This window comes from Gouania willdenowi, chromosome 18 (assembly GCF_900634775.1).
Source record: "Gouania willdenowi chromosome 18, fGouWil2.1, whole genome shotgun sequence".
In the NCBI taxonomy this organism is placed as follows: Eukaryota; Metazoa; Chordata; class Actinopteri; order Blenniiformes; family Gobiesocidae; genus Gouania; species Gouania willdenowi.
The window spans coordinates 16,990,666-17,060,853 of NC_041061.1; the positions used below are offsets into that span (position 1 = coordinate 16,990,666).

At 39.2% G+C, this 70,188-nt stretch overlaps 1 protein-coding gene across 1 annotated transcript; it reads left to right on the forward strand.

Annotated features, from left to right (window-relative positions):
* The first annotated feature begins 274 nt into the window (after window positions 1–274).
* On the forward strand, window positions 275–58,869 carry sema4f (sema domain, immunoglobulin domain (Ig), transmembrane domain (TM) and short cytoplasmic domain, (semaphorin) 4F). Its single transcript, XM_028475295.1, has 16 exons — window positions 275–551; window positions 817–975; window positions 46,504–46,646; window positions 46,937–46,996; window positions 50,612–50,710; window positions 50,825–50,936; window positions 51,231–51,350; window positions 51,445–51,599; window positions 53,197–53,378; window positions 54,358–54,499; window positions 54,598–54,811; window positions 55,026–55,135; window positions 55,222–55,373; window positions 55,964–56,019; window positions 56,096–56,286; window positions 57,381–58,869. The coding sequence occupies exons 2-16, from the start codon at window positions 891–893 to the stop codon at window positions 58,095–58,097; spliced, it is 2,538 nt and encodes an 845-aa protein (XP_028331096.1). The 5' UTR covers window positions 275–551; window positions 817–890; the 3' UTR covers window positions 58,098–58,869.
* Window positions 58,870–70,188: the final 11,319 nt, after the last annotated feature.

A 70,188-nucleotide genomic window follows, 5' to 3' on the forward strand; every position in this document is an offset into this window, starting at 1 on the left:
TATCTATCTATCTATCTATCTATCTCATTTAAAGTATTATAAAAGCTTGTAGCTATATATTTAGGTTGATAAAGTCACTCTGTTTCCTTTCATTTAATCCACAAACTCCGTCAAAGGACAGACAGTAAAATACGTGACCTCTGCCAGTCAACACTTCTGAGCGTGTTCTAATAAACATCCGGTATGACCGGAAGTGACACGCTCCAGCTAATCCACCTGCTCGAAGTGACGTCACTCTTACCTGTCAGTGCTGCCTTTTTCCGGAGGGCGGGGCGCGAGTCGGGCGGTCTTTCAGCGCTCGCGTTGATCAGAGCAGCGGAGGCTCGCGCGGGTCATAGACGCTACTACACTATCCCCGTCAGTTTGGATGATTCGAGCGTCATTTTTATCCTAACATTCACTCACTTTTCACAGTTTTCTTTCACCAGTCCGTTGAACGTGAACTACAGAAGCGGGACCGGAGTCAGCAGCAGCAGCAGCAGCAGGGCACGGAGCACTGACCGGAGCTGGGACCCAGGAGTCGTTGGACGGGGTCTCCGCACCGGAGGACGGTACTTTTGAACCACTTTGACACGGACTCTGTCCCGGGAGGACAGTGTTTATATTTAAAAACAACGGCTCATCCGCTGTTCTTTATTGGATAAACGCGCTCACATTTCTGAGCGTTTCTGTGCGCTTTGTGCACAAAATCAGCCACCAGACAAAAAAGAAAGAAAGAAAGAAACTGCAGCGGAATAAGGCTTTTTGTTACCATTATTGAGAAATAAGCGAGGGCTGTTCACTTTGTTTTTTTTTTGTTTTTTTTTCCCGAAGAAGAAAATAAACAGGTGAAAAAAATTAAAATCAACATCAGGATGCGTCGCAGCTGAAATCCCTGGACTGGATGCAGGATGGCTGTCCACGGTGTGATGATGATGATGCTGGTCCTTCTGCTTTCTAGTGGCTCCTGGGCTGCGACCCTCAGCGGGCTGGGAGGTGAGTTCAGACGGCAGGTGGAGGATAATTCACAGCCTCTCCATCACTGATAGTGCTGACACATACTCTTTATATATATATATATATATACATACTGGGTGATGATAACTCATCAGAGAAATTGAACTTTTCCTGAAGTTCATATGTCTCTTCAAGACAGTTATCCTCCAAACCATTCAGGATGCAAGCTTTGCTGGTTCAAATTCACAAATCAGCTCAAATTGTCTACAATAAGATTACAGATATTAGAATTAGAGCTGGGCGAGACGGTCCAAACCTCTTATCTCGATATTTATTCTCAAAATGTTGATATACGATATAAAATCTTGATCATTTTAACTGAATAAAGTCTGACCAGGAAGACAATTCAGGGTTAAATGTGCTGATACAAAATGCCCTGCAGGCACATTTATTAACAAACAGTTGCACGATTTGTGCCACGTTAGTCTTTTTTTCCTCTAAGGGACAGCACGTGTGAGTGAGTTCTGTCGTGTGGATGTTTAGGGGAAGTTCTGGGTAGGGATGCACTTGGTGATCATCTGACTGAGCTTTAAATGCTCCCAAAACAAAATAAGATATATATATATATATATAGCAATTTTTTATATTGTCAAAATAGAAATCTCGACATATCGCCCAGCCCTAGTTATTGGTAGGCTTGACTTTAGTCAAATGCCTACAATAGGCACTAATAGGTGAACAGTAATCTGGATTTATTATAACTGGTGTTAGTATTCCATTATATTAATGGTTGTAATAATCCAAGTTTCGTAAGTCATGCACCTGCAAGGTCCAGATGGTCTTGGTGAAATTATGTTTTGATTAGTTATTTTACCTAGGTTTTATTTGTTTTGTCATGTAACTCCCAAATGTCACAACGGGGCTCAACAGAATAGAAATGGATGATGGATTTCTGTTAAATCCAGACTAATAGTTAAGCTTTTCAATATGACATAAATCCATTCCCTCTTTCATCACTATCATTTCTGTGTGGTGCATACAAGGCTGACAAGACAGTGAGATAAGGAGTGAAAAGAAGCAGGCTGCTTTTTTGGATGGTTTGTAAGTCAGAAAAAATGGGTCCAGTTCTCTAACAAGCTGCTTCTTTGTGAGGGGGACAGTCGGTCAGGGTCAGCGGCGCAGATTTTGCAGCCTTCCTGTTTTCTGAGAAGCGATGGACAGCTGGAATGGAAAATAGAAAATGAGGGGACACATCCATCTCGACAAAATATGGCATGCAGAGCTGCTTTTTTGGCAGACTCTCTCTTTGTCCCTGTTGAATGTTTTCTTTCTTGCCCGCTGACAGTAACTCAATATCTGCTCCCTTTCACCTTGTGACCCCGCTGGATGTTTTTCTCCTTTTCTCTTTTCAATATTTGATGCCTGATTGCTCTCTCTTGGTGCTTTTTTTTTTAAGTCGCCACCATGTGATGGTGTTTGCACTCAGATGTAGCCAGGAGGAAGAGATGGCTTGCTTGTGTCACTGCCTCCATTGACTATTAGCTTCTACTGTGGTCACCTGACTGATTTAAAGAGATTTGGCCTTGGACAGCTTCTGCAGCAGGGCTTATTGTATTTTAAACCTATTGTCTTTTCCATCTGAGGTCAACCTCCTTTTACATTCCTCCTCTAGCAAACTGATTGGCCATGGACATTTAGACAGAAGTTGCTGCACATGATGAAGCCCTAAGTTGCAGATAAAGAAATACATCTGGATTTTGTTTGTCATCACTGACTAATTTACAAACCGAGTCCAGCAGCTTTTTGGTGTGTGTGTTTCTGCGTACAGTACCTACATCAGTAGCTGGGTTTCCATTACCTTTGGAAATGCTTATAATCTAAAACGCGCAATAAAAACTGGAAATGGCAACACCTGAATTTTGAAAGAACACTCAAATATTGCTAAAAAGATTTTACGCTTTTATGAGGAGGTTTTTCAGACATTTACATATTGAAATCTATCGCAGAAGTGCAATGCAAACACTGTTTCAGCAATTACAAGTCACGTAACGTGACGTACCTGGTCACATGACCACTTCTCTCTGTGAAAACATGGTGCGGTACGTGTAGACAAAAGAGGAGACTGAAGCATTTCTTAGCTTAGTTTTTACTGCCACATTAGACAGCAAACAACAAGAGTGTTATAAGGATGTTTTGAGCGTCCATCTTTTGGCAGCGAAGTCCCGTGGATGAGATTTCACAGGAGTTATGAGGCTCCTGCTCAAAACAACAAACAAAGCAATTATACTTTGTCGACATTCAGATATCACTTTTATTTTGCGAAAAGCTGTAATGGACACACATTTACAGATGATTATGATTGAACAGATCCTCTCATGTAAGACAACTTGTTTAGTTTACATACAGTGGTATTAGCCATGGTGCTGTCTTAAAATTAGCTCCAAGCTGTCCTTTGTCTATACTGCACACATCAAGACAACTCCAGTGACTTTTGCGCTATACTACGAAAGTGGATTTCTTTGTTCTTGTGCTAACGTCTGGTATTAAGCCTGTTTTTTGTGCTGTACTGCGACGCTGGTTAACGTCAGGGTAAATCACCATGGTAACTAATACTGAATGGCTAACTTGTCCCGGACGATTACAATAACAATTTTGGTTGCAGGGAGGTTGAGTTCTGACTGAGTGACCAATGAATACAAAAGCACCAAACCAGATCTCTTGGAAAATAACTTTCCCCATTGAAAGATCCTGGTTGGCCTTGATCATGAGGATTGTGCTAGCTTACCGGTGAGCACAGACCTATAAATTAATTCATAGGTAGTTATCTGACGCTGCGAACCTCAGCAAGAACACATGCTGCGCTGTTATACTGTATGTGGCAAGGGCTCTGATTGAGCTAATTAACGTATTTGTGGTTTTTCCCCGGCCACCTGCCCATACTGTACATTCAATCGAAGAGGGGTTTGATGCGATAGCAGGTAAGATAATATAGGCTATGTAAAATACAAATAATATACATACATGTACATAATTAACAATAGATGAATTCCTTGAAAATACTTCTAACGCACAACTACTCCTCGAATTATCTGTGCCATAATAAAGTAAAGCTGATTATGTCCATTTGTTGTACGATTAATTATTATTGTAAAATTTCACAAATCTATGCATTATCAGAGTCCTCAATTGTTTTGCCAGCATTTCTTCCTTCCTGTTGATTTCTGCAGCAAGATTGTTGCTTTAGGCCTAGATCAAAGATTTAAAATCTCCATATTTTTTTAAGAATAATTGTCTGTTCCTCCATGGAAACTCTGTGTTTGTGATTGGTCAAATGCTTTAAACTCCACCCCTTTTAATGTGAGTGTCACACTGATCCAGATTGAAAAACCCTGGGTTAAGTAAACGTGTTGATAATCAACTTTGTAGTACAGTTGTTCTGGGATTGCAAATGTTTGGTTAGGTCAAGCCAGCAAACAGAGACATATCTTGGATATAACAATTGTTTACATGGATAGTATACTTGGATATTGTCCATTTCTCATGCACCAGAGACATTTGTTGGGTTGTGCATATGTCATTGCAGAAATTATCCATCTGTTTTTTATGCTTAAAAGATGTGTTCTTATTTTGCTAATTGGATTTATGTGGCACTCTACCCACTCTGGTTAAAGTGTCTAGGGCAAAGCCATAAAACTGCTGTGGTGAAATGACACGCCGCTTAATAAAGTAACCTCAAACGACTTGGGTTTTAAAATCTTAAGAAAGTCACAAACAACATGGTGTAATAAGTTTATTTTCTAAAAAGTTTCCAGTAGATAAATGTGTGAAATAAAGCTATATAAACACTGTTCTTGGTGTGACGGGAGGGGAGCAGGTTCACTGCTTGTCCACAGTCAGTTTTATAGGTTCAGCAGTAGCAGCAACGACTTTAATGCCCCTCACATGAAAGTCATTAGGGTGTCGACATACATGGGAGAGTCTGTCTGCCAGCGGTGCAGCCACACAGTGGATCAGGCGAGGCAGGGAGGACAGGTCTGTGCTCAGAGTTGACGGTGTGGTTGGTTGGAAACATGTCACACACCGTCTGCCTGCTTTCCTCAACCCAAACTCTTATTTCTCTGTTTACAGTCAACAGAAGATTAGGACAGTCTCTCCTCAAACACTTTTCACTTGAGTGGCTTTAGTGATGTGAGATTTGTTGCTGTGTTTTTGTTTTCAGTATTGTGTCAACATTGTCATCACTTGTTTAGAAATGGCCTGTGAGAGTGTGTGTGTTTGTTTATGTGCTTTTTCCCGTTATGTGTCGGATGTTGTTGCTGTCGGAAAAGGAAGAGGTTACATTGACTCAAAGCGTTTAGATGAGGTGAGAGGCTAGTTTTTTAAGAAGTGTTCATTCTTTGCATTGCAAGGTGTGAGTGACTGATTTGTGTCTTGTTTGGCTGGATGATCAAGCCTTCAGCTTGCTTTGTTTTCCAGTTTGTTTTTTGAGAAATGCTTGGGAATTAGGCTGCTTTTCAGACTGCTGCAAGCACTAAACTGTCTGAACCAGTCCTTGCCTGTGAGAATACATGTGGATTATTGTAGATTATGTGTTTGGGTGGAGGCCACAATGTTGTCTCCCTTGGGGGACATAAATCAGTTATGCAAGGACAAGAAATCTTCCTTCTCAGCCCTGCATCCCATTGTTTTGTTTTTTGCCATTCTTGTGCACACTCTCATCCTTCTTCATCTTCCTCTGAGAGAATAGCTGATAGGTCCTGGTGGAGTGAAGTGGTGCCATCGCAGTAGAGAATGCTTTTAGCACTTCTTTAAGTATGGCCCAATAAGGTGAGACTCTGGCCCATAGCTTGAGTGCATTTTCTATTCACGTCTCAGAAACATTTCAAGTGGTTTTCCAACTCGAAACCTGCAACGCCTGCAGTGAAGAAAAAGAGGATGTGAGGCGTGAATTCTCCTCTGTCATCAACCACCTACAGAAAGCATTCCCTCTCTCTATGCTGCGTTCGTCAGCAAAGTTCACAAGTTTCTCAGATGCGAGGACTCATAATGCTTCTTCTATCAAGCCCGGTCGTGGTCTTCAATTGGGAGCATCACATTAGCCGCACACACGCACATGGTTTCTCTTGCACACCCTCATGTTGTTTGTCAATGGTCAGCCCACACAGGGACCTCTGTGACTGGGGTCTGTCAGAGTGAAGGGCGGACAGAGCCTGAAGTCAAAGGTCACACACACTGAATGGTGAACGCATCAATTAAGTTTCAATAGCTCATCATTACTAGATGGGTAACTGTCTTTCTCTATCTTTATTCTTTATAAGATTCTCGAATCTTGACTTTCAATGTGACTCTTTTCACCTGATTTGGCCACAGGCAAGGAAATATATAGAGGTCAAAATCTTTATGATTATTATGGAATTCTCCCTCATCTGTCATTCATTCATTCCTCCTCCCTCCCTTCCTTCCTTCCACATTCCCACCTTCTACATTCCCATTCCTAAAAGAACCCTGTGAAATGTGCTTTGTCATAACGTGATACTTTTAAGGGACGCTTGGTATTCTGGAGGTGAAGTCTTTGAAGGGTTTAGCAAAAAATAAGCATTAGCGTGGGTTCTTAGAAGAAGTGATAGCAGTGTACTGCTCGAGCATGCATCATCCACTCATTGGGATTCACTCTTGCTTACCCTCTTCATCTCCTGCCTCTCCGGGCCTCTGTTGCATGAAAATCCCATCTGATGGAAGCAAGTGGAAACCAATTACAATTCGTAGTAAAACGATATTTTCACATTTAGTCAAAGTATGTTGAAGCTGTTGATTAGTTTTTAAAAGCAAATTGGGCTTTTTTAATATTGTCTCAAATAGAGCCTTTTCCATTATGGCATGCATTTATTTACTATGTACTATGTACACCCATGGTGTTTTATATATTTCTGGAGAGTCCCTGAGGGGTTAAGCTGCTCTCTTATTGAGCACCTTGATTCATGAACACTGCTGACTCTTGTCTATGACCACCACCAGGCTAATAAATTAGTATTGATTTTATTGATCGACAACAATGGGTGAATTCAATAGAAAATAGACAAAAGTAGAGTCGATAGTTCCTCAACAGAGCAAAACAACTGTGTACCAATGTAATATTAAAATACATGTCATTAAGGACACGCTCAACTCATGTTAAATGTTGCGCAAGATTTGTCCTAGTTAGCTATACTTGCTACACATCAGACCACCTGTTTTTCGATAAAAAATATTGTAGAAATTTGTGATATCAACCTATAACATCTCTGTTAGGGTTTTGTCAGTGTTCGCCAGTGTCACTATGTGAACGCCGTCATATCGCATCACATTACGTCACATTTTTATGTCGGATCTTTTTGCCTACTGGTTTAATAGTGTGTACAGTACATGCAAAAGATTGTCCCAAAAGTTGCATTCGAAGGTATATTTTTGTCTTATTGCAATTTCCACTTTGTTTTCTGCAATCTCGGAAAACCTGTGGGTTATCTTTATGTGTGAAGTCTGAAAGTAACTTACTTGAAGGCAAAATCATTTCTTAATATTTCTCATTTACTCATTATCCCCTTAAACTCTTGCACAGAAATCAAAGAGGGAATCACGAAAACAAGACAAAAGCTAAATAGGTATAAATTATAACTGTTGGATAAAAGGTTAAAGAAAGCCGTTCAACACCTACAAGGGATGAAAGTTCTTGTTAGCTAACTAATAAAATGCAGGTGTGATATGTTTGTAAAATAGACAGACGAACTAATAGATATTGACGAGGTTACTCGTTGGGGACAAAACTGTCCAGACGACCAGTACGTGACCTGGGTCACAGCTTTAAGACTTGAGCAGAGGTCATACAGGGTCTGTCTGCTCGTGCTCAGAGTCTGCATCTGCTTGACCTGCTAGCACCTTAGCGATAGCACACAAACGCACGGTCCTCGGTGATCTCCATGAGGAGATCCTCTGAGAGCTTGTATCTGTTTACTCAGACAGATTGGATGTCTGGAATCCTCCAATGTTATCAGTCAATCGACCTGTGTGTTGAGTTTTGTGTGTGAGGTGTGAGTTTTTGGTTTCACTAATGAACAATAGGGAATACAAAGGTGCGTGTTATCTATTCACCTCTATATGTGTCTACGCAATGTTGGGTTTCTCCTCTCCTCTAGTCAAAGGTTCTACCTCTCTCTGCCTGGATTGTCTGCAGTGATCTTGTTTTTAATGGGTAATTGATTTGTAATTAAGCGAGTTGAGATGCTAATGTGGTTTGTTTACACTGAAATGCTGAATGTGTTTGCGGCTCTGTGTGCAAGGCCTGTGTCAGCATTACTGCAAAGGGAGGAGTGTAGGAGGGGGAGGAAGGACACACACACACACACACACACACACACACACACACACACACACACACACACACACACACAACACACACTGCTCTCTCTCTCTTGAGCAGAATAATACACTTCCTTGAGCTCTATCCCGTTCACACTCGCGCACGCGCACCATCTCACCCACATTTAATGCGCAGCTGCTGTTCTGCCTGAAAAGGGCAAAATTGAACTGGAACCAAACTCACTGCTGTCTGTGTCCATGTCATAAATCAATTTAAAGGTGGATATCACTCACATTGACACTGCCGTAACAAGTCTGCTTTCTTAAGGTTGCATTGACTGAGCTCCCAAACAGTTTTAAACTGGAGAGATCTGCAGGGTGCAGGCTGGAAAGTTTAAAGAGATATGCAATCAAAATAGTTAACTCATTATACGATATGAAATACAGTATAGGGGTTACGATAAAGAACACACACAATATGATATAAAAAAAAAAAAGGAAAAACATTTCCAAGAAAAAAATGTGTAACAAGTTTTTGTCAATGAAAAACGATTTGACAATTTGAGTAGTTTGGCACAACACCGCGGCGCTCAACAGACATGTTGTTTGTAGAGCGCTGACCGAGCTCGTTTGCTGTTCCAGCCGGGTTATTTTATGAGCCCACGGAGCATCCACTTTGTCCGCCATCTTGTAAATATTGCAGCCTCTGAGCTGCTACGGGAAGCAAGAGGGTCAAATGTCATGGTGCTGCTGCGCTCCTTTAAAACTTTTTTACTTTATCATGAACCCTTGAATTTCATATTGTGGTTTTTTAATTTCGCGAAATTATGTGCCATGAAATTTTATTACATTCCTAGTAACCTTTACTTTTAGGAATGAGAGGCGATTTAGGAGCTTCATGCAAAAAAAAGCACTTTTAATGTATCCGAGTGGAGGTTGACATGACTCAAGTGCTTCATTCATGTAACTCCAATTGGTTATATGAGATTAAAGGCATCTGATGGTTTCTGTGGTAGCGTAGACTTATCCGTTTTTAAGTGTATTCCTTGTTACACTGGAAGGCACCGTATAATTCCTTGTTTTCTTAGAAACAATGTCTAAGGAACTGGATAAAGCTTTATAATTTAGCTTTGGATCAGTCACCTGAAGTGCATTCATGAAATGGATTGTGCATCACTTAGGTGTAAGTTAAGATTTTTTAGTTAAAGCAGTTTATCGGTCATGTGACGCTGGCAACATCCTGTAGAGTGTTTTTACCAAAACAGTCACAGATCTGTGATGCCAGTGAGAATTGGAGGCAGTGATCAGTGGAGGCTGCTTGTGTGGGCTTCTTTGAACACTATCAGAAGTTGTTGCCAGTGTACACAACATAAAATAAATGAAGAAAAAGCTTGGTAATCCTTAGCTTTGCCATCTCAGACATACACAAAGACAGTGAGTGTGTGACATTAGTCCCAGAAGAATATGCTATTCACGTTGTTGTTGTGCTTTTCTCCACATTTTCTTTAATATTGTTGATTTATTACTACAGACAACACCAGGATGTGTGTCTTCTCTTTCATGTTGTTCCACAACTCGGGTGTCAAACTCATTTTAGTTCAGGGGACAAATACAAAGTAGTTTGATCTTAAATGGGCCGCAGATTTTATGGCGGAAAAATTAGCAATTTTAACATTAAAGGTTGGGTAGGTAATTTCCTCCAGATACACTTTTTAAGTTTTTGGTTGAAATTGTCTTAATGTTCTGACATTAAGATCTTGTGTGCTCTGAAAAAGGACATCTGTAGCAGCTGTAAACCTGTAAAAACTTAGACTAATGAAAAAAGACTTTTTTATTAACCAATCACATCTCCCTGCTGGTTTTTTGTGCCCTAGCCCACAGCGCATCACCGGTAAGAGTTAAAAGGTTTTTAGTTTTTAGTCACATTTTTTAACATATATAATGATAAAGTCTAGTGTTTACTTACCACTGAATGAAGCATGAGACCACAAAGTTTCTACACAATACAAGAGATGAGCTGAGGTCCGCTTTTGGAGCACTGTGCATGTGAGTGAGGGGCGTGGCTTTAGAAGGAGCACAGAGGGGAGGGGCGGGTAAAAGCGGCGCACTCCTATTACCCCATACGTGGCACAGGGGGCGCCATTTTTCAAAAGATTACTCCTCCGTTAGTTCTCGTTAGATCTGAATTTGACATGGATGTCAAGAGCCTCTTGGAGACCTTTTTTTATTCGGTGTAACCAAGTCATTTGACTGAATTCTCAGGAACGTGGGACTTTATTCAGCGTGGAGACGTTTTGTGGGCCTGACCGTAGTTAATCCGAACTTATTTAATTTGTGGAAATTATGTGATATAATTTGAGGAAAATGAAGTTGTTTGAACAATGTGAAATTTAAAATGACTACAGTCATGTGAAAAAAGCATGGGAAAATTGCAATTCTCCAAATATTGTGGAGTTTAATTGAATTTGTCTATTTAGATATCTGAGCTGATTTATTTAGAACTCAATTGTTTCGTAATTTGGACAATAATTAGTGCTTTTTCTGTCTTTTTAACTTTCTCCTGTGGGCAGAATTTGATGGTCTAAAGGGCCGGATTTGGCCCCTGGGCCTTGAGTTTGACATGTGTGCTACCCAAACTTTTAAAGGTTTTTCGGATCAAATTGGTGCTAGGTTTTTGTGCTTTTGTTTAGTTGCATTCATACCACTACAACAAAAAAAGCATGTTAATAACAAATTTAATTCTGCTTTCAAAAGCATTTAAACCAGATGAGTAGGTAGGTTTTAGGTTCCTGAATGTCTAACAACCATAATCTTGATTGAAAAGTTCACAGCAGTGGGTGTGGTTTTGCTGCTATGTCACACAAGCAAAGAAGAGTTTAACAGCAGGCAATTGTCCCATATCATCTTCCTGTGAGACATAGTTAAAAGAAAGGTTTGTGCAACGTGCTCTAAAGCCCATAATATAAGAACACTGGAGGGGAGGTTTGAAAGACGGTAATTGCAAACTAAACCTGAGTAAAAAGATTGAAAGTGGGTGTAATTCTTTAAACTCCTGAAGAACTGGCCCAACGAGTTCTAAACATGACACTCGCTTTGGCCAAACCGGTTTCCAGGGAAAACATACGCTCACCACTGGCTATTCTAATTTCAAAGAGGTGTGAGGTTACACGTGGACGTGCAAGACTATTTTGAATGAGTTACCTTTCAGGCAACGTTCAAGCTAACATACATGCTTATAAAGTCAACATGCACACTCATGTTGTGTGCAAGGAGCTGCAGTTACAAATCTTGAGTCAAACTTTAACATTGATAAGGGGTGTGTGTGGGTATGAATAAAGATCTGTTTCCTGTCTTTGTGCAGTGATTGGTGCCCCGTTGGCAGCTCAGTAAATCAAAGCACCTCTCGGCACTCCCTCTCTCGCTTACTTCCATTCGCTGTGTTTGTGTGTTTTTTTTCTTTTTTGGCAGTCTTGGCTGGCTCACAACCATGAGGCCTATTTTCTCTTTTTTGATTCACACACACACACACACACACACACACACACACACACACACACACACACACACACACACACACACACACACACACACACACACACACACACACGCTCACACAAAGACAGCCTGACAGTGAGGGCTATCCTGCTGTGCCCACTTTGTGTTTAATGATTGACGGCGTCTTCCGCTGCAGATTTTTTATTTTATGTCTCAAGTGTGTGTTAGTGTACATCTGCGTGTGTAAAGGTTTGGTTGTGATGTTGATTTCCAGCTCCTTTTTGTGATTTTTATCATTTCAAGAGCCCATCCTTTTTTTCACATATTGATCTTCAGTGCGTGTGTGAGTAATGCAGTGTAACATAAGGAGCCTTGATGGCATTGAAGCAGGCAAAGACGAACACAAAGAACAACTGTCAGCACAGTCACTCACACATGCATGTTGATCCTCATTGTTTTGCACCATAATAAGCATTAAGTTTTTCAAACAGCCACATTAGCTAGTAGATAGGGAAGTGTATGAGTTCACTTGTGTGTGTGTGTTTGTACACACTGCTCATTAAACCTCCAGTCACCACAGTCTCCTCCTTTCCTAACCTCATACCACCCATCGCTCTCCCACTCCTCTTCTCTTTATTGTGGTTTCTTTTTTAATTGAAGTCTGAGAGTGTGAGTACAGGGGATGAGGGGAGGGATCAGAAAGTAAACAGGAGGAGAATGAATGTTTATGATGAACCAATGTGATTTACCAAGAACACCAAGAAGATCCTTGCATTTTTCTTATGGAGGTTGATCCTCCTGTCCAAACAGTTCATTGCAAATGGACTACGAGTAGCTATCATTATGCAAGAGTTTGGACATTGATCTTTATACTGAATTTTACTTGAAATAGATTTTTTGTTGAAAAAGTAATATATTAAGTAATCTTTATTTATAGAGCGCTTTTCACAGGTAGAAACAAAAGACAAGAACGGGAGAACTGTGGGTCGCCAAGGGTATTAGAGGTGCCCCATTTTTAGATGAAAAATAACAAAATGAGAGGTGAGGGGAAAAACAGATTATGAACTGAATTCCCTCAAGGAGAACAATATAGTATAGCACAGAACAGGTGTTCTCAACCTTGAGGTCAAGACCCCATTTGGGGTCGCGAAACACTGGGCGGTGGTAGCCAGCATGCCTTTAAGAAACAAATATTTTTTAAAGAAGCCCATTTTTGCTTATTTTTTATCCCTTTTCTGCAACTACCCAAAACTTGCATTATTTTAACCTATTTTCATCACTTTTGCTTGCCATATTTTTGCTCCTTTTTATGCATTTTTGCTACATTACTCTTATTTCTGCCACTTCTCCATCAAATTTCAATGCCCTTTCTACACATTTTTTCTCTTTCAAGACATTTTCAGCACTTTTAAACCCTTTCACCACTTTTTGCACTTAATGTTGCAAATGTTCACCTATTGTCATGCCCATTATTTGCCAGTTAAAACCAAGTGTTTCTATTTTTACAATACATTATTCCCCCCCCCCATTTTTTCTACCACTTTCAAGCCAATATTGACACTTAAAATCCTTTTTACCCATTTCACCACGTTGTATACTATTTTTGGTGACTTTTATTCCATTTTATTTCAGATTAAAACAAGGATTTACATCTTTAGGATCACTATATATATACAAATAATAATAAACTTCCTGGATAACAGTGGATATTATTCAGATAAATAAATAAATGTGGTTATCACAGATTCATAGAACAATGGACCATCATTTTACTGACTTTATGGATGTACCCGAAAAATCCCTCCCCTTTATTCCCCCTTATAGATGACCCTGTCTCCACATGACTGTTCTTCAGTGTTCATGTCTGTGTTCAACCACCTTCAAGTACAGTGGGGGGTCCCCGGTTTCTGGCACCTTCATTTTGGGGGACGTTGGCTGAAAAGTTTAGGAACCATTGGATTGGAATACAGTTGTTCAAGATTGTGTGTGTGGTGTTTTAATTTGAAAAAGAATAATATTTAAACACATTAAAAATATACTTTTAATCAATATTTTTTCATTGTTATGAATTACTAGACATTTCAGGTGACCCCACATGGTTGAAAAACTCTGGTTTAACCTGTGTTAAATGATCCAGTACCGTAGTAGCCATCCCATCTCTCCTGCATCTGCCTTGGACACACGCTCACACACTTTGTTGAAAGCACGCTTTGCTGTAAGGAGACATTATTGCTGAGCCACATTATCATAATTGAGGTGTCTGCTCTGCCTGTTTTGTATTTTGTGTGTGTGTGTGTGTGTGCGCGCGTGTCCAGGGGGAATTGAGAAAGAGAGGCAGAGGGTCTTTAGTGCCAGACAGAGACCGCACTTCCATCTACTAGTTTAACATTACAATAAAAGACGGCCCTCTCTAAAACACAATGTGTGTGGAGGATCACTTAGGCGAGAAAAGCCTCCTAAAAGCATTATCAGTGATCTAAAAAGCATGTGGACATTTCAAAGCACTACATGGGTGAAACACACAATGACTGGGTTGCTGTGTTGTCTATAAAAGAGATCTCTGATCAAAGCCCACACCCTCATCACTCAAAATCTAAGAAAAGACGACAAAGAAAACAGACAAAAGGTCAGCGCAACGTGAGTCAGCCACATTAGAATATTCCATGCCACTTGTTAAGATTAATATTCAGAAGTTTCTAATGACGTCATGAAGGATGTTGCTCTCTGATGGCTTCTGAGCAGCCTCCATCTTGGGCAATCTCATTAACTTAAGTGCTTTTGTGCAGCAGCCCCCTGTCTGCGTGGAGCAGGAAGGAGATCTGAGCAGTTCAGATTAGATTAATATCATTGCTGCCTCATGTGTACAAAGGTGGGGAGACGTGTACACATCTACAAAGGGACATTTAAACAGTACAATACAATTTATCTGGAAGAAACAAACAGATGGAATTTTCTAATGAGATTCATACTGGGCTTGTTATTGTTTAAAGCCTGGCTTTTGCACTAATGGGGAATAGAATAAATGGTGTCCTTATGTCATTACATTGACATTAGTAGGTCTTATCCTACCATAACATATGGCTTTGTCAAGCTGTGTGTGTATGTGTTTGTGCTTAAGGAGAAATTTAAGCTTGAACTCTGATGTGAAGTACTTAACTGATTAATTGTATGTGTGCATGTGTCCACAGTGCTTATTGTGGTTGCTACTGAAACGGTGCATTGTTTGTTTATGGCAATAATTTGTGTGTGTGTACTGTATAAAACTTTGTGTTGACAGCGTTGACTACATGTTGGTCCGTGTTTAGGTTGGGAAGTTGATACTAAGCACTAAGCAACTGCTGAAATCTTTTAAATATGAGAAGACTATTTGAGCTGGTTTGCCTTCAGGTTTCCTTTGTGTTGAATGAATGATTAACAGTATTAACGGCTTACTGGAAGGAAGTGATTGCTACCTTACCTGTGTACAAAGTCCTGCCGGCACCAGACGATAAACCGCACTGTGCATTGCTGTCTGAGTACAGGACTTTAAAGCTCCAAAACATCCTATTAGTTCTCACCATCTCAGACGTCACTTTTCAACCATTGGGAAAGGATTTGGGAATGTAAAGACTTGTGTGGGAATGTCATATAGGCAACAAAGATTTGGGCAATGGGTAAACATGTATTGTTTATCTGCTCGCTCTGCATATTTTTGCTTATATTTATAGCTAATAGTTAAATAAGTGTTTCTCTGACTTTTTGATGCCTCACTTGGAACCTATAGTAGTTGCGTTTATAATAGGAAAGGCTTCATGGAAAATGGAAGGAAGAAACAGAATTTACGTTCTGAAGCTGAAAAAGCAATCTTTCTCTTTCTTTATTTAAAATGGAGCCCCAACATCACACGGTAATGCCTCACATGCATATTATGAACAATGTCACGCATTTACATGCTTTTTTTCACCAGAAAGTGAATGATTAAATGTCTGAAATGTGGTAAATGGCCCAATATGTCCATTTCTGCTCATAATACCGTTAATAATCTCTTGCTACGTGTAACAGGTCTTCTAGTTATTGTATTATCCTGTGATTAAAAATCAGTTGCAGAACGTTAAGTGTGTTTTTAATGTGTTGTGATAAGCAAGTGGTCCAGATTATTATGACTTAATTCAAACCTAAAAAAAAAAGCACTGGCTCCAAGACAGGTTTAGCTGTTGGGGTATTAACTGAACTGGTGATGAGTTTACCTAGTGACACATCACAGCACAAACATCTACAATGGCACAGCTGTGTGGGGTTTTGTGTAAAACATGAGGGTGATTTGTTGGTTAGCGGTAATTAAAGGTTACACAAATAATGTTTTGGGACCATATAACACACATTTTCATGGTCATTTTCACGGTAAACGGGTGGCCAAGGGTCTAGCAGTGTGGCTAACTGCGCTCTTGCGATGTAATCTTGGTTGATTTTAGCGTAGCTTTCCCGATTTAGTAAATTATCTGAAGCATGTCAAATTTATAATGGTAGTAGACTCTATTAACCCTATTTAGCATATTTGGTATGATTTTTGGGATGTTTATTAGCCAATAAAGTCATCTAAATAGGGAAAGATGATGCAATGGAAACCAAACTGAAAAGTGTAACTTGATGCGGACGTGATGCATAAACGTGTATACAAGGAAATGAAAAATCGGAGGCCCAACTGGATGCCTTTTTAAAAAGATGACCAAAAAAAAAAAAAAAAACATTTTCAGTCACATGTTTACACAGCTCACACTGGAGTTCTGTGCCGTGACAGTGAAAACAGTTTGCTGAGTGAGTGAATAACCTTTGTCATGCTCAGTATACAGTAATTGGTGTGTGTGACTTAGTAAGCCTGACTTGTTTGCATTAATATGTGCAGGGTTGCGTGTCAACATTACTGTATGTCAAACAGAAGTGCTCCCAGAGATGTAGGAAAAAACAAGTGAGCTATTTCAGATTTTCGAAACCTCAGAAAAAGGCTGTAGAATTCACGATTTGTTTTCATCCCACAAGGTCTTATGGTTGAAAAGTCAGTTTTTAATCATAGGATTAAATGTATCAATCACTTTAAATCCACTATTTTTTCAAGGCTAACAAATGCCTAAATTAGCTTTTGATTCCTGTCTGACTAAAGGAAAACATAGATAACTCATTAAACCACAGAAGTAATCCATTCTACATCCTCAGACAATTAATCATGTGACACATCTGAGAGAGTCTGGCAGCAAGGTTAACCACAAGACATGTGCCAGCCAAAAAACTGAAACCTACAGAAAGCGCCACCGTCGCAGGTTTCAACTGGAAGCATTAGCGACTGCAACATTGGTTGAGTTGATTATTCACTTGGCTGTTATTGTAGAAATTCACATGAGATGAGCAAAGTGGAACAGGGAAGTGGGCGTTAGTGTGCATGTGTGCCCTCACAAGAGCCATACAGTGAACATTTACATGCTGGATGAAGTGCGTAAGAGGACCCTAATAATAGAATCATTAGGAAATGCATTAGTATGAGACATCAGGCTGATTGCACCACTGAATATGATTATTATGACTCTCTGTTCCTGTGATTACTTTGTGTCTAAGTGTAAAGTTGTTTACTGGTCAATGACCCAGTCCAACCATTGTAAAGCACTCAGTCAACTAATGGAGGCCTCAATACTATAGCAACCCCATGATAAGGATGCCAAACCTGCACTGAACTGTGTGAATTATATGTAAGTAGCTATCTTGCATGTAAACAAATGCTTTATTCATTGTAACCCAAATGAATGCATGTGTGCTTGATACAATTAAATTATTGTAACTGTTGGTGCAGGGCTGTTTGTGGTGGCTATTTGTAGATAAATCTGCTGGTTACGGTTTAGCAAAAGGTTTTCGTATGTACAAAACTATTCTTGTTAGGTCAAACACACATGCACACACACACACACACACACACACACACACACACACACACACACACACACACGCACTTGTCTGTGTTTGCCAAGAATGAGCTAAGGGTCATTAATCTTGCTTTGGTTAGAGCCAGTGCACTCTAGTCAACCTCACACACATGCTGAATATCCAAGTATGTGTGCACACTTGCATATAAACAGAGTCTAGAGTATTTTTCTAAAGGGATGGGCTCCTCCCTCTAGGTGTGCGCTTATGCACAGGTGCAACCACGTGTGTCCACGTGCTGTATTGTTCAGCAAATGCAACAAAGGACATCGCTCATTCCTTCAAAACACCATGTGCTGATGTTGTTTTTGGCCAAATGCAACAGTTTGTTTATGTTCATGCTTGTGTGTCTAGTGTGTGTGTTATGTAAAATGAGTTTCAAGGAAATGCACAAAAATTAGCAGCCAATTGTTCCAATATAGTCCATCTGCAGACCAATGCATATTAGACAGGTGAAACTATAAAGTTCAGGGATTTTTTTGATGTATTTGCCATCTGTATACACACTTTTATTCCACTTTCAGCAAACTAATACAATTAAGTATTCAGATTTAAGGCAGTGCAATTGCCATGTTCTTGTATTGATAGTTACCATTAGCTGGGTTTCCATTACCCTTGGAAATGCGCAAAAAAACGGTAATGGAAACCCCTGAACATCGCTAACATTTTTTACGCTTTCATGAGGAGGAATTTCAGACGTTTTGAAATTGAAACGTACCGCAAAAGCGCAATGGAAACACTTTTTTTGCAATTACATGAAATACCTGGTCACATGACCACTTCTCTCCAGGAAAACATGGCTCGATACGTGTAGACAGAAGAGGAGACTAAGACATTTCTTAGCATTATAGTTAAAAATGATTACTGCCACATTACACAGCAAACAATAAAGGAATTCAGAGTTTTATCAGGTTTGAAGTATCACTTTTAATTAGCAGAAAACTGCAATGGAAATACAGCTATTGTTTCAGAAGTATCACAAAAGCATTTTTTTGTTTGAGAAATTGACCATCCGGCAGTTTGAGCATCTAAAACGCAGACGAACATGCAGGGGATTAAAGGACAAACAGCGTAAGAGAGATTTTCCAATTTATTTAACAACTTTATAGATTTAGGAAAACCAATCAGTGGCTTGAATGTTTGTTGGGAAACAAAATGGGTGAGAACTGAAATTGAGCTGTGGGTGGCAGCTGGTAAGAATGGTTGAATGGAGACAGGATAGTCCCCTATCATCCTCTCCTCCTGCACTGTGTGACCAACTCCATGTCCTCCTTTGGGCTTAATCAGACAGGCAGTTGGTCTAACCCAATCTAGGGGGGAAAATAATCATCAGCGGACATTAATGTGTGTGACAGGGGGCTTATTAGAGTAGAGCGGACACCCCTGCTGGCCAACTGCAGTGGATGGAGCTGCCTTGACAGAGGAGGTGGCTGAGGGGAAAGTCACTTTGATTGGGTTGGGGAGAAAGACTGTGTTTCCCAGAGAAAAGAAAATGAAAAGCTGCCTTTGTTTAGAAGGTCAACATCAGTTCTGTGAACAGTCTAGCATCTACATTTCAATCCCTGCGTGAGAATAAACAGTGCTTATGTTTCATACCCTTGTGTGCTCCTGTGTTGTGTGTTTTTCCTCCGAACCTTGACGCATCGTTTCCCTCACACACAAGCCACTGATGTCTCGTTACATAATGACGCAGCAACTCTCCAGAGTTTTTGTAGCAGCACACTGTCTCCTCAGGCACTGGGAGGATGTAATGAGACTGTTCCTTTCAATACTTTATAACCTCCCCACTTCTCTTGCCTCTTTTTCTGCTGCCCCGCTGCGGTTAGAGTGACTTTCTTTCACTCCTCTTGGAGTTACGGGCTGTAATTTTGCCACAGACAGCAGTTGAAAGGAGAGTTTATCACTTGTTCTGTGAAGCTGCACAGTGCCTCGTCATGCCGCTTTGTGCAGACAGTCAAAACATGGACGAGGACTTCTGAGGATTTGTACCTTTCAGGTTTAATAGAAATCTGGTGGGGTCATGCTTGAATGGTGTGAGTAACATTTACTGAGGGAGTGAATGAAGTTTCAGTATGGGAACAAGATGAACACGTCCTTCTCTTTTGATCTGTGCGTACTTTAATGTTTCATATTTTGTTAGCATTGTCCCTGCTCTAGGTTTCTAGGTTTCTCCTCTTTGACCAGTCGGTTACCATTTGACACAAATTTCACAGTTATTTCACGTGTCACAGTTTTTCCTCCGTGTAGTACCTTTTGCATAAAATAAACTTACCTGTGTTTAAAGAGATTGACATCCCTGTATTTGCACATGAACACAGAGAGGCACCTTTGGTGTACTTCTGATATGATAGCAATATATTATATATTGTTGTTGTTGTGACCATCACCAGCCATATCACAGTGCTTCCATATGAGATTTTAGATGCAGGGCGATATAATACAATTTTTTATGATTGGATTTGACCAATATTCAATATTAGAGTGGACTCCAAAAGATGGCTTAAGATCTCATTTTTAACCTTACACACAGCTTCAGATTGCAGGAGGAAAAATAGAACAGTGACTGTCTATGAACATTATTAAACCAATTAAAAAGCATTATCACATTTATGATTTTTTCTTCTTCGTGTAATAAAATCTTTTTTAACGTTATGCTGTTAATTGCAAAACCAGCCCTGAAAAATGTCATCTAATAAAAACTAGATGATAGTATTTTGTGGTAAAATGAAGCTTAAATGTCTGACTTGGTGTGTGGGTGGAGCTTTTCAGGTTGGCTCTCATGAATGAAAAGCTCTAGTAGTCCTATAGCAGAAAACGTACGAGTAACTGAGCTGTGAAGAGGAAACTCATACAGGATGTTGCCACAGCTCCATCCCAGGAAACGTCTGAGCCTTATTTAACTACCATACCTCTATACCTTTTACACTCCAACAGTGCCACTAACAATAGACTGTGTACTTCTGCTGCTATGCTGCTTCTTTGCTTATCAAGTTCCTTGTTTCTTGGCATTGTGACAAGCTGGCAGGTTGATGGATGACCCTTCAAGCTGACATAATTTCACCCTTTCACAACACACACATACATGAACGAGTACAGCTTCAGAGAAGGTGCCTTTGTGTGATTGGCATGTGAGAGTGAGGGGGTGGATTATACCTGGGGATCTGGGTTGTCTAGCTTCAGGCAAAGTGTACAGCAGCCTATTTTCGTATACTTATTTTTGTCGTCACCATAGTGCTTTGCAACGAGCTTTATTGAAAAAAGTGTTTATTAGATAGTATTGTATTGCTGATTTTTTGTTTTTTTTTTGTTTTGTTTTGATATCTGCCATTTTTCCTGGAACCATTCTTTCACTCATGAGTAGAAGCTGAAAGCTGCGCGATATATCGAGATTCATTATACAGTATATTGAGTTTTCTATTTTGGGGGAATAAAAAATTACAATATCGATATATGTACAGTATATTTTTATAATATATTTTGTTTTTAAATACTTGTTTTAGGAGTCGCTGCTTTCACTACTTCTCAGAACAGCATGAAAAGCACAGTTTGATGGATTTCTGAGTGCGTTCTAACCCAGACTTTCCCCTAAACCAGCCTCACTATAGAACTCATTCACACGTGCTGTCCCTTAGAAGAGAAAAAGACTGAAGTGGCACATATTGTGCAGCTGTATTTCTGGTCAGACTTCATTTGAAATATAATTCTCAAGATTTATATGAAATATTGTTATTTTGAGAAAAAAAAAAAACATTATGAGTTTTGGTCCATATCACCCAGCCTTAATGTCTACTTCGTGTTAGTCTGTGTGCATTAGCTCAGTCGTCATTGATGGAATGTATTTATATTTGGCACATATTGGTTTAAAAAAGAGTTAATGCCATTTAGTTGGTCAAAGGTTTCAGGTCAAGTCCACATACTGAATTTTAAACTGTATATGTAAATGTTTACTGCGTACTGCTGTGTGAAGTTGAGTATATGTTTGATCTGGTCCCTGGTTGTCATGTACCGCATGTTAAACACTATACTTACCAATATATTTTCTATATCTACATTTTGTTTTATTGAAGATATTTTGGCCCAATAAAGATAAACTGGATACTTAATTATTTAAATGACTAAAAGAATAACCTCGTGAATGCTTCATTGGGAATCTGCCTCATGGTGCCATTGACTGCTTCTCTCATAATAACCATCAGAGTGTCGTATCGAAAGCATGCGAGACAAATGCACACATTTACATACACAGTTTGCATAATCTACTACACGGGCTTTTCCTGAGCCATCCAAAACATTGCGTCTCCATTGTATTGGGGATGGTTTCAGGAAGGAAAGCCCCGCCTCACTGCTTCCCCCTTCCCCTCCCCCGTTGCTCTGAGCGACGACGACGTCACCGGGGACCCTGGTGCTGCAGGGCATCGTGGGAAATGACCTTTAGACCTCAGCTCATGAGGATGCACGCAAGCGCTCACACATTAACATTGTTTTTGTGTTTATATATGCTGGACTGTGGCTCGAGAGAGGCCAAAATGAAGAGATTTATGAAATCGGGTTAGAAGGCTGAACTCATGGGAGTCTCATCTCCAGTCTCAGTAATATTCTATCCGTGTCAGCAATTTGTCACAGTGTGTGCGAGCTGCAGGGGGGTGAAGGGATAAATAAATAAATGGATTCTATCCTGTTGACAAGATTAATGACTAGACATACTGCTTTGTAGCATATCCTCTTCGGGTGTTGCGCGTTGCTGCTGATACTGACGATAGGCTGCACAGGAATGTGCCGTAATCAATCATAAAATGTAAAAAGAAAAATTCTATCTGATTTTTTTTTTTTTTTTTTTTGGAAGAGGCCTCTCATTAATTATTTTTGAGGATGAGGTGCCTAAATGAAAAGAATCTGGATTGTAGAAAGAAATAGAATTTGACAAAATTTCTAGCTTAGAACCCTGTATTTGGTTCCATGTCTTGGCATTTTATTTGGGTCCAAATGTTATGCAAACGAATAAATGATTAGAGGTTGCACAAGACGCTTGAAAATTGCTCCATACTATAACATAGTAAGCCAAATTAAAAAAGCATATTGGATAATTTGTGGTTTTGTTCTGCGAAAACAAACTTGAAACTTGCATTTCAATTTTTACTTAGAAGGTCCAGTAACCACTGTGGCTTTCCCTTCATAATCTGCTTGAATGGAATCTCTGAACCTTCCTTTTTGATAATGTATGTATGTATAATGTATGTGGAATATGTCGATTTCCAGGAAACTTTGAGCAGCGGGTACAACCTCGAAAACATCTGCTTTATCAAATTTCTTCCTAAATCATCTTCTGGATGCCAAAACCAAATGTAGGGTTCTTTTCAAGGCTATCTGAAAGTTTTTTTCCCATGCTTTAACGGACCACCGTAGTGCACAGCTATCAAGCTATGCTAACAAGTCGTATAAGGACCTCTCCTCTTGTCTGTATGCATGCAGGAGAGAAACGCAAAGTCCTGACAAACACCGATTGACTGCTCATTGTTTGGTGGCTTTTTTTTTTTTTTTACTTCACAAAATGGTGCATATTTACATAAGTTTGGTTGACCCAAATAGAAAGATAACAAATTAGAATCTGATTTTTTGTGTTTGTCTCTCGTGTTTTAAGAATGAAATACAGCTGCTACCCCGATCACTTTTCACCTCCGCCAAGCGCAGAGCGGAAGGTTATGCTTTACCCTGCGTTTGTCTCTGTCTGTCTGTTTGTTTGTTAGCAAGATAACTTGAAAAGATATGATCTTATTTGGATTAAATTTTCAGGAAATGTTGATAATGGGACAAGGAACAGGTGATTACATTTTGGCGGTGTTCTGGATTACCAAAAATGCCGAAAACTCTCCTGCTCCTTTAAGCGTGGTGGCTTATGGGTAATGTCGTAGTAGTAATAGGGAAGTGCATTCTGTGTATGTCCTGCCCAGTACTCCTGCTGTGCTTTTTACGTGTTTGTGCCAAATCTTAAAAAGAATAATAAATGTGGTACCATTTAAATAAAATAGTGCACTGTGGTTAAATAAATCACTTGGCGGAGGTCTGCCCTCTGAGTGCTTTTATAGTTTCTTAGATAAAATCACAGACCTCATAAATTAATTAATCGTACTTCATTTACTCAAAAATAAAGGAAAAAGGTTGAAATTGGTGCTCAATGGTTTGCTTTCATCTCCTCCTTAAACACTTTTCGTGCATTGCATTATGGGAAGTGGAGTTTCGAAGACGCGTACATAGAAGTGTTTTCACTTCCTTTTTACTGTAATTTCGTGTTTTTTTTTTTTTTTTGCCAGACAAGGGGGACAATGACTCACAATCTTTATTTTCCTTTGTTCCTGGTATTCTCCATGATATCTGAAAGAAGTAAAAGTACTTCTGATTCCTAAAGCAACTATATGATCTAGATTTTTTTCCAAATTAATGATGTATGCTTCATTGATTTATCAGCCATAGACTATGATTTTCTCTTTTTTCTCTTTCTCAAACTGCATGTAGACCTACTGAGTAACAGGCTTTGTGAAGGTGTGTAGTGTTGAAACTAAAATTATGCTTTTTTTTAAGTTTGATTTGTTGCTTAAGCTCATTTAAAAAGGACAGACAGTCAACCTACACCACTGTCAGTCAGCAAACAGGCAACACAGGGTTTTTTAGCTACTAAAGAGTATAATTTCTAGGAGTTCAGATGCACTATGGAGTGTCAAAGATTCCTGTATACATTTGGGAAGCTAAGCGCTGTATGTGCATTTGTGTGGGGGAGGAAAATAACTCCTGCGTAATGTGGACTATAGATCCTGCCATCTCTGCAGCATCTTCCCCCCTGTGTGTGTTTAAGTGCACTGTGTGTAGCTTTATGCTTAATTCTCACACCCTTTCAACACATAGTTTTTTTCAAATGTCAAACCTGCTTTATCTCAACCCTTGAGGCAGATATAAGATCTATTATCGTCTTGTCACACGAGTGTATGTATTTCAAAAGAAAGCTTATGCATCCTGAAGGATGTTGGCACAAACAGTTCCCTGTCAAATTCTGCTCTTCAACTCAAACATTTATCCTGATCTCTAAACACAGAGCCTGCCCTGGCACTGGTTTGCCTTACTTGTCTCACAGTCTTAACTGGGAGTGGAGAGTATTGATTTGTGGTCAGAGATTCAGTGAATAAGAAGCTGAGTGAGGAGCAGCAACCTATTTCAATTCATGGCTACTTGTATGGCTTTGCTTTCATGCAAATGGAGCATAAATGCACTGATCATTCAGCATTATTATAAACCACAAACCTGCAGCATATTTTCAAGGCTTTGGTATTAATGTTGAATACTAATAAATCCATTTAGTCATTCCTTAAACAGGATAATCAGTTCTCCAATTCCATGTTGTAGCTCACGAGAAAAGGATTTATTTTCTATTAAAATATAAAAGACTGAATGATTTGTATTCAATTTGGGTCAGAAAAACTTCAATGCTCAATAATTCCAGAGTGTTCTTTTCAGCTTCTTCTTTTTTAATAGTATGTTAAGGTTTCATTTATTCAGACAAAATATTCAGGAAGTTTACTTTGATCTCCCGACATGTTTCGACTGTCAACTGCCAGTCTTCTTCAGAGGCATCTGCTGATCGCAGACACCTTCCTGAAAAAAGTTGTCTGAATAAATGAAACTTAGCATATTCATAAAGAACTCGAACACTTACCTTAACACATTGTTCAAAGCTCAAATTAAACCACTTGATTACTTTACCCACTTAGTTTTTTTTTGTCATAATTTTTTTAGTTTTGGCCATATTTAAAAGTTATCTGGAATATCATAGTCTGTGCTTTACCATGTAGTAAGGCTGTATCCTCTTGTTGATGTCACATTTCATTGCACCAGGTGTAAAATAATTTTGCTAAATCAGCGAGCGGTGCTTCTGTTTAGTGACAGTCGCACAGAATCAGCTCACGGCACTGTTAGAAATGTAACTCAACTGAACAAGCTGCTGAAACATTGCTGATTTATTACCCCGTTTCCCTTCAGTATCCAAGGATGCTTTAGGGATCTCGCAATCCTGCCTCGGTGGAGGCAATCTCAGGTTGACATTTCATGAAAAAGAATGACGAGCTCTCGTAGGGGGAACCTGGTTGATGGAGAAGTGCGTTTTACAAGATGTTTTACAACCAGACAAAATACACATACATTTGGGGACGTGTTTCTTTTCTGTAGAGAAGTTTAAATCCTGACCTCAGAATGCATTTTTTGTAAGCCAATTCTCCTTTGGTTTGATGTGGGTGTGTCACAACATTTTTCATGTTGCATTAGCTTTTTTTTTTTTGTCATTGCAAGGGAAACACATAGCCCTAAACGTAGCCACATGTCAGAAGCTGTGGTTCTTTTGCACAGTGGTTCTCAAACTTGTTTGGCTTAAGTATCCCCATTCTCTTAGTTCTGATTCTGAATCCAAGTACTCCCTTGTCCAGCTACAACATTTTTCTCAGAATACTATATATAAAAAACAACAACTATAGAGCACAGTGATCAAATAAATGAGGGTTTACACACATTTTGAATCTAACACTGTAAGCAAGTGGAAAGAAGTAGTATTTAGTGCCTTTTGAAAAGATTTTTATCGTTTCCTGTCATCTCCCATCTGTTGTGGGACCAAGACTGACCTTTCTGATCTTCAGTTCTTGTTCTAATCAAACGATCATTTTCATCATCATTATTATGATTATCATTTTAAACCAAAAGTACACATTTTTATTCTTATTTTTCATGCTTTTTTGTTAATTTTCCACTCTCTTTTTTGCAGCCTATTGACGTCTCTTTGGCTGAACTTAATCTCACCTCTTGTTCTGGTTAATTAAAAAAACCTAATATAAACAATCATCCACCATCTCTGCATTACACTAAACCCTCCCTTACACCGGCCTCAAGGTTAGAAATGCTGTTTCTGAAGTTTAGAGAGATTTTGATGAGAAAAGCACTTTACTTCTTCTTCAATGTTTCATTAGAGAGTTATGCTCTGTGCAGGCACAACGTGCGCGACTCAGGACACGTGTTTGAGGCTTGTGTGTGGTCACTGACAGTGCAGTGAATCAGCACAGGAGCTTCAGCCATGTGGAAATAACAGCCATCATTTATTTAGCTTAGACTATTCCCGCCAGAGCGTGCGTGTTTGTGTGCGTTTGATTGTTTGTGTGTCTGTGCCAAAGATGGAGTTTGTTTTCCCACCTGTCTAAGATTACCATGCTTGCGACATAATAGTAGTCAGGCAATGATACTATTTACCGTCTCATATATAGTTAAAGCAAAGGGAAGCTGGCGTTTTTCTTTTTAGCTTTTTCAATTACACACACCAAGATAATGTGCATTTGTAGCAACACACACTCCTCTGATGCAGGGGTGTCACACCCAGAATCAGAATCAGTTTTATTTCCCACGTACGTTCACACATACAGGACATGAAAGTCACTTAAAATTTCCTGAATGTTGAGCAGTCGTCAAACAAATCTTCTCAAAATTTGTAATTTAATTTCTCTGAATTTGGCCCGCACGTCTTGAGTTTGACACATGCTCTAATAAATGTTTTAGTGCAGACTCATAGAAACACAAAGGCTTCTTTTTCACACACATGCCAGCTTCTGATGTAAGACTGATAAAGATCATGCTAGTACTGTATATGCAAATATTTAGTCTCTGCTCACACAGAGATGGATTGATTAACCCATCATTGTAAAAGCTGCAGTTCACTCCTATCTGAAGATGATCTGTGTGGTCAGTGATAATGCAATCTTACTGTGGAAAGTAACTGTAAGCATTTTTAAAGATTCATATTGAGATTGACTTTTATTTATTATCAAAGAGAGCGACGCAGATAATACCTCCATTAAACTTATTAACAACTTGGTTATCTTGTATGTAAACTTGGTGAAAATGGCTGAAGGATTTTGGGGCTATTTTTGTCAAATTTTAGAGTGAGATAAACTTGTAGTCAAGCTTTTCTCTCCCTATGCAGACACCCACTGCAATATTTTCATTTCCGTGTGGATACAAAACTATTTGAGTGGGTGAGTCCAGGTTACCGTAACTGTCCTTTCTGACATTTTTTCATTGTCTTATTTTTATGTTTTTATACTGTTGTAGTATTTAATTATGTATTAAGGTCTGGCAACCTGAAAATAGCGAGTTTGGTATGTGGTGGTAGACGGATCATTCTGTATGTGTGCCTTAATATATTTAGCCAAACAACAAAACCATGGGAAGCAAATAGTTTAAAGCTGCATATTGAACTGAGAACAATGTAAGTTCCCTTACATCTCTTTAAAATAATGAGTGTAATTAGTTTAAATGTTCTGTCACATGCTTAATCGAATATCGAAATGCGTTTTGTTTCCGCTGCAAGTTTTGTAGCTTCAGGAGAGAGAAATTGACTACTTTGTTTTAAACCAGGTGTCAAGTCAAAAACATAAGTTTTGTATATAAATTGGGTAAAACTAGGCATTCTCTGGCGCGTAATTATTAGTCCTTCAGTTCCTACCTGTACCATCCATTATCAGAGAGGAAGCCATGGTGATTGATGGTTATCCTTACATATAACTTTAGTCATGATTCAGAGTGACTGATTGGAGAAAAGCACCCTAACTTCTGATCTTCAATCTGCTTGATCCATTTCGCGTCCTAAGCTGTAGCTAGCCTGCAGGATGGATAAAGCTATCAGCTCTGCAGATGCACAGAGGAGCTGAGCACCCATTTTGTGAGAGCTAAGCACTTAACCCTATGACCTGTACTGCTATATATCACATCAGACAGATGCACATGACTGGAAAACCAGTCGTACTCTCTACAAGTGGCCCCAGAAATGGACCTGGATTCATTATTATTCTAAATCTATCCCCTTTATACTTCTCTCATCAGAAGGTTCACAGGGGCACACAAAGAAAATAATAATTATTAAAAAATACAACCTATTTTTGTTAGTGCAGTTGCATAGCACCATAAAATAACAGGCTTTTTTTAAGCAATGGAATTGGATCAAACACTTAGATAACTACACATATTGTAACATGTTATTGTTGTACTGTTGTAGGAGCTTTTCAGGCTTCCGACTGAGACGCTAAGAAACTCAATACTCTAATTGGTTTGTCTACAAATTAGTAAATAATTAGAGAACTTTAGGAGGCTTTTGTTTTCTCACGGCAGAGCCAATCATGTGGTCTCTCTTGTCTTTACTCTAAAATAAGATTAAGCATCAGCTCAGTCTAATCCTGGAACGAACAAACGGTACAAAAGAAGTACTAGACATGAAGGGGCAGCACAGTGGGACACAGCAGATACCAAAGATGTGTGGATAAAAGCAATGAGGATTATTCTGTGACTTTTAGATGGTTTATTTCAGTTATTCAGGGGTACCCATTGTGTTAATCAACAGACACTATTTATAGAAATATGTATCCTGACTGTCCTGATCTGCATCCAGTCCTCAAACAAGTATCAACTCTAATCAGCTTGCAATGCAGTCTCAGAAACTACATTTGGGGGCTCCTCTTGCACATCTTGAGTATCCCTTGTTTTGGTTGGAACATGAGTTGATATGTACCTCTACATATATGATAATAAAGCTGAACTATCACCTGTTCATCCTTAAATTGGAAAAGTTGTCAGGTGCACAGTACTTTGTTGTTCCTAATACGACTGGTAAATCAGTTTTGGTATCTTAGATATCAAGTGATAATTAGTTTTTTACACCTGTGCAGGCATGCAGCCAAGTTGGGAATCTCCAGCCTAAGGTGTGGTTATGGGAAGTACAACAAAATATTTCCTTTAAGAACAGGAGCACTCGGAGAGCACAATCCTCCACCAAGCTCTAAATATCCTCTTTGCCAAATAATGGCAGTTGTCTGGATCAGTGATCCTGATCGTGGTACCATGATGATTCACACTTTGAAGGCTTGTATCCCCATTAATAAGGATACAGTAAGTCCAATCGTTAGAAAAACCCATTATGGAATGGGGTATCTGAATCTGCTCCTTGAATTTCAGTGGAATAATCAAGGAACCAGCCCGACATAACGTCAAAGTTAAAAAAGATCAGTTAACTACGAGCCAAGATGTGAATTTTTGAAATTTCACCATTGATGAGAGATAGGGATCAATTTACTGATCCAGAATCAGTATATTGTTCGGATACCCTCCAAAAATGTATGGAATCTTCCATGACTCAAGATCTATCTTTGGTTAAAACTTTGTCAAAATCTGACAAACAAGACAAACAAGTGCGGGGAAAATTTCCATCAATAACTTGAACATGGTATCGGCCCGATGGTCCTGCTGGAAGCGGTTGGCCAAACGGCGTGCCAAACTGGCACGGTGGGCCGCGCATGCGCACACACATCTCGACTCGACCTGCACGCAAAATGTGATGACGTTGGTACCGCGCAACGCTTTAAGGCACATAAACATCCGCATTCCGCAATGATAGCAGTGTCAGAAGTGCTCGTTAGCCAATAAAAGGTCAGAGTTGGCGTTACCTGATATATATATGAACAACACCACAGAGAACTCATGGAGGCAGAGGACAACATGACCGTCAGGACTTCTCTTTGCCCAGATGATGAGTGTAGCAGCTCATCATCAGGTCTGGGTATTTCCGAGGGTATAAATATACATATAAACACATGTTACTGGTATATTAACCCATATAAACCAAAAAATATGGAAATGGGACATTTTACTGATGCAAATGTATGAAATATTACTGGTATTTTGTGGACAGGATGCATGTGGTTGGCTATTATATAACACAGAAAAAATGGAAATTGGACATTGTACTGCTGCTTGTGTGTGTGTGTGTGTATATATATATATATATATATATATATATATATATATATATATATATATATACAGTAGGTATATCTATATGGTGTTTCAGTGTTCTGGGACACATTCTCACAAACTCTGTAGAATCACAACAAACACAGTGTCTTGGGGAGCGAAGTGTAGTGTATTAATTTATTCATCCAAATAAATAAATGAAATGTCTGAAAGAAAGTGTAATAATTTGCCAAACAAAAATCAATAAGCCAGAAATAAAGTGTAACCTTTTGCAATTTTTGCTGATGGTGACATTGAGATCTCAATGTCACCATCGGTGAACTTTTTTTTTTTACTTGTAAATTATTCACTGGAAGCTTCTCTGGTGGCGTGTGCAGTTGTTGTTGTTATTATTATTATTGTATGAAGCCAACATTACTGCAGCCCTGCACACCATTGTTGTCCTGTTAAATTCTTTTCATACAAAGTCTTAAAAACAATCTGAAATTAGTGGTGACTCAAGTCAATCACCTTTATTATGCATTATAACAATCTGTTCTTGAAACATATCATATAAACCTCCCTTAAGTCTCTAAATTATTGAAACAATGAAAAACATCTCCTAGAAAGCAAAATTACAGAACATTAAATAATCATTGAATATACATTTCAATAAATAAGTGCATCCCATGGTCCCATGTTGACTCTGAACTTTATTCTGTCTTTTGTCTGTGGAAGTGATGGGTCTAGACCAGATGATGGAAACTAGGGTTAGCTCATGGTTTTGATGTCCAGGGAGGGGCGTGTCCACTCTGCATGGTCTTAAAGAAGAAGAAATAAAAGAAGAGTTAGATATTGTCATGTTCATCAAAAGGAAAACTGTGTGCGTGTGTCCATCTGAGCATGTTTATCTCCATCACTTTCAAAGTTTAAACAAACTCTCTCCTAAACTGTCTCACACATTAAAAGCATCTATTTACACTTACATTAATGTACACAAAGACTAGCTCCACAAAAGCAGAATGATTTATTGATCCCGAAATTAAACTGATCTTACCTTTATAGGCTCAGTTTCCTCCTTTGTTTTTAAATCCCTTTGAACCTCCATCCATGGTGGTTTTTATCGTCGGTGTCTTTCATTTTTAATAAATCCACTAACATTTAGTCTGTTTTAATCCATCTCTTTCTTTCTCTCTCACTTGGTTCTCTCTATGATCCTCGTGTCGATTTCATCAAAACGAACAAATATAAAATTAACAGCATGTACTGTCAACAACAAATCCAGAGTTGCTTAATGGTGACGTACCGCCATACGTGTGTCATAAATTAACGCGATGACGTGTTTCTCTGTGGGAACCGAGTTGAGTTGGTGATCACGTCCGTTCTACCGTGCCAAAAAAGGGACAGGGAGGGGGGATTCCTGCTGTGAGCTTGGAACGGCCCTGGTTGCCAGTGTGAGCGCACCCTTAGAAACTCAAGTGAACCTAACTGTTTTGGGACTGTGGACCTTAACTGTTAATGGTAGCTGAATTCTATCCTTTGATTCTTTAGTATTTAAAATCTAATGTAAATATGAAGGGTTTATGGCAGGACTTGTCTGGGTTGCATGGCATTGTCGTTGATCTCTGTGCTTCCTCTTCATGCATTGATAGGTTATTTTGCAGCCTTTGTACTTTTATTTATCAGCACTCCCCTGTGCCAGTTTGTCTCTTCTTTTTCTCCAACTCTTTCTCCCCTCTGTGAAGTTCCTTCTTTGTGATTTGATAATATGCTAACTATCTTAACTGCGCTCTCTCTTTCTCTTTCTCACACACAAACGCACACATGCATTGAGCCAAGGATTCAGTGAGCTGCTAACAAACATAAATTGAAGAAGCACCAAAACAAACTGGGATCCAGCTAACCTCGATAAATCATCCAAATATGGAGGGAAGGATGAGTGGCAGGCAAATAGAAAGTGAGCCAAAGAGAGGGAGGAGGATTTCTGGCTGTCTCCAAGATAAGCCATTTTCCCCTCCCTTTCTCCCTGGTTTTTTATGAGACAGGTGTCTGTGCAGCTGCAAGGCCATTGCCTTCATATTGTCCTCGCACTGCTGAGGCTGGTAGGGAGGTTCAATAGACTGTGGAGGTAAAGTCTGAGTAGGGAGAGGAGGTTACAGGTCAATGAGGTGCCATGTTTGTGTCAGTGTCTGGGGAGCTCTCTGACCTCTGCGTTTTGTTGGGGTCTGGATCATGTGTGGAAAGACGATTGTATTGGTAATGTGAGACAGACGCGAGGAGTCACTTGTTTCTCCAAAACAATATGATACCCAGATATGGGTTCAGGAATCAAGGTTTGGAATGAGCACCAATTGAGGTGCTTCTGCTACTGTACCTGGAGAACGAACTGGAGTTCTTCAATCTGTCTGTTTCAGGCTAAACACTCAAACTCCTCTTTTCTGACATTTACGCAGTGCTCTCTGCAAACGCCCAAGTTCCCCCTACAGTTATTCAATCACTGGTGGTTAAATGTTTGCTCCTTTGATCTGAGCTGCACACACTGGTCACTTTGTTGTGTGCCCAGAGTCGATGATGAACTCAATTAGTCTGGGTGACGACAATCTAGACACTTATAAGAACAGACTTTTTTTTTTACGGTTAAACATTCATTTGATAAACAAGACAACAAATAGAATTGCTTCCATGTTTTCCTTCATATTTTGGTATGTTTATACACGCAGCAAAGACGTTTCAATAAATAACTAGGCTTGTATTAGATAAGGTTCATTTATATTGCATGCGTTAATCCTGACCCATACATTACAGACATCAAAAACATTCATCTGCTTATTGATGTTCTGGGTTTCCAGTATGGGTTGCTGGCATGCGATGAGAAACAAACGTTAAATGACACAGTGAGTGGAGCGATTAGGGCTCTGGGTCGCTATAACCAGGATGTGGGTTCACCTGCCATGTGTGTCTGTTGCTTCTCCAGCCATGAATGGAAACTTTGATTCCCTGATGGGAGGTAGACCACTTTGGCTTCTGTTCATTGTAATGAAACATGTGTAGGAGTGCCGTTTCAGTCTCTGTGCCTTCCTTTTCCATTTAGCTCCATGTGCGGTTCACCTCAATAGACTCAACAGCTACAGCCATGTGCTGCTTCTTCAAAGAAGTCGGTGCTGCCGAAGCAAAAGTGACCCCCCTTGAACCCAATTTGGGGACTCCATAACCTTCATATTTTCATTACTCTTTTCTGAAACCAATAGTGACTTTTAACATCTGTGTGCACAAAAAAAATCAATAAATCACGCAATAAATCATAATTTATAACAGCAGTGAAAAAAGAGTAAGTGATGGATGCACTGCCAACAACGCTCGCATTTAAAGTTTCTTCTCTTTTCCAGGCCAACAAACAGCTCAGTAATCTATCTGTTATTGACTCATTCAGTCTCTTCCTTATTAGCCTCAATTACTGTCTGCTTCACTAATGAACAAGCTGCTAACTTCCATAGCTAACGTCTCTCTCTCACTTTCATATTGTCTGTATTTGGCTGCCTAACTCATGTGTGTAAAGGGGACTTTTGTCTGTACATGTTGGACAGGAAGTGTAAAAAAAAGCCTCAGAAAGTTGTGTGTGAACAACTGTGTAGGTGTATTAAAGCGGTCATCTTCAGGTGTTCACTGGAAAGTTACGCATTTAAACATAGTGTTGACATTGAGAGGATGTACACTTTGTTCACTGAGTGCAAGTCAGAACCATTTTATTTGTTTTTGTTTTTTTTCATTTTGTGAAAATGGCATTTATTTGTCAGGTTCGAAACAATTCTTTTTACACTGAACCCTCGAGGGCAGACACAGGCAACTTGCGGCGCATGGGGCCACATGCAGACCTCGGTCTAATTTTGCGCGGGCCCCAAAACAAAATTGTAATTCAGGAAGTTGGAAGTTATATGAAGCCCAACATAACACACAAACTCCAGAAACACAGAAAACGACAGCAAAATGTCAACAAAAGTAGACAAAATGATAACAAAGACACACTAAACAACCCCTTAAACACAAAATGACTACGAAAACAATAACATGGACTTCAAAGACACGCAAAATGCAAATGAAATTGTGCAAAATGCAGGAAAAATACACAGACAACAATAAATATAACAAAAACATGCAAAAAGATTTGCCATATTGACAAGAAAATAGACAAAATGAAATACAAAAAACACACAAAAGGTAAAAAAAACTCAAACACCATGAAAACCCGCACAAAAGGACTACAAAGACAAAACACTTCTTCTTTCTTGTATTACTGTAATGTTAAGATTCGTCAATATTCTAAATGCCATCATAAATGTTGATATTGTGGCCCTTGGATCAGACAGCCACATTTTTGTGGGCCCTGCTTTGTTAGAAGTTGCCCATCTCCACCCTAGTGTTTCTTACTGTCTTACAATAGCTCGTATTGGGCCTATATACGTTATGCAGATTGCATATGTGTTTATGTGTGTAATAAAGGTTCCTATGAATATATTGACCTATTGAGCTTGTCGGCGACTTCTGGCCCCTCCACATCTCTCTGGTGGCACCCATGTGACACTGAGCAGCTGTTGCTTTAGCACTTTCAGAAAAGATTAGTGCTCAGTGTGTGTTTGTTTGTGTGTAGCTGCTGATGTTTGCGCTGTAGCTTAGGTACTTTTAATGAGAAACATGTGACCTCTGTGTAGTTATCCACGCAGCAAATGAAGTTTGGTTTTTAAGGCAGGAAGGAATGACATTGGATTTTTCCAATTACTCTCGGCCGGGATACACTGCGCAGTGTTGACTGTAGTACTTTATCAACACGTGTCACTACAAACATAGGCGGTATTCGTGTGTGCATCTCTGTGTGCTACCACAGAGATCAGGTGAAATGTATCTTTGTGTGGCAGCATTCCCTCAGCGAAGCCCGTTTCATCACCGTGGATTCGATTTGTAGGCCATTAGCTCTGTTTCATGTCTCTACCCATGCGATCCAATTCCTCTCTTCCTCGATTGTCTGTTGTTGACTTTGTACCTGTGGGAAAACATCTGTATATCAACACTAGTCACAGTATGTGTTCACTTCACCAGAAAAGGGCTGTATTATTCTGTAAGTAAAACAATGTCGCTAATGGCTTATTTATTGTAAAGCTTATTTGTTCCAGCATTGCTTATTAACCCTGGCAAAAAGAAAAGAAAAATATTTTGTTGTTTTGAGGCTGAAGGTCAAACTACAACTACGGACTAGCAGTTTTGGATTTCCCAGTGATGCGCCATTCTCTCCCAATAGTCTGAGTGGAACAGATTAGGATAAGCCTTGATAAAATACACATTTTCTCAGGCCTGCTGTGTAATTTCACAAGTACTAAGTGTCCATGTTCAGTAGGGAAGAGTGGAAAAAACTGTGCAACACTTCTGGTGTTACAGATATTCTAACTTCCACCCAATATTTACATTTAGAGACACTGCTTCACTTGTTGTTTAGTCTGAGTTCACCGTTCAACACCAAAAACATGTTAAGGTTTGATGGTGGAATACCAGATGTTCCAGCCCACCTTATTACTGGCAGATGGCTTTGTTCACAACATATAAAATCAGTGTATTTGGGTTTGGTCTTAAATATTTAGACTTGGACTCGGTGGGTCGCTGGTTTGAATCCCCTGTGAGACATCATTAGCTGTTTCCATTCCAGTTTTTTGCTAAATAAGTCATATTTCTAAAGTTTCTACAAAGTATAATAGCACTTAGAACGTGTTTCCATTGAGCATCGTAACCCTTTGCTGCAGAAAGATGGGTGCTCAAAACCTCCTTCAACACTCCGCATTCCTTTGTTGTTATAATGTAATAATATATAATGTAATAATTTTAAAGTGTAATGCCATATTTTCTCTGAGAAAAGTGGTCATGTGACCAGGTACATTGCATTCAATGAACTGTAATTGCATAAAAAATGTTTACATTGCACTTTTGGCACTTTTTAGCAATGTGTGTGTGTTTTTTTTTAATTTAGGTGTTTCCATTACCAGTTTTTAATGCGCTATTCAGATTTTGCACATTTCAGCGGCCCTCTGCTCTCAGGGATAGGTTAAAAGAAGTGAAGCAATTTTGTGTATGCAGTATATGCATGGCATTAAAAAGTGATTTACCATTAGCACGATTAAAATCAGAACCCAGTGCCAGTGCTAATCTGTAGAACAGAAACAAACAGAAGACAGTGACTCACCATCTTGAACCCACTTCCCACTGAAAAACAAGGTTGAAGTCAGCAGCCTAAAGCACTTTTGCCAATTTACCAGCTTCATGGTATAGCTTCCTATGAATAATTAGAAACTTGCAATATGGATCTTGTGCCCGGAGCACATAATCCTATATCCATTTTATTCCTCACTGCAACTACTTTCTTATTATGGATGCAACTTCCTGTGTGAGAATATGAAAAGGGAAAATGAAACTTAATTCGGTTGAACAGACGGACCAAATATTTTTATTGCCGTCCGTTCAACAGACAACAATTTGTAGATTTTTAAAAGAACGGCTGTGTTGTTTGATCTAACTGCGACCACGTTTTTCATACAGGACTGTCATTACATCTACAGTAGCATGTCTAGGAATAAGGTTGAAATTCTGACATAAACCTGTTCTGAACTGCTTCTTGAAAAATAGATTTCTAATCTCAATGAGGCTTTTATCTGGTTAAATGAAGGATATAATAATTCTACAAATCAAAACAAGTTTGATGTGAACACTCAACACCGTTAAATTACAAACGGCAGTAAAAACACATATCGGATGCCCTTCAAAGGATTCAACACCTACACGTGGCGTTCCATAAAGAAATAATATTATGTAAGAGCGAGGATGACTTTGTTTTATATCTAGCGGGACAGTGTAACTTACTGTAAGATAGAAATAGAATGACTGTGTGCATTCAGTGACTCATTCACACAAAAGTAACATAGACACTTGGCTTAATGTACACAACTGTCCTCTGAGTGCTACTGAAAGCTGCGGGCACCTAGCTCCCAAACCGCTACACACACAAATACACACATGCTAATCCTGCAGGGCATGAGTGAATTTAGGGCAATCCTGATTAGTAGTGCTACTGCTTATCACCCAGAGCCAGAGAGAGAGAGAGAGAGAGAGAGAGAAAAACAGGGAATTCTGGGAAGAGTAAGAGCATGGGAACCTGGGAAATAAAAAGGGAGGTGGGGGGGAAATGTTTTCAGAAATTCTGATTCTTATTTGAAAAAGAGCAAATAATTCACCTAAATATTAATCTAAACAGAAACATACAGACAAGCTCAGCACCGCATGATTAAATGTATGACGTGAGACTACTGCAACCTTGGCCTTTCTTCTCCTCTTTCCCTCCTTTTTTTTTTTTACTTTCACCTCTTCCATTGTTTTGTCTTTGATGCTTTTATTCCCACCTACTTTATTTTTCCTTTCGTACAAGTTTCTTTTCTCCCACATTTTTTTTGTAATGGTTGATAATCCTCCATTTCCCGAGGGGACTTCACTCTAGCCTCACCCTGTGTGTGAGTGCTCATCGGTCTTTGTGTGTGTGTGTGTGTGCGCCCCCAGTGAAGCAGAACCTCAAAGGAGAGCCTGACCTTGTATCAGAGTTGGTTACTTTTTTCTGGCGTCTTCACTTCACAGTAGTGTAGAACTGTAGTATTTTTAATGTTTTTTTTTTTTTCTGAAATGGGTGTATAGCAAATTTCCCATTTCAAAGTTGGGGTCTCTTAGACAGATAAAATAATAGTGCATATCACTTAGGTCAATGAATTGAACTTTACTAATTCCAAAAAGAAAGGAAAAAGGTGGAAATTGCCACTGTTGGCATTTTTAAGCATTGCATTGTGGGATATGAAGTCTTGTAGACTGGTGCATAGAAGTGTTTTTACATTTTTTCTTGTGTTTTCTTGTTTCCTCTCAAGACAAGGTGGTCAGTGATACTCTTGACACAATGTTTGTTCTAATTTGTTCTATTGTTTCATCAGAATGATGTAAAAACACTTCTATGCACATGTCTCTGACTCCACATCCCACAATGCAATGTACAAAAATGTGTTTATGGGTTTAGATGGAAAAATTAACTTTGTAGCAGCATTTTTTAATCCTTTGTATCAAATTTTTCAGGAAATGATGTTTGATTTATTGATATACGAAGCCTACAGTATGGCTTTATCTCATTAACTCATGTCAAGCAGCTTTAACTAATATGATCAATAATGCTTTAAAAAGCTTATTTCTGTTTAAAAAGATGAGCCGGACAAGTTCAATTAATTCAATTTTTTTTGTATGCACAAAATGGTTTTCAGCTTCACCCACTTCAAAAGTGGGTGGAGTTAATTAACGCCATTTAATGATTGATCACAGTAGCTCACAACCTTGCATGCTAAGCTTCATATTTCACAACATATGGCTTTGTAGAGCTTTAAAAGGTTATTAAATGTAAGCTGTTGGTAAAAGGGAATTTGAGGACTAAAGTAAAATCCCCAATCCTTATTTTATTCATCCTTTCATCTGTGTCTCATTTGATTTCTGAGCCATTTATGTGACGGCTCCAGTTTTAAAGCTGCCTGGCTGTTATCTACATGTAGCTGAATTTACTGGTATTTAACTAGGTAATGTCCTCATAGAGCTAATGGAGTCAAACAGTCCCTCACATACACTTTTACAGCACCTATGGATGTGCTTTGATATATTATTGACGCCGACAGAAAGGCCGTTAGCTAGCAGGGGTTCTGCCATCTATTAAATATTTTACTGTAGCTGTTGAGTTGGTTTACAGCTCAGATTCAGAACTAAAGTGTTTTCTCTGTAATAAGTTCAATTTAAAGTTGTCTGCGGTGTTGACACACCCCGTTTTATATCTAATAGCTAGTCCAAACCCTTTGTGGTGATTTCTGTCTGCCATTACATCTCTTACAAGCTGTTACGTTTAATGGTAGTAAATGTGCTGGCAGGAAAATCCTCTTGTTTCAAATGAGTTAGAAAAATCTTGTTTCTTAACAAGTGTGCGTCTGTGTGTCCTACATGTGTTAAAATTATTCATTCTATTCAAGTTTCTGCAGTGAACAACTGAGATTGTTTTCCTGATTTTCTAGTTTATGCTTTTTTGAATACAAAGTGTTTTTGAAAGCAGGGCTGTAAAGGCATCATTTTTCAGCTTTAATCGTAGCACTTTAGCTGTCAGTTGCATTGGTATGCAGCGGCTGAAGCTAACGGGAGCTAAATGACAGCCTCTCAGTAGATCTAACAACTGTGCTCTAGTGCTTTGATAGCATTGTGTGGCCTTTTATTGGCTGAAAACAAGGTTGAAATAGAGCGTGACTACTACAAGAGGAGCATTGTATGTTCCTCTTTGACTGGCTGTGTCTTGATGTGTCACACGTGTGCTACAAACTAATCCATGACGTTTGTACATCCAAGGTTGGAACAAATTGCAGTCATCCTGGTTCTCCCCCCCCCCTCCTCCCTGCTTGTTTGTATTTTTTACATTGAGCCTTTTAAACACTCCTTGTTGAGCTTACAAATCTCATTCTTGTGGGACAGTATGTGCTTGATTAGCTGACGTCTATGATCAATCAAAGAGAAGACAATGAGCCACTTAGGAACAATAGGTAGAGCCAAACCAAACATTACACACAGATGTGTTCTCAGACTCTCTGGATTGGACTAACAGTTGATCAGAACTGTATTTTTTCCCTTGTTTATTGTCATTAAAAATAAGCTAATATATGATGATCCAGCACATTATCAACATTAATGTTGGCATTGAGGATAATGACTGAGCATCTGAGCATTTTTAACACAGGAAACATCAAAGGGTTTGTGTGTTTTTGTTATCGTTTTGTGTAATTTTGGTATCATTATGTCAGGGCTGGGCGATTTTTCCCTAAAAAAAAAAAATTCAGATTTTTTAAAGAAAAATTTAAGTTTCAATTTTTTCTGTAATACACTTAAAGATGACTGCAGACATCAGGTATAATGTCAAACGTGAAACTTTATTGCTGTGATTGTCCTCAAGAGTTAAAATGCATAGAACAATCCCAAAATAAAAAGTAAATGAGGCTCTGTCATTCAACTATTTCAAGCTTTAACCCAGGTTTAAGAAAAAGTGCTACAGCAACTTCACAGTAGCTTAAATTTTCTGATTAAGAAATCACATAACTACATATTTTATAACATATAACATTACAAATTAAAAAATAAATAATAAACTCTTCCCTTAGCATCTCAGCGTAGTGTGAATAAAACATTAAACATGCCTGTGGCACACACATAGCCTACTCAGAGGGTAAACACAAATGTAAACAAAGAGGGGGCTGGCTCACATCGGAACACAAAAAAGTCCCAAAAAAACTGTGATGGGAAATTCGTTTTTTTTTTTTTTAATTTAAATTTAAACTTAATTTGCAAAATAATTTTTTTTTTGCCCAGCCCTACATTGTGTGTACTTTTGTTGTTGTTTTGTATATTAGTATTTGTTTTGTGCGTTTTTGGAGTCATTTTTGTTGCTGTTTTGCGTCATTTCATTGTCATTTTGTGTATTTTGGGTTGTTTTGTACATGCCTGTTTTTTTTTTTGAGTAATTGAGTATATTCATCTTGTGCAGCATAATAATTTAATAATGTGTATTTTTTGTATGTGTGTTTATTTTGTTTGTTTATTGAAATCATTTTTGTGTATTTTTGGAGTCACTTTGTGCGTTTACTTTGGGGGTTCACAAAATGAGTCCAAGTGGCCCCAGGTGACCAGTTTCGATGTGCCATGTATGATTTATTTTTAATCAACAGATAACTCTCCACATTTACTGACCATGCATTTTTCTATTGTTAGTGATTGATTTCTATATTAAATCAAAAGTGTTTTTCAAAGTAACAAACTCGTCCCATTATGACTGCACACAATGATGAGCAGCTCACCGCAGGCTGTATGTGAGGCATTAAAACCCAAAGTGGCATCTGTGTAACCACAGAAGCATCTATCTTCTCATTGGTTAACTGTCTCCCTTAAATAGTGTGTTTGTCCAATCGTATGAGTTTATTGTAAAAAGTCCATCAAGCTACATCCAAATTACACTTTTGGTAAGAAAATGAACAACTAACTTTATTTTAATCCATCATTTGAGTTGAAATTGAAATTAAGCAAACTAAAAGAAAAAGTAACAATGTACAGTATTACAAGTATCATTCTTAATAAAATAATGTATGCGTCGTTGAGGTGAGTCTAACATCAGGGAGGTCTGGATGTCATTAGCTTAACATAATGTATGCTGTAGTGTGAGCACTGGAGCTTTGCAGGGCAGGTGTAGCGTCAGGGGACTGGCAGCCAGGAACTGGTGTATCCCTTTAACCTGTGAAAAGCGTCGACCCCCGACCGCTGCTAAACAATTCAGAGGAAAGAGTCTGGAAATGAGGGAAAATAACGCTGAGTAGATGATCGTATCGTAAACGTGTGTTTCTGCTGAGTGGGTTTTTGTCTGGTGTGCAGCTGTATCCTGTCTCACTGTAGGGTCTCTGTGTAGTGTGTGTGTATTTGTGTATGTGTGTCTGTCTGCATCTCTTCTCCATCCCGTCAATTTTGAGTGACAGTTGAGGGAGGGAGGTGTATAATTTATTGCTTACTGGTTTATCCATTCCCACAATGCCCTGCAGCCAGAGACCAAGGATGGGCCCCTCAGAGCCAAAGTCAGTTTATTAAAACTCTAATGGACACCCCAGCCTCTCTTATACACACACACACACACACACACATGCACACGTGGCTGCACGCATGCAAACACAAGGACACATGATGTGTGTGTGTGTGTCTCCTTTGCTGCCTCACCGTCATGTTTAATGTATCATAAATGAATGATTCATGGCAGGGGAGTGAATTTTGTATTTTAGGACTTCTTATTCATTTATACTCAGAACACACTTTGCAATGGGTGGAATATTTGTTCATTGTTTAAGTGGAGGGTTTAAGTATATTTTTAGTTAAAAAAAAAAAACGTAATGGAGCAATTTATTCAGTGCGGGGGATGCAACGCTTGAATCAGGACATTGCTTTGGAAATAAATGTATCTGCTTATGTTTATTGGAGCAAGTTTTCTTTCAGTGGTTAAAATACCAAATGCACACATTACACTAAAACAGGGGTTCTCAACCTTAGGGTCGTGAGATATTGGGAGGGGGTCGTTAGATGCCTTTTTTTGTAACAATTTGAGCCCATTTTTACTTTTTTTTACCCTTTCTCTGCAACTGCACCAAACTTGCCATATTTTAACCTATTTTCATCACTTTTTCTTGCCTTATTTTTGTTCCCTTTAATGCATTTTTGCTACGTTACTCAAATTTCTGACACTTTGCCATCAAATTTTAGTGCATTTTCCCACCTAATGTTACATACCCCTGTATGTTGACCCATTAGTGTCACTTATAACCTCTTCAACTTTTCATGCTTATTTTTGCCAATGTAACCACATTTACTAATTTTACTACTACTTTTAAGCCAATATATTGACACTTTGAACCCTTTTTAACCACTTTTTCTCTCAGTTTTTGGCCACTTTCATTTGCAACTTTTAACCAATTTCTGTGGGTTTTGAAAATCCCATTTCACCACCTTTTTCACCATTTTTGGTCACTTTTAACCCTTTATTTCTGATTAAAACAAGGATTTACATCTTTAAGATGACTATATACTATGGTGCAATTAATAATAAACTTCCTGGATAACAGTGGATATTATTCAGATCAATAAATAAATGTGGTTATCACAGATTCATAGAACAATGGACCATCATTTTGTTGACTCTATGGATGGACCCCAAAAATCTCTCCCCTTTTTTCCCCCTTATAGATGGCCAGTCTTCACATGACTGTTCTTCAATGTTCATTTCATACAGTGGGGGTCTCCAGTCTCTGGCACCTTTATTTTGGGGGTTGCAGGCTAAAAAAGTTAAAAACCATTACACTAAAACATGGAAAACATTGCTTACCTATAGGGTGCTAGCATCAAAGACGACCTGTAGAGTCTCTTCTCTCTGTCACACATGTGATGTCGAACATATTCATGAAGGGCTCCAGAAAAATATTCATGACTGTCACCATGGAGATGAAGGAGGACATAAAAGGGATGGGAATTGGGTTATATTTTCTGACTAATGCTATTTTTTTTCATCTTAGAGGTGTGTGCAGTAGAGGGCAGATGGTAAATCTCTAGGAATCATCTCTCTACTTCAGGGTACACAGCAGGTGGTGGCTGTGTGCGTGTGCGCGCGTGTGTGTGTTGCTCCTATCCTTTGCAGGCAGTGATGACCGTTTGCAAGGACCTCTCGAGACTTTGCCGTTAACTCGTGTCACTTGTGTTTATATCTACTTTGCTGTGTGTGTTTTACTTCAGCCTATAGAAAGAGTGTGCCTTAAGGCTCCAAAAAACACATACACAAAATGACAAAGTACAAAAACAGAACGAGTGGGTTAGCTGCTTTGCATCTATTTAGCTGTCATTACAGGAAGGTGTTAGAATAGTTACATGTGCAAATGTCAAGAGACACTAACAGACATTTGAAGCCTATCCCTCTCATTGGCTGACTTTCAGGAAGCGCAGCCAGTCCGTGAGCAAGTCAGAAGCATCTCTTTTCATTTGGCCGCCTGTAGGCTGAACAGATGGCTCCTTACTGAATGAGAAATGACATTCATGTGAAATGTTAGGGGAAACAGACACAGGTTGGCCGGATGAGAGTGCTGTAGACGGAGGCAGCATAATGTCTGTGATTTGGTTGCCGGCAGATGTCTGTGTCTTTTTTTTTTTTTTTTTTCGACACACAAAGCAACACATACAGACAGGCTGACAGCCTCTAAGTGGAAAACCACATCATCGCTGAGAGCTATTTATTAAAAAAAGTGGGTATTACCCATTCAACAAATTTAATTCAGCTTTCTTTTCTTACATTAACGAATAAATTAGGTGAGGATGTTTTTTACAGTAGTTTTAATTCAGAGGTGGTTTGAGAAGTCAGGAGAAACTCGAGCTTCTCTTTTGTTTAAGAATTTAATATGTTAAGGCAAGGGTAGGCAACTTCAGTCCTCGAGGGCCAGATATTTGAGACTTTTAGATGTTTCCCTGCTCCAACACACCTGGTTGAAACCAATGTGTTGTCATCAAGCTCTACCGAAGCATGATCACGAGCCATTCATTTGATTCAGTTGTGTTGGAGCAGGCACACATGTAAAAGTCTCAGGAATCCAGCCCTCGAGGACTGGAGTTGCCTGTGTTAAGGAAACAACTTTAATCTCCTGACATGAAGAGATTCTCTTCTCCAGAGACCATTGGGCAACAGGAGGCGTGGCCAGCCTGAGAGAACTCTCTGGTTGGCCACGCCCAGAAATAACTCTTAAGGACACATCAACGTGATCAGTAGATGTCTCTAATCTCCTGACATGTTTCGACTGCCAACTGTCAGTCTTCCTCAAAGTACATTTCCTGAAAAAAGTTGTCTGAATAAAGGAAACCATAACATAATATTTCAAAAAAGACGACGAGATGAACTTGCTGGAATAATCATGTTTAGGAATTTATTAAATTGAATATGATAAGCTTGTCACCTTATTTCTAACCTTTGAATTTTTTTTATTTTTTAACCTGCTGCATTGATCATCTGTTGTCATAGCAATGGTCCAAGATTGGCAAATAAAGCATGACAAAAACTGTAGGTTTAAGCTAATGCTAGGTTATTGTTATTTCTAGGCTAATGCTAGGCTAATGCTAATGTTAAAACTAGGTTATTGCTATTGTTAAGCTAATGCTAGGTTAATTCTAATGCTAGGCTAATGCTAATGCTTAGCCAATGTTGATGCTAAATCTATGCTATTGCTAGGCTGATATGATGTTACACATGCTGCAAATGCCGGAAAACAGTGCCGGACAACAGTGAGCTAAATACACCTATTGTAACAGATCCGTTTTCCTTATAGCTGCTAATCACATTGATTTTTTAAATTATTTTATAAGTGCTGTGTTTGGCTTGATCAGCACAGTTATTTATTAGAGAACTGCAATGAGTATCAGCTCTTAACCCAGTGTTCACTGAGGTCTCTGTCTGTGTCACTGATAGTGAGTGTATTCCATGACTTTGTGTCTATAATATTAGCTTGTGTGAACAAACTTAACTGAGTGTTCCTTTGTTGTCATTAGTTCTCAGTAATTAGCTGAATAATCAGTACAAGTACAGATATGAATGCTCAGCATGTGGCAGCATCTGATTTTGCCTCTCTTGCTTTGTTTGCTTTTTAAAATAACATCAGAACATTTCCTCATCCAAACTAACATTTAACCTGTTTTCTGGCGTGTCGTTCGTGGCACAATGATTGTCAGCCTTTGTGGTATATTTGGCTGAGATGTGGAAATAGACCTTTTCTGAACTCTGCATTGTTGAAAATGTGAAAAGGATTCTTGAAGGCCTAAAAGATCAGAACCTATAAAAAATAAAATACAAAAAAACCTCTGAGAGAGACACAGAAATCCAAAGATGTTCAGCACACAGCTGGGCTCTTTCTGCCCAGCAGCTGAGACACAATCACACTTTGTCCTCCAGTATAGAACGAGTCGAGAAAAGAGTGTGTGACTGGGAGTGTGAACAAAGAAGAAGAAAAAAAATAGCTAGAGCTTGATTCAAAAACCCCGAGGCTGTGAATCATGAGATATTTGGGATATTGGGTAGACAAATATAGTGGCTGATAAAATATGTGTACTACAAACAAGTAATCTATTATTTACAAGACATTGTGCATAATTTAGCATTTTATTTATCCTCAGAAGAAGGGTTTCCTGTGTAAAAGAGTGAAATATTTACAATCCAAGCAACCAGAAATCAAAGATGGAAACAAAGCTAGAAACACAAATGAAATCTGTTGATTCACCCAGCAGAGTATTAAAATAAATGCAACACACAATACAAGAAAATCTCACATAATCCTCTCTTTTGGTCAACAGACACCATTGGTCCGGAGACGTTTGGGAAGATCGGAAATTTCAGCGCCTTTTTACTGGACCGCTCAACGGGGAGGCTCTTTCTGGGTGCCACCGATGCAATACTGTCTGTAGACACTAACACAATGAACCAAAGGCCACGCATGGTGAGTTAATGTCTGTGTAGTAGCTAGTGTTTGGTTATAAAAGCAGACTTTATTATGTTTTTTACTTAAATTTAGTGTTTTCTTTGCTCTGGGACATGAGTTTTTATGTAATTGTTCATTGTTTTGGCTTTAAAGTCACAATGGCGTAATAAGCTAGTTTCAATGGTTAATAAATAAATAAAAGTGTTGGGATTTTTAATTTTTTACTATTTTAGTACATATTGAGAGGACAACGCTGATACTTACATATTTAATGATGAGCATTCGCCTGTGTTTTTTATTCTCTTTAGGTGTCTTGGGATGTGCCAGAGGAGAAAAGGAGGTCCTGTGTTGCAAAGGGGAAAACCGAGGTGTGCGATTCACCCCGGCCATCACACACACATACACACACACACGCACACACACATACACACACACGCGCACACACCTACTGCTTTTGTCGGATTCAATTACAATCTGTTAATGATTGGGAATGATTCAAACACTGAGGCAACATTTATTCTGTCCACATTCCAGGCTTGATTGAGGATGACACACTCTTTACAACAGTCCGTGCTTTCGTAATACCAGCTGCTAACCAGGAAGTTCCTTGAAAACATGGCAAATTACACACACTCAAACACAAAGCTGCATCTTGGACAAGACTTTGAGTACGCAGTCACTTTGTAGGACTGTAATGCTTTGATATTGGTCAAAAATTTCATTATTGGCATGTAACTGTGAATTTCTTGGTTTTCCAAAGGCTTTGAAATTCTCACAGTATTGAAACCGAAACCAAACATTTTTCACTGTGTTTGTTGAAGGATCATCGTAGCTTTGATTTAGAAATTAAAGGTGTAAAACACAATGATATTAGAGCACCTAATGAACATGACTTCTTTTAGCTGAGCTAACGAGGACTTTTCATCTGATCTCACATCATATGAGTCATTACAAATAGCACGGCTTCACTAGATTATGCAGCAGGACTTAGTATCTCTCTATATGCAAATCATAACCACTTTTTTTTTGTAAAAAAATTAATGGACCAAAGTGGTCACTTTGAGATTTTTTTTGGTCTATCAATTGTGGTGTGTGCATGTGTGTTATTATTCCACAATCTGGTGCTCTTCGGTATTGAGTGGGAGGCTCTGGGACTTTTGCCAAGGCCTCGTGTGTGTGTGCGTGTGTGCGTGCGTGCGCGCGTGCGTATGTGCGTGGCGTGTGTGTCAACAGTAAAAACAGAGTAAGAGTGTGGATATAAATTCACAGATGTCCAAACAGTGTCGATGTTGAATTTGGGAGTGCCACACTTCAGAGCTAGCTTTAGCTGTAGCATTTCTTCAGTTAGCTTCATTAATCCCATATTGCTCAAACTAAACGCTTCAGTCAGTGAAAGAGGTCAGAAATCTCATGTAAACAAATTAAGCCAAGGGAGAGTCTGTGTTTTCACAGGGAGAGGGTATAAGCTAATTGTTTTTGCCCCATTTGTTTTTTGTCACCAAATCTGTGTTGTGCTCTTTCTCCTGAAGGAGGCGGTGAAGTGTTGGACTGATTAAACCAGAACAGAAGGGCCTTGTGTAACATTGTAACACATGATAATTACAAGATTTAGAACGAGTGTAAAGAGGAAGAAAGAAACATTTTTAGTGAGAAAGTGACCAAGTAGAATATTAAAATGTGGTCATTTGAGCCATGAACTCGTTAACAAGAGCCCTATTTACAAAAGTGTTAAACGGATTGAGATGAAGAAGAGATGCTTTTATTTTGAAAAGGGGATGTTTAATTTTTAGATTGAAGCTGGTGTCACGGTCTGAGTTTACCTCGTACTGAGATCGATTATGAGCATATATGCGCGCGCATGCAACCTTAACCCTAATCCAATAAACTAATAAAACATGTGTTCGTTCACTTTGAAAACAAAAATAAACAAAACTGATCTATTATTTATTTTTTTTTAGCAAGTACGAGGTAAACTCAGACCGTGACACCGGTCCCAGGACGATTTTTCCGTTCCGTTCCCAATGCATCATGGGACGGTTGAGTATGACTAGTGTGCCCACCTTGCACAATTAAAAAAATTCCTGTTATAGTATACATCCAAGTATTTCTCACACTATCTCATTGGAAAACTCTGTATTTGTGCAAAAACTTCAGAGAACAGGAAATGAATGCGCTGCCTCTTGAATATGTTTTTGAAATGAGAAACAAAAGGATTTTATATTTGACACAGAAGGTGCTCCATTGTTGCTCTCATTCACTACAAACCTAAGATGGATAAAATCATCACAATTTGTGGCTTTTAAATTCATTTTGGGTGCACAGACAAAGTCGTCTAACGTATTTTTGCTTTTGTTTGTTGTACGTTTATTTCTCTTTATCATCTAGCTCTTAGGTTTCAGTAGCAGTGGTGAGAAAGTGTTGCTGTAGATTGAACATTGATCGATTGTGTCTATAGGGATGCGTTGATTCATGAATCAACTGACGAAGTTTAGGGGTAATAGAAAATGGAGTCTTTTGTGTTTATGGTCTAATTAGACAGGCTTCTAAAGAACGAACATCTGTGCCTATGGCAGCTCATGCTTAATTTAGTCTATTTACGCTGTCACTTTATCCCCAGCTATCGCTGAAAAGGAGGCTGACGAGCAATCGCTGCAGGTGCAAATCAGAAAATGAAAACCAAGATATTGTTATTAGAGCTCGCTTAAGCTACAAGTTTCTAGAAAAACTTTTTTTTTTTTTTTTTTTTTTTCAGCTGTAGGGTTGCAGACCACTTGCATAGAGTGTTTGTAATTTGACTCAAGCCTCTTCCCTCTTTCTGGTTATCTATTTGTGAGAAATAAATGAGGAGAGATCAGGAAATCAGTGACTAATCCTCACCAATGAACTAAATTTGTCAATCTGTCATTTAGTTTCGTTTGATGCACTTAAATTTGTTGACTTCATTATTTGTGTAAAATGATGAATTTTCACAACTTTATGCAGATATGTGATACAATACAGAGGCTGCTGTAATCTACAACACAAAGCAATCCCAAATATACAAACTCATGTTTGAACATGAGGTTAATTTGGAGAAGACTAATTCCAACCTGATGTCTTTGTCTTTTTTTTTTTTCTCTCTTTATGTTTCTCACGCAGTGAGAGCTGTACCTGTGGATAAATGTAAGCTTGGAGCTCATTCAGGATGGTGCACAACAAACAGAAACTAATAGACCAGTGCCATGCAATCATGCTAACATGGGATTGACAGACATCCATTAAAGAAAATACTTAAATATATGGGCTAGACAGGTTGATTACATTCACAAATAACTTACAAACATCAGGTTGGTCAGAAGGAAAAAGCTTTTAAATATATTGTATGATTTTAAAAAAGTGATATCAGGGTTTGTGCCTGTGGCAGTGATTTAGTTTAAGATCTCAAACTTTTCCTGCTCCACCCGCCATGCTCAAGATTCAGCAAGGCCATTCCAGCACACCCCCTGTCATGCCACGCCCCCCAGTTTGGGAACCACTGGTTTAAGTGGCGGGAATAAGCGGGTATGAAAATGGATGGATGGTTTAAGTGGTTTTGAGTGTCTCTGTCACCAGTGGGAGTGTTTAATCTCCTGTCAGCAGAGGATTAAATCCTATTCTTTTCCTCGGACCTCAGTCTATTTTTGCAGTAAATAATGGGTTAAAATGGCTCTACAATTTGCAATTAAAATTTTTTTTTCATGTCATAATGGAGTTTATGCTCAGGACACTGTATTCAATCTAATTTAGTGTTGAGGTTTGCATGGGAAAAATGAATAGGCTTTTTGTGTGTTAGCACTCTGTTTAATTCATACTACATTCAAATGAGTTGGTTTGTGTTTGATTGAATTACTTTTTGGTCAGATCATTAATAATGTAATGCAGAATGACGTGTTGAATATGGAAACTGGGATTTCTGGTTTAGCAGGATGCATTCCACATTTACTATTATATGTCTCCCCCTGCAGGTGGACTGCAAAAACTACATCCGCCTGCTGGAGTTTCTTGAAGACGGACGTGTTTATGTGTGCGGCACCTACGCGTTCGACCCCCAGTGTGCCTTCCTGGTTAGAAAGTCTATGTTTCTGTTTTGTAAATATGAGAGAAATGTTTATTGTTGATCAGTTGCAAGAAGATATTTGCACGTTTTCAACAATGGGACACTATTTCTGTTAATGCAGGAGCTGTCCTCCTTCACTTTGGAAAAAGCTGACGATGGAGAAGTGAAAATGGAGACGGGAAAAGGCAAATGCCCCTTTGAGCCCAGTCAGCATTACACGGCTGTGATGGCAGGTAAACACCAACACGGCTGTTTTTGTGGCCTATCCTGGTATCAGTAGTTTAACCCTCCTATTAACCTCAAATATCATTACACCTTTTACCCTTGGGGTCAATCTGACCCCAGGACATGGGTCACACACGGACGGACAAGTTTCACACCGCTAAAACATTGAAAAAAAAATTATAATCATGATGATTTTATCCTTAATCAAATTAGGAAAAGTCATGATTTGCCAATGGATTTGCCACCTGTTATTTTTTTTTAGTTTGAAGCATATGCTTTATACCCTTTTCTGTTTTTTGTAGGTGGGATTCTGTACACGGCAGCCACCAGTAACTTCCTGGGAACACTCTTTGACATCTCCCGGGCAACGGGTCCCGAGCAGGAGCGCATCCGAACTGAGCGATCAATTAACTGGCTCAATGGTAGGAAACAACAAGCACCCACATTCACATGCTATTTGGAAACCCCTTTCAGTGTAAAAGACTTTGGTGCGTCGGTGTGATTGTGGCGTTTTAGATCCAGAGTTTGTGAGCTCGGCCTTCATTGAAGAATCCACAGACAGAAACCCGACGGGAGACGACGACAAAATCTACTTCTTCTTCACCGAGGTGGCCAAAGAGTACGACCTTTACACCAAAGTCAAAGTGCCGAGGGTGGCACGAGTGTGCAAGGTAAGAACTGAAACTGGTATGCCACTGGCCAGGGTTGGGGTCAATTACAATTGTAATCATGTAATTGATAATTAATTACAATTATGGCATAATTACAAACATCATTTAAAGAATCGGTTGCCTTGTAATTGGGATTCCATTGGAATTAAATTAAGGAAATTGACTTTGTAATTGTAATGACCATGGGAATTCAATAAAAACGTTTAATTACAATTTAATTAAATGCAAAACAGGTCTATGGCTTACACATAAGTAGTGTATAAATATTGAAATATGTTTCATATTAAATTTCCCCACAGGTGGTAAGGGTTAGAAGAGTTAGTTGTTAGGATATAATAAAAGTTTTTTTGAATCGGGACGATACAATTTTATGGAGTAACAAAACTGTGAATGTAACCGATGTTTTGTACAAATAGTCTTTACTTATTGCTAAATTCCAGCTCTTGTCCCTAGTTGGGCTTTAGATATTGTAATAAATGCACTGAAATTTAAATGTAAAGATGCTAAAACAACATCGTAGACACACAAAACCGCATACAATCATCACAACACTATATGAATAAAAGTAAAATTGTAATTGAGAAAATAATTGTAATTGACTTTCAGGGGAAACGTATTAATATTAATTTATTTGTAATTAGTAAAAAATGTTGGCTATTGTAATCATAATTGAATTGTAATTGAACATGGATAATTGAAAACATATTTGTAATTGAAAAATGTAATTGACCCCAACCCTGCCACTGCCTTCAAAACTTTTGCCTTCAACTTAATATTAAAAAAACAGTCAGTGGAGAGTGTTTAGATGTGGTTCAACAATTGAAGTATCTTGGAGTAATCTTTGATTCAAATTTAACTTTCAAAGAACATTATCATCAAATTTAATTAATCAAATTTTAAACATATAAGACCTTATCTGACTACAGAACCAGCAACGGCTCAGTGATATTTAGTCATATAACCTATTGTCACGTTACATGGTCCTAAACAACTGAGAGCACTCTGAAGCCTCTTAAGTCTCTTGTTTAAGAAAACTTTGAAAACTCTTGACAAGAAGCCTTTACAGCATCATTTTTGTAATATTCTAAGTACAAAGTTCTAAATAGGCTTATCCTTCTACCTTTAATGGATTTTATATGTAAAAAAAAAAAACAAACACACTAATTAGGACCGGAGCCTTAACTCGAGGAGACTGTGTAGTACAAAGGTACGGGATTAAATTGAGCCAAATGGTGTCTATCAGAGGCACAAAATTATGGAATACACTTCCAGAAAACATCAGAAACTGTGGCCAAATTACCCAACCTTCAACGGAGTTCTCAAAAATTGGTTGAAAACAAACCAGTCACGCACCCATAGATATTATTGTACTTTTTTCCTGGCTCTATTGGTAAACAGTATATGTGGTGTCATGTTTTCTTTCGTCAGTCAGTTTAATGTTTGTCTCATTGTGCCATGTTGATTAACTGTATGTTAAATGTTATTGTTTAACTGTATGTATATCATGTTTATGTATTGTCCTACCTCTGAAATGAAAATGACTGATGTATTTGGTTCCTTCCTCTGCCTGAACCCTGATCTGCTTCTGTCCCCACAGTCGGACGTGGGCGGGATGAAGACTCTGCAGCGACGCTGGACCACCTTCCTCAAAGCCCAGCTGGTGTGTGAGGACAAACCCAGTGGTCAGCGCTATAACGTCCTCACTGATGTTTTCAGCATGCAGCACAGCCCTGGAGAGGCCAGCAGCACACATTTCTACGGACTGTTCACCTCCCAGTGGTAAGCAAGAAGAAACTTATACTTAAATTTTTTTTTTCTAAAGTTGGCTCTAAAGCCTAGGTTCCCAAAGTGGGGTACGGAAATTGTCATAAGGGGTATGTAGGGAAAAAAAAAAGAAAAACAGCATGACAACATGCGTGGAAACTAGAATATAAATAGACGAGCAGTCAGGAGCCTCCATGCATTGCCACAAATTACACATTAGCCTGTGTAAGACTAGGCTCTCGTGGTGACAACGCAACAATTTCATAAAAAAGCGCAAATGTGACGTTGGCTTCATTGCTTTTCGCTAACCAAACGTGCTTGATGCTTTTTGCCATCACGTGCTTCTGTGAAAGCGGATTTTCAGTTTTGACACACATGAAAACAAAATACAGAAAAGAGACTTTGTGTTGAGAACGATTTATATTCCAAACATTACAAATTTCTGTGCATCCTCACAACGTCACCCTTCTCATTAAAGTTGTAGTGAGTTGTTTTTCACAGTTTCAGGGTGATGAATATGTTGTATTACTGCCATATGATCAATCATTCTAGATTTATTTTTCCAAAATAAAATACTTTCTCACTGAATATGCCAATAGGCTAATTAATTAAAATAATCTGATAATTCTAAATAAGATGGGTTATTGTGTGCTTACAAATTATTGCTCTTTTTAATTGTATATTATTTTTCAACATGATAGGTAAAATTCAGGGACAAATTTAACTGTAGGGCTATATTGTATATGATAAGATTATTGTCTTTTTTAAGTGTGCAGGAGTCGGGGGTACATGGCTTCAGGTTAAATGTCTGATGGGGTACGGGACTGGGAAAAGTTAGTGAATCACTGATCTAAAGGAATTTATCAAAGTCTTTGTCTTTTTGCAAGCCTATGCTTGTATAATTTAATTACCAGCTTATATAGTTTTTAGTTTTTCTCGCTGACACACAAAATGGCTTCACAGTAGTTTCAAACACTGCTGTTTTTTTCCTCAGGGAGCGTGACGAGCTGTCAGCGGTGTGTGTTTTCAGCCTGTCTGACATCAACAAGGTGCTGAACGGTCCTTTTAAGGAGCTGAAGAAAAACTGTGAGAACTGGATCAATCCAGACCCAGTGCCTTCGCCTCGGCCTGGCCAGGTACTTAACGCCACAACATTCACCGATCCGACATGTTGTGATCATGCCTGTTGTTATCTGACTAAACACAAATATGGATTTTGTTTCTTCCCTTTTAGTGTTTGAACACAGAATTAAAGGCAGAGGGGTTTGAATCGTCCCTCAAACTTCCAGACAAGGTGCTGACATTTGTCAGGGACCATCCTCTGATGGAGAACAGTGTGACTGCAGCGCCCCTACTGGTCAGGAAGGGGACTAAGTACACCAAGTTGGCTGTAACACTCACAGGCAGTGAGGAAGAGCGCAGAGGAACCGTGCTGCACCTTGGAACAGGTTAGCAGACAGAGAAAGAGATGATTTGGCATTACATTTATACCAGAAATAGAAATAAACGTATTTTTCACATTTTCTATTTAAAGAAATAAATATACCTGCATTTGTAGCTGTTAAAACATATCTAAATGTACTAAAAACGCAATATACATTTTTCTTATGTATACAGTATATATATTTGATGAGACATACAGGAGCTGTGTTTGTGTTGCAGATCGAGGAGAGCTCCACAGGGTGGCAGTAGTGGGCCAGAATGCCACTTTATTAGAGGAGCGCTCACTGTTCTCCTCCCAGGAACCTGTCAACAACATATTGTTACAGCAGGTAGGATGCCTGTCTTCACTCACACATGCAGATGTGTACAGAGAGCCTCTGAGCAGCTGATTCATCATTGTGTCCTGTTTTTTTAGGGTTGGGCTCTGGTCAGCAGTCTACACTCTCTGGCTCGTGTGCCGACTGAAGGCTGCTCTCTGTGCACCAGCTGTGAGACGTGTGCGAGGGCCAGTGGTTTAGGCTGTGTGTGGAGTTTCAAGAAGGGAGAGTGCAGCTACACAGGACTGGAGTGAGTCCTCATGGAGTGTGATAAACACGGAAATGTCAGGTTGTCTTGGAAAACATAAAAAAAACTGTGATTTTTGTACTATTTTATAAAGATCATAAATTCTGATTCTAGCAAGTTCATTTTGTCTTCTTTTTGGAAATATTAGGTTATGGTTTAATTTATTCTTCTATCAGTCACCCTTGTGGGGTCGCCTGAAATGTCTAGTAATTAGTAAAAAAAAATAATAAAAAAAAACAGGTAAAAACTGATTAAAATGCTATGTATTAAGAACATTTTGAATCATTGTTTTTCAAATGAACATCACACAATAAATATTAAATAACTGTATCCTATACTTAAACTTTCTCAATCATAAAAGTAAGTTAAGTAAAATGCAGTTTAAAAATATCTGAGATGCACTTGTCACTTAATTAACTTAATTAATCCTGGCTACTCTTTGTTTATAACACATTTTAATAAACATGATCAAAAATTAATTCTAGTAATGGGGTCGCCAGACTTTTGTGACATCAAAATGGGGTCACGACCCAAAAAAGGTTAGAAATGTCTGCCTTAACATGTTATGCATTCTCTTCATTGTGTGTGTTCAGGCCTGGTCCAGGTGATGTGGTGGATGCAGCTCTGAGAAACTGTCCCTCTCAAGAAAGTAAACAATTTTATTGTAATGCCGGTAGGAGCCTTTTGATCCCATTGCTCATTAAATGTGTTTTCTAATCCTCCAGGACGCTGCAGTCCCACCCCGAGGGTGCTGCGGGTATCTAAAGACATGCGGATCCTGCTACAATGCATCCAGCTGTCTCCAAGGCCCTGCAGCTGGGAGTATCCTCCACACAGACACACCAGGCAGCATCACTCTGACCTGCAGGTGACCATCACTGAGGACAATCTAGGAACGTATATCTGCACATGTGAGGTACGGAGAAATCACCCAGAGTTTTGAAAATATTTTTTTGGGAATTAATCTATCGTTGAATCTCTTTTTTAATCTCAACTAACAATTGCTGAGAAACGCCCTCAACCTGAGGTATTTTCAAGTAAATTTCATTAATGTAGCATATTGATGTGTGCTTAAATAAAATAAAAAAAATACAAATTAGATTAAACATCAGGTCCGTATGTAGTGCTATAAGTTAGCAGATCATAAACAGTAAGAACACTTTACTGATCAATACAATTGTTGATCACCAAACTTGTTGTTTTTTTTCTCCTTCAGATAATAATATTTATCCAGTGAGTTTGTTCATTTGTCAGTCATGGACTTATGATTTTTGGCTCTGAACCCTGTCATCTTATTCAGTGTGGATTAGAGACACGCCGTGCTCACAGCATGTTGCGGCTAGCACTGTCCGAGTGGCCGTGCTAGCCGTCCGTGCTAGCTGCTACATGTTTAGCACTGACGTGGTAGCAGATGCTGCAAAAGCTCAGGTGATCAGCAAACTCTTTCTTGCACAATTTGCACACAACTAGGCTTTTGCTTTCCATCCGGTGTTTTTAAAAGCCAAAATTAACGCCAATGAAGCTGAATATTATGGGTATACCGGGAACTCTTGAAATGAGAAAGGTTCCGCGCTGTTTGGAGTGGGAAAAAAAAGCGATTAACGGCATTATTTTTGCAGCGAGTTATTTATTTTTTTGTGAGTTATTTTTTCCTGTAATTAATTAATTAAAATTATTTATTTATTGTTTTTTTTTTAACAGGGACCGTGTTAATATCCATATAGAAAGTGTACCAGAATTAGCCAGAAGGCTATTTTTCATCTGTAGTCACCCTAAAAGAATCCAAATTAAAGAACATATACAATAAAATATACAGTGAAAAATGTAGCTACATAATAACATATCACGCTATAATTACATATTGTTTAAAATAAATAAATAAACAGTATTTGATGAGACAATCATCAGATATGAAAAGACAAGTTCATAAAATAAAACATTAAAAAGTCAATTAACGCGTTAAAGTGACAGCTCAACGTAAAATCTCTATTTTTCTTATCACTTTCTCAGGAGGCGGGACCAGACATCAGAGACCCCGCCCTCTGCCGCAGAGCAGAGTACTTCCTGACGCTAGAAGACCCAGTAGTTGGAGGAACAGGCAAGACGGCCGGGGTTCGCCACGTGCTCGCCATTTATATCCTCTTCTTCTTTGGTGGAATAGGGTTGGGCATGTTCATCCTCTACTTCATCATTCGGAGGCGCTCCAACGCTCGACAGGGTCACCACTTACCAGACAATTCCCTGTCGTCTGGGAAGGGGCGGGACCTGTTGGGCTCCTCGGCCACGCCCCAGTCCCCCAGTAGTGCCAGCCTGATGTCGGACGGGTTCAGGTTGACGGAGAAACAGAACGGGACATCAACCACCACGACAACGCTCCTCAGTAATCAGGGTAATGGGGGTCACCATGGCAACAGCTACAGTGGTACACTAATTAACAGCAACTCCAGTAATGGCCACAGGAACTCCCTTTATGGTAACTGCAACACCAGCAGCACCAGCAGCGGGCTGAGGCTGGGCTCAGAGATCCTAACTGCAGACTCATTAGATGGAAGGACGGGGGAAAGGGAGAGGGTGAGGCCCGAAGGGGGGGAGAGGGAGTCGGGAGAAGGGGACGAGGTGGATGTGGGGTTGGGGGACGGCTCAAAAAGACTGGAGCAAGAACTGGCCAGTTTCCCCAGGTTTAAATCACCAGCACCACTGGCCAAGTGTGAGGAAAGCTCGATATGATGAAGAAACTGGATTGTTCTGCTTTGCAAACACGACTGGGAACGATACACAGCAACCACTGCCACATGCCTTTGAACGGGAGCCGTGACATGAAGCAAAACCACCGATATTTATGGGAATGAATTCACACGTGTGAGAGAGACTTCTGTCCCAGGAGAGAAAAGTGATTACTTTGAGCCACTCAGGATGTAAATATTAAAATGTAAATAACATAAGCCTGTACTTGGCTCCTAATTTAAACATGTGCAATAATGCGCAGTTGAAATGTTTGAGAGAATCAAAGATTGAGACGTCTACTCGTGTAGATGTAGAAAAGCCATATTGTTTTTTGTCTTTGTTTAACGTGCTTTTTTTTTTTTGTCCTTCCCAACGACACTGCAAAGGAAAAAAAGTGCACTTTTCTCTCTTTCTCTCTGTGTGTGTGTGTGTGTGTGTGATTGTGCGTTTCTTCCAGAGACATCACATTAATCCCAAATATCAAAGGCACCAAACGTCTGCCAGTAAAACACAACACGTCCTCTTATCCAGAGGCCGAGAGACGATGAATGCTGTGCAGAAGCTTCAGCAGAACGACGGGGCTGACCGAGCCTTGGCACGTCTCAGAATGTTGAACCGAAGATCAGCTTTTGTTCATGGAGACAGAAGGAGAATGACCTACAGATGTAAAATGGACCTGATAGGAAATGAAAGTATCATCACCTCTTTTTGTGAGGATGGATCTCAACATAAAATTCCTGTTTTGTCATGTTTTTTAAGAAAATAAAAGGTGAAAAACAAACAAATGTGTGTATTCTGTTTTCTCTGACCCAAGGTGAGCTTACATCTGAAACCACACTGGAATGGGATCATCAAGTATACTGTAGATCATTTCTTTATTATTTTTAAAAGCAAGAACTTACAAGTCCATGTAGTTTGGAAAAAGAATAGTTTTACTGTGGCTAGTTATTTTGCTTATGGGAGGGATACAAAGTTGGAATATTTACATTGAATCTGGACCTCGTCTCTCTGTACTTCCTCATCATGGACAAGCTTTTTTTTATATAAAAAAAGCTTGTCCAGGTCACCATGACCTGGAACATTTGAGGTCAGCCTTCCGCATCCTGCATTTACACATGTCGTCTTGTTTAGAAACCTCCCTTTGACAACAAACTGGAGCCCAACAACATCTGTACTTTAAAGGGTTTTTTCCACTGACGGATGGGGAATTCCACAACTTTCACAGGGTCACAGGCAAAAAAAAAAAGGGGAGGTGGGTGTCAATATTTTTTTTTTTTAATCAGTGAGCTAGAGCTGGGGCTCATAAAAAAATGAAGTTAGTAGAAATGTCATCAGCCGACTGTTGGGAAGTGCCAGTTTGATGCCGTCATAAAAACACAATTTTTTTCCAATGACTAAAACACACAATATGCATCCCCCCCCCCCCCCCCCCCCAAAAAAAAAAAATATGGTGCAAAGTGGAACATTTGATATGAAGAGCTCTGAACATTTTTTGAGAAAAACCTACACTATTTGAATGTATGTAGTATACCAAAAAGGTACCCTTCATAAAAGTGTCTTCAAAATGTCATATATATAAATGTTTTTCCACTTTTTTCACATCAGATTTTTTCAACAACTCCAGACTTAACCATAAATATAAAGTTTTTCATTATATCTTTGTAATTTTATGCCCTTTTGGTCATAAAAACACAATTCTTTTTCAACAACAAACAAAAATGAAATATTCTGTATGAAGTTAATTACAGACTTGAGTTGTGTTACAGGAAAATAAAATAAAAAGAGTCACACAGAGGAAAAATGAAAGATATGCTTTCTTTGTTGCAATAATGACTTGATTTCTCCAATCAAGGAGGCAGAGAATACAACCTGAGACGGGGGTTACAAAAGACTTTCTTTGTCCTGATAAAATGATCAGTAAAACAGCATTTTAAACACAGAAGATCCTTTGATGTTGAAGTTTCCAGAGGAACTTTGATCCCCATAAACATCAGTATGGGTAGAAGTAATCTTGATTAGGCGTATGATGAAACAATTGATGAATATACAAGACAAACATGTCGGCTCTTATCTCGTGAGAAACCAAGTGTTTTTTCAGTCAGTGTAATAAAAGGTGTTACACATTAGCCCTGGAAGATCATAAAAGCAAAGTGCACTAATAAGTGTAAACGTGTATGACACGTGTAAAAACGTGATGTATAATCTGAAACCTACAGAAGAGTGAAGACAAACCTACAAAACAAGAAACTAAGACCAACTTAACATTCACCGCTACAGTTAAACTGAAAAAACTAAATACAAGATACCCATAAATGCCTTATGAATATGGAATATCTAAGTGGTTTCAAAACAGTTCTAGGGCTCGACTTAAATTTTTTTTTTATAAAAGTCGTTTGAATTCTAATCTAGTTGTAGGAAAATGGTGTTTCACTGAAAAAAACAGAACTTGTTTAAAGCTGTAATAAACTTAAGTTTTTCCCTCAGTTCTTTTGTTGACAGCTCAAGGACGGATGACGTGAGTTGTTTTATTTCCCTTTAAGTTATTTAAAGTTATGATCACAATTCTAATCTGTGCAGCCCTGTTTGTTCCTGAAAACAGCTAAAAAAAAAAGAAAAGGTGGTTAGTAAAGAGTAAGTATACAACATCTTTTTGTATCTTCTTGGGCTGAGATGACCCTGAACAAAACGTGGGGGGGTGGTGGTCTAAGACCAGACTGGCTGACTTATCTCCAAGGCAGTCCCAGCCTCTGCCATGTGGCCTTGAGGATTATGTGAAAACACTGCATCTATTAAACAGTGTGAATGTTGTCAGAAATGTATCTAATGCAACAGAAACCTTTGTGAAAACAGAACTAAAATCTAAAAAAAGAACAATATATGTCTGTCTTCTCACTTATAATCATATGAATCTAGTTCAGGGATGGGCAACTGTTATCACAGCAGGGCCACAAAAATGTGATTGTCTGATCTGAGAGCCACGTTATCAACGTTCATGCCAGTATTAATAACAACAACCAATGTGAGCATTAACACAGAAAAGAACAATGGGTTTTTGTCGTTGTTTTTTGTCATTTTGTGTGTTTTGGGAGTGATTTTGTGTATGTTTCTGTCATTTTGAGAAATTCTGCTGACATTTTGTGTATTTCATGAGTCATATGTGTTTTTGTTATTTCTTGTGTGTTATGTTTGCATTTTGTTTATTATTATTCTGTGCCTTTTTGGATTTTTTCAGTATTTTGTATCATTTTGAGTATTTTTCCTGTCATTTTGTGTAATTGTGTGTTTTTTTTGGTGTAATTTTGTATATGTAGTTTTTTTTGTGAGTTTAGGTGGTTGTTTTGTGTGTTTTACGAGTCTTTTTGTGTGTAATCTTGGAATCTTTTGTATTTTTGTTGATGCCTTGTGTATTTTTGTTGACATTCTGTGCAGTTTTCTGTTATTTTGTTTATTATGTTGGGCTTCATATTACTTTCAATTTCTTGAATTACAATTATTGGTGGATTTGTCTTGGGGGCCACACAGATTTAGACCGAGGGCCGCCACTGGTTCCCGTTCCGCCAGTTGTCCATGTCTGATCTAGTTCCTATGTGAAGCTTATGGCTTCCTAAAATATCTAAAAATGAGACTTTTTTTTCATATGTGTTTTTGTTATTTCTTGTGTGTTATGTTTGCATTTTTGTTTCTTGCCAATCTGTGGCTTTTTGGATTTTGTGGGTGGTGATATACACTAAACAAGGAGTCACAATAAAACACTGAGTTTGTCTTTGTAGTTTCAAATTTACTCGATTTAATACAAAATCAGGGAGACAAAAACAGTTCACAGGTGAGCATACAGCAAGCATACAGAAAGCTGACAGTTTACACTGAGGCAGGTGTCGACATGTCATCTATAACGTTTGATCAGAGCAAAGGTCTGTCCTTAAACAAGCAGTCTTTATAGGTATCATCAATGAACAGGTGAGAACATGTTGACATTAGAAAATAGACTTATGTGTTGTTGTTTCCTCGTGTATTTGTGTTGACATTCTGTGCATTTTTCTGTTATTTTGTGTATTATGTTGAGCTTCATGTTACTTCTAATTTTTTTTTGGCCGCACAGATTTAGACCGAGGGCCGCCAGTTGCCCATGTCTGAAATCCAAATACATTTCAGGTCTCAGTTTAACAAAATGTAAATATATAAAAAGTTGCATGAGTTCTAATCTAGTTGTAGGAAAATTATGCTTCACTGAAAAAAACACAAAAAAAAAAGAAGAGAGAACGATGCATGGTCAGAGACTGTGATTATAATTCTGTGTGAGCTGCATGGAACTGAACTTTCATCACATGTCCCTCATAACATTTTATTTGCATCCTCTGATATTCCAGTTCCTTCTCTTGTGCAACTATCTCTCTGTGCAACTTCACCATCCCATCATCTATTTGGTCCTCGGATGTGTCGACGGAGAACTGGAGGTAGTCAAGGTGCCTGCTGAACGGGACTTGAAGGAAATCAGGTAACGACTGCAGCAGCTCTCTCTGCTCTTCCATCAGCGGATCCAGTTTTTTGGCAAGTCTGTCCCTCTCAATCGAGTACTTTAACAATTCCTCCTGAAAGTAAGCCTGGTGGAGAAATATTTCTCTATTATGACAGTTGGAATTGGTCAAAAACCAGTGTTCACTGGTAGCAGGGTTGGGGTCAATCATAATTGTGTAATTCACATTTACTTCCAATTATGACATAATTATAATTGTAAACAGATGTTGCTGTTGTAACCATAATTTAATTGTAAAAAATTAGATGTTAAATGATGATTTACAGCTGATTTAAGACAAAACTCATCAGTTATCGTAAGAGATGCTAACAGAAAGCTAACACAAGGGTAAGATTAAATAATATGGGGTTATTTATTAAAGGTTTAGTGATTGTGATTAATTTAACTTTAGTCATCGAGAATTAATAATTAAAAGAAAAATATCAATTGTAATTTCAATTGTAATTGGAAAAAATGTCAGTCACTATAACCGTGACTGTGTTGTAATTGAACATGGATAATTGAAGATGTAATTGTAATTGAAAAATGTAATTGATCCCAACCCTGACTAGTAGTTCATTATTAGGTGAGTAATTCACTGACCTTCGTTGTTTCTAAGTTTTCCTCCAAGATCTTGAGATTTTCTTTGATCGTTTCCTACAAACCCAAAGAGAGAATAATCAAACACTTACATATTATGATGTACGTTTATACAACTGTGTGCATTTAAATATACAGTTAATTTACCAGTAGCTCCACATTGGCCAGTGAAGCTGTGATGCAAAAGGATATCAGCACAGTGAAGAGGAGGAAGTGTCCTCTGGGGCTTCTGACTGCAGCCATCGACGCTTTCACACAGAAATCTGCAAAGATCAAAAGTCGTCAGCAAAACATTTGCATGTGGACGTGCAAAAAAAAACTAAGTTAGAGAAACATTCACTCAGCTTATAATAGATAATTATAATGTTATTGATTATGTATAAGCTATATATGAGCACACAGCCTGTTAATCTGACTGATAACCCAATGCTGTGTCTATATGGAGGTAGATTTGTGTCTTTATTATTCAATAAAAAACACTTTTTCCTTTGAACATATTTTTGGATTGAAAAATAAAGTCACAACTCTACCTCCATATGTCTATGATTGTACTGAGGTCAAAGCCAGGTCAATGTTTTTCCATGTTGTTCTATGAATCTGTAATAACCACATTCAAGATTCAAGATTCAAGATTCAAGGTTCTTTAATGTCAAATATGCCCCATGTTAAACATACAGCACAGATGAAATAGCAATCCTCCCCAACCCCCAGTGCAAACCTGCAGTGCATAAAAAGAGCACTTAAAACACACAACAAACACACAAAAAAAACAACTAGCAATACTATACAACAAATAACTTAACTAAAGACATAACAAATAACAAATAACGAACAACAATGAGGTAGAATGTGGATAAATTACTATGAGGTAGAATATAAATAAATTACAGTATTAATAATATAAACAGAGTGCAGATGAAGTTAAAAAGTTAAAAAGTGAGGTAGTGTGCAAATAGCATAACAATACAATGATGGCTGTGCAGAGTTTAGGGTGCGTGAATTAGTGGAGCACGCAGGGGGTGGAGGTGGAGGGGGGTGATGCCAGGTCCTGTAGGGGCAGACTGTGGCAGGATGAAGGGGGGGGTGGAGGGCAGAGGGGGCAGAGGGGTGAAGGAGGGTAGACAACTGAGGACAGAGGGTGGAAGGAGGCGGAGGGGGGATGGAGGAAGGGGCAGGAAAGGGAAAGGGGATGAGTGGACGAATGGGAGGGAGAGCAGGGAGGGAGTTGAGTCTCCTGACAGCCTGGTGGAATAAACTGTTCTTGAGCCTGCTCGTTCGAGCACGGAGACTCTGCAGTCTCCTCCCAGATGGCAGCAGGCTGAAGAGGCTGTAGGACGGGTGGGTGGGGTCACCTGCAATCCTGGTGGCTTTGCGGGTGAGACGTGAATTGTAAATGTCCAGAAGGGGGGGAAGAGAGACACCAATGATCTTCTCAGCTGTTCTCACGATGCGCTGCAGAGACTTACGGCAGGACACGGTGCAAGCGCCGTACCACACGGTGATGCAGCTGGACATGATGCTCTCAATGGTGCCACTGTAGAATGTGTGCATGATGGAGGATGGGGCTCTTGCTCTCCTCAGTTTGCGGAGGAAGTAGAGGCGCTGATTAGCTTTTTTGGCCAGTGATGCAGAGTTGAGGCACCAGGACAGGTCTTCGGAGATGTGCACACCCAGGAACTTGGTGCTGCTCACCCTCTCCACTGCAGCACCATCGATGGTCAGAGGAGCATGCTGGGTGTGCATTCTCCTGAAGTCCACAACGATCTCCTTCGTCTTCTCCACGTTCAGATGGAGATTATTGTCCTTGCACCACGAGGCCAGCCTGCTCACCTCACTCCTGTAGATTGACTCATCGTTGTTGTTGATGAGACCCACCACAGTTGTGTCGTCCGCGAACTTAACGAAGAGGTTGGAGCTGGAAGATGGGGCGCAGTCATGGGTCAGCAGAGTGAAGAGGAGGGGGCTCAGCACACATCCTTGGGGGGCCCCCGTGTTCATCATGATGGTGCTGGAGGTGTTACTGCCGACCCGAACTGCCTGTGGTCTCCCTGTCAGGAAGTCCAGCAGCCAGTTGCACATGGGGGTGCTTAGGCCCAGGTTGTCCAGTTTGTGGATGAGCTGCTGCGGGATGATGGTGTTGAATGCTGAGCTGAAGTCGATGAACAGCATTCTGACGTGGGCGTCCTTGGTCTCCAGGTGGGTGAGGGCTGAGTGGAGGGCAGTGGAGATGGCGTCGTCGGTCGATCGGTTAGGCCGATATGCAAACTGGTAGGGGTCCAGGGTGGAGGGGAGGGCAGACTTGATGTGCTGCATGACCAGCCGCTCGAAGCACTTCATGAGGATGGGGGTTAGTGCGACCGGGCGGTAGTCATTGTAGCAGGATGGAGTCGGCTTCTTGGGGACCGGGATGATGGTGGTGGCTTTGAAGCATGTGGGGACAACAGCTTGGCTCAGTGACGAGTTGAAGATGTCGGTGAGGACATCTGTGAGCTCCTCTGCACAGTCTCTCAGGACACGACCTGGGATGTTGTCGGGACCTGGCGCTTTCCGTGCGTTTGTTCTCTGGAGGGATCGCTTCACGCTATCCCGGGAAAGCGTCAGTACCTGGTCGCCAGGAGAAGGTGGCGTCTTCTGTGCTGGGGTGCTGTTGTCTGCCTCAAAACGAGCAAAGAAGTTGTTGAGGTTGTTTAGCAGAGAGGTGGAGCTGTCACAGGTCTGCGGAGGGGGCTTGTAGTCCGTGATGGTCTGGACCCCCCGCCACAGGTTCCTGGTGTCTCTGCTGTCGGTGAACCGGTCTGCGATCCTCCTGGAGTATTTCCTCCTGGCCAATCTGATGCCTCGTGACAGGTTGGCCCTGGCAGTCCTTAGGCCCCCCGCGTCCCCAGCTCTGAAGGCAGTGTTCCTGGCCTTCAGGAGCCTATGGACTTCACCTGTCAGCCATGGCTTCTGATTGGCCCGAATGGTGAAGGTCTTGGTGACCGTGACATCGTCCATGCACTTTTCCATGTAGGACGTGACGGTCTCTGTGTACTCCTGGAGGTCGGTGATGTTATTGTTGGTGGCTGCTTGTTTGAACATACTCCAGTCAGTGGTGGAAAAGCAGTCCTGGAGTGCTTCTGTGGACCCCTCAGGCCACACCCGTACCTGCTTCCTAACTGGTTTGATGGCTTTAACCAGTGGCCTGTATGCTGGCATTAGCATAACAGTGGAGTGGTCTGAGGCTCCGAGGTGGGGGAGGGGGAGGGCTTTGTATGCCCCTTTGTTTACAGTGTAATCATTGTCCAGAATATTATTACCTCTAGTGGGAAACTTGATGTGGCCATGAAGTTGTGGAAGCACACTCTTGGGGTTCGCATGGTTGAAGTCCCCAGCCAGGATGAGAAAAGCATCAGGGTGTGCTGTCTGCTGCGCACTGATGTGTTTGTGGAGATCATTCAGAGCCTCACTCCTGTTGTTGGTGGAGCCAGGAGGGATATAAATTGCTACCAGCAATATGGCACTAAATTCCCTCGGCAGGTAGAATGGCCGGCATTTAATAACCACAAACTCCACAACTGGTGAGCAGTGCTTACACACTACCACCGCGTCTCGGCACCAGGCATCACTGATGTAAACACACAGACCCCCGCCGCGAGTTTTTCCACCCTCGACGAGCTCTCTGTCTGCCCGGTAGCATGCTAGCCCGGCTAGCTGAATAGCATGGTCCGGAACACTGTCATGAAGCCATGTCTCCACAAAAACAAAGACACAACACTCACTCACAGTCCTGGAAGTTGTTCGGAGTAAGCGGATATAGTCCAGTTTATTATCCAGCGAGCGTACGTTGGCCAGAGTGATGGTCGGGATAGCCGGCCGGTGAGGGCTAGCCGCTAGCCTAGCCCGGATACCTCCACGCTTCCCCCTCTTCTGCTTCCTTGTATTCCGACCGTGGCGCTTCCACTTTGGGCTTGTTGCAGAAGTGGGGGACGGTGATCGAGCAGGCCTCCGGAGCAGACCGCAGTCCCGTAGCTCTTCCGCTAGCACTGGATTAACCTCCGTATTTGTGGTTTTGCCGATGTCGAGCAGGACCTCGCGGGTGAATGTGCGCCTTGGGGTTAGTGGACGCGACGAAGACGGACAAATACACACAGATATAGGTTTTTATGTATTCACATGTATTTATTCTAAATAATACAAATAATATCAACTGTTATCCAGGAAGATTATCATTATTATCATTATTTGTGCCTATAGTCATTTTAAAGATGTAAATCCTTGGTTTCATCAGAAATAAAGTGGATTTTTAAAAACCACAGACATTGGTTAAAAGTTGCAAATTGTTGCAGAAATGGGGGTTGGGGGTAATTTAATTTAAAAAGTAGGAACAATTAGTTTAAACTGGCAAATAATGGACATGACACGTCGTGAATGTGGTTAAATTGGCAACAACAACAAAAAAATGAGCATGAAATATGGTGAAAAGAGGTAAAAAGTGACAGTAATGGATCAACATATGCACAATTAAGTGAGAAAAGTGGTGGAAAAGGTTTATAAGTGCAGTAAATGTCATGGAAAAAATGTGCAGAAAAGGCATTGAAATATGATTGAGAAGAAGTTATTTATCTTTTTGTTGAGTTTACTTATGTCCTTTCCTTGTTTGCATCTTTACTTATACTGTCTGGGCTGATTTGTTGTTGTTTGTATTTGTTAAATTAATCTGACTCTGGGACATGCGCAAGAATTCCATTGTGCTCTTCTTTTTTTGGCGCGCGCATATGGCAGTAAACTTTATTCTATTCCAGTGGGAGCAAAGTAGGAAAAATGCATGAAAAAATATGGCGAGAAAAGGTGATGAAAATAGGTTAAAATGTGGCAAATTTGGTGTAGTTAAAAATGTTAAAAAAAAAAAAAAAAAAACAAGAAGAAAAGAAAAAAAAAAAAAAAAAAACAATTATTAGTTTCTCAAAGGTATTTGGCGTTTCTCTTCTGAAGAAAACCTTCTATTACAGTAGGAACAGTCTAACTTCAACAACTTCTTAATCATTAGGAAAAGCAGCAAAATTCATGAAAGATATTAAGATGCCGTTACTTACTTTGTGCGTAAAGACGAAACCTTTAGAGCAACTGTACACGCTGGTTGGAGAGGTGTCCGACTGTCTCTGATGATAAACTACCCTTCCCTCTTCTCAAAGTGGCCCTCGCTACGTAATGGGGCGGAGTCTGACTAAGGGCGGGTTGTTTTGATTGGATTATCCTTCACTTCCTCCTTGCCCAGGAGTCGCACGTCCGCACCGGCGGCCATCTTGTCTCGGTCAGCTCACTCACTCACAATGTTGTGCAGTAGTGGTGCATGTAGTTTTTAAATAACAATAACTTGCTCAGTTTTCTACCGATTTTCAAACGGTTTAGTTTGTTATAAAGGTCAGAGGTGTCGTTATAACACTTCACCTATGGATAATTATATTACACTTCCGGTCAATAGTTTTGGATGGTCTACTTATTTCCCCATTGGACTTCAGATACACACACACACACACACACACATATATATATATATATATATATATATATATATATATATATATATATATATATATATATGAGCTACTAAAACTCAGCGTATTGTATCACATTAGTAATGTTTTATAACTGTGACATTTGCAATAATAATAATAATAATAATAATAATAATAATAATAATAATAATAACAATAATAATAAAAAAAGATTTCTCAAATACACATCCCAACCCTACTGTGGAGATATACACATGGAGCACAGAGATAATATATGACCCCAAAAACAGAGTGGAACAATAAATAATATTTATTGCATGATAATATGATACTTTAAAAAATAACTACATTAAAATAAATATTAAGGTATCCAAAAGAAACATTCAGAGATTGTGTCAACAAACATAAAAAGCCTTGTGCCGACGACAATCTTGCAAAACTATTATGTCAGCCCTGCTGTTTTCTTTCTAACAGGACCTTATTGTACATACTTCCACTAAGTAACTAACAATTATTCTAAATACAGTCATAGTATTGGAATGTCTGGTATCTTCACTCAGCATTTTCCTGTAGGAATCATAATTAACAAACGTTTTTTAACAAGTTCAATCTGCTGGTCTCATCCTTACACAACTATGCTGCACGATTAAGTCTTTTTTGAAGAGAAAAGCTGCAATTTTAACCTGTTGAAACATCCAGAACATTTGTAAGAAACCAAAGTGTTTGTAAATCTGGCAAGATTTCAGTGACATAATAAGAGTAAGACATCTATCCTGTTTCTCTTTTTATTTTTGCATAATTTACCTCTACATAACATGTTTATATTTGAGATGGATTCTATATTTCCATTATTAGTGTGTTTTTCCTTATACTCTTCTTATCTAATCAATCATCATCATCATTTTCTTGCTCATTGCTCTTCAAAGGAGGCACAAACTTTCACACCACTTTTGTCAACACGTTCTTCACAGAATAAAATAATATCAGAACAAAATTTAAATTTGAACATAAATGGTTCCATCCTGTCTTCCCAGCTGTCTCTGAAGGATGGATGCACTGTTATACCTGCTATAATAATATCATAATTTGGACTCTTTTCATAAGCGTAGCTGGACAATAACGGCAGTGACAGTGTGTAGCTGTGCGACTGAAAAAAAAAAACAAAAAAAAAAATGATCTTCCAACAAAGTTATAATAATAATGTAGAAAATAGCTTTATTACAACCAGTACCCCTCATAAAACTGTCATAAAAATGTTTTATATTTAAAGAAATGCACATTTTTTCACATCAGATCTTTTTAACAATTTCAGATCTAACCATTGATATGAAGTTTTCATTCTATGTCTATATTCTTTTATGTTTTATGGCCTTTTTGTCACAAAAACACCATTTATTTTGAGAAAAACACTCAATATGCCATATTTACAAAAATAAGGCACAAAGTAAAATAATTGGTATGAGTTTATTACAGCCTTGAGTAGGTC

What these genes read in the sequence shown, in the direction of transcription:
- sema4f (XM_028475295.1), top strand. Translation starts at nt 891, where the DNA reads ATGGCTGTCCACGGTGTGATGATGATGATGCTGGTCCTTCTGCTTTCT. An exon ending in TTACACGGCTGTGATGGCAG is followed by an intron (nt 50,937 to 51,230) that starts GTAAACACCAAC and finishes TGTTTTTTGTAG; the next exon opens with GTGGGATTCTGTACACGGCA. An exon ending in AAACTGTCCCTCTCAAGAAA is followed by an intron (nt 56,020 to 56,095) that starts GTAAACAATTTT and finishes CTAATCCTCCAG; the next exon opens with GACGCTGCAGTCCCACCCCG.